This window comes from Perognathus longimembris, chromosome 22 (genome assembly GCF_023159225.1).
Source record: "Perognathus longimembris pacificus isolate PPM17 chromosome 22, ASM2315922v1, whole genome shotgun sequence".
Classification (NCBI taxonomy): Eukaryota; Metazoa; Chordata; class Mammalia; order Rodentia; family Heteromyidae; genus Perognathus; species Perognathus longimembris.
In genome coordinates, this window is record NC_063182.1 from 13,584 (window position 1) to 85,672 (window position 72,089).

Consider the following 72,089-nt stretch of genomic DNA (forward strand, 5'->3'; position numbering starts at 1 on the left):
AAACGGGTTTGTAATCATGAACCTCAAACATGAAATAACTAGAGAAAACAAGAGAAGAGAGCGAGGGGAGGGGAGGAAGTAGAGGATTCAGGGGCGGAGGGGGCAGGTTAGAGGCAGAAAGGAGAGAATAAAGTTTTCAAATAAAAACGGGAATGAAATCCCATTCTATTTTGTTCTACAGATCTCTTGCTACTAAAACAGAACTAAATAAGTGCCTTTTCAGAAACTTGTACATCATAAATTAAGCCAAGGAAGGGTGGCAAATTCAGGTAAGCTCCACAGTTAGCAGGCTGAGGCAAGAAGACTGAAAGTTCAAAACCGGCCTGGTCTAGTGTAGAAATACAATATTTGGAGGAAAGAGAAAAGAGAGAAAAGAGAAAGATGGGAGGGTGAGGAGGAATAAGAGAAGGATGAATACAGGAGAAGGGGGAGTAGGAGGGAGAGGAGAGGCAGTTTTCAATTGACAAGGGGAATGATGTGATGTGTTGTGATGTGACAACATATGATGGTGTGATGTGACTATGTGCCATGATGTGTTCATGTGATGTGATTTGAGGATGTCATGTGATACTGTGATGTGAAGATGTTAATTGGTATTTGATAGAGTCCTGTAACTTGGTGACGTGACGTGATTTGACATGACGTGATCTGGTGATATGAAGTGGTGTGACTTGTGATGGTATGACCTGATATTATGATGTGATGAGACGATGTGGTATGATATAGTCTATTGTGAGGATGTAACGTGATGTGAGGTGATGTGACATGATGTGATGTGACATAATGATGTGATATGGTTCTCTGCAGCACAACTACTTAAATTAAAGCCAAACCCAACCCACTCCGTGACATACCAGTGTTCTGCATCCTTGGAGGTATGTAGCCTTATTTTCTCAAACATGCTTAAGCAGTTTCCAAGTTTACACTCAGAGATACACACCACTCAACCCCCACCCATACCCTCACGTGTGTGCAGAACAGGTGCATGAACACAGTGAAAGCACAGCTGACCATTTTTTCAAGTCTCCACTGTCACCCATAGTTAGGCGCAGCAGGAGCACACCATAAGACATGGTACGTCAAGGACTCGGATCAACAACCCCCACAACTCCACAATTGCTGATGGCCATCGGATTGGCCTGACACACATTATGAACCACATGCACTTGTAATCATGAATGCAAACATGTACCACAAGCATAAAACGTCTGAAGAAAAGAAAGAAGAGAAGGAGCGGAGAGGAGGAAGAGGACGAGGGGTGAGAGGCGGGAAGGAGAAAATACAGTTTCCAAATGAAAAGGGGAATGAAATCACATTCAATTTCATTCTATAGGTAAGTCTCTTACTACTGAAAAAGAGCAAAAAAAGTGCCTTTTCAATAACTTTTAAATCATAAATTGAGCAAGGTAGGGTGGCAAATTCAGGTACGCTCCACAGTTGGTAGGCAGAGGCAGGAAGATTGAGAGTACAGAACCACCCTGGGTCTATTGTAGAAATACAATGTCTAGAGGAAAAAGAAAAGAAAGAAAAGATAGAAAAGAGAAGGATGAGACAATAGGAGGAAGAGGAGGAATGGAGGAGGAAGAGGAGAGTGGAGGGAGAGGAGATGGGGAGAGGAAGTGAGGGGAATGGGAGAGCAGGGGAGGGGAGGAGGGAGCAGAGAGGACAGAGGCAGCTTTCAAGTGACGAGGGGAATGATGTGATGTATTGTGATTGATGATATGATGTGACCTGTGGGATGGTGTCATATATGACATGATATGATGGTGTGAGTGACGATGTGATGTGATATATTGAGACGTGATGTGATGTGACATGATTTGAGGATGCGATAGTGTGGTGTGAAGATATAACTTTATATGAAGATGTGATGTGATGTCATATGATGTGAGGGAGTCCTGTGGCTTGTTGACGTGATGTGATGGTTTCATGTGATATGACGTGATACGATGATGTGGGGATGATGTCGAACGATATGATGTAATTGTAGGATGTGACGTATTGTGATATAAAAAAAATTATGAAAAATGGTGTGTTGAAGTGATGGAGGATGTGAAATGTCACGATTTGACATGATATGAGGATGTAATCTAATATTCTGCAGCATGAATAAAAATTGTAATTCACACCCTGAGTATCCTAAACAACACCCAACATTAACCCTATCCTTAATATCAACAATCCTACACCTGAACCCTAATCTCAATCACACTAAACCTGAAAACAGTACTACTAAGAACACCCCAGACACCTAACAACCCAATTCCTTAAACTAAAGCCCAACCCACTCCATTGCTTACCACTGTTCTGCATCCTGGAGGGAGGTGGCCTTGTTTTGTCAAACATGCTTACGGCGTGTCCAAGTTTACACACAGACACACAGCACTCGATCCCCCACCCATACCCTCAGATGTGTGTGCAGAGCAGGTGCATGAACATAGTGAAAACAAAGATGACTGTTTATTCAAGTCTCCATTATCACCCAAACTTAGGCAAAGCGGGAACACACCATCAGATATTGTAGATCAAGGACTCTGATCAAACAACCTCACAACAGCTGAAGGCCATCGGAGTGGCTTGACACACACTCTAAACCATGAATGGTAACATATAACTCAAACATAAAATGTCTGGAGAAAACAAGAAAGAGAAAGAGGGGAGGGGAGGAAGTGGAGGAGGTGGGGGTGAAGGGTGCAGGGGCAGATGAGGGGGGAGCGGCGGCAGAGAGGAGAGGAGAGAATAAAGCTTTCAAATGAAATGGGGAATGAAATCCCATTCTATTTCAATCTTCTGGTGAAGTCTTGGTACTAAAACAGAACTAAAAAAGCGCCTTTTCAGTACCTTTTAGATAATAAAATTGAGCCAGGCAAGGTGGCAAATTCAGGTAAGCCCCAGAGTTGTTAGGGTGAGACAGGAAGATTGAGAGTCCTGGTCTAATGTAGAAATACAATGTCTAGAGGAAAGAGAAAAGGCAGAAAAGAGAAGAATGGGAAGGGAGGGGGAGGAGGATAAACGGAGGAGGGGGAGGAGAGGGGTAGAGGAAGGAAGGGGAATAGGAGAGCAGGGGAGGTACGAAAAGATCTGATAGGAGAGAGGCAGTTTTCAAGTGAAAAAGGGAATGTGATGTGTTATGACGGCTCGTGATGTAAGGATCTGTTGTGAAGATGTGACTTGTAATGACTTGACGTGATGTCATGATGATGTGATGGAGTCCTGTGACTTGGTGACAAGACTTGATGATGTAACGTGATCTGGTTATGTGAAGTGATGGTGTGATGTGAGAATGTGGTGTGATTATGTGACATCTGTAATTATATGATGTGATATTGTGTTGTGAGGCGAGGGGTTGTGTGGTGATGTGATGATGTGATGTGAGGATGTAATCTAATTTTCTAAAGCATACCCAAAAATTGCAATTCCACCGAGTTTCCTTAATAACACCCAACCTAAACCCTATCCCTAACATTGACAACCCCATACCTGAACCCTAATCTCAATCATTCCAACCCAGAAAACCCCAACCCACTCCATGACTTACTAGACAGTGTTCTGTATCCCTGGAGTAGGTGGCCTTCTTCTCTCAAGCATGCTTAAGGAGTGTCCAAGTTTACACACAGAGATAAAAAGCACTTGATTCCCCCACCCATACCCTGACATGTGTGGGCATAGCAGGTACATGAACACAGTGAAAGCACAGCTAAACAATTACTGAAATCTCCATTGTCAGCCAAAGTTAGGTACAGCAGGAGCACACCATCAAACATGGTAAGTAAAGCACTCTGATCAAGCAACCCCACAGCTGAAGGCCATCAAAGTGGCCTGACAAACATTGTGAACCATACAGGTTTCTAATCATGAATACTAACAAGTACCTCAAATATAAAATGTCTGGACAAAACAGAGGAGAAGAGAGGAGAAGGGGAGGGGAGGATAGGATAAAAGGACAGGAGAAGAGAAGGTGAAGAAGAGAGAATAAAGTTTTCAAATGAAAAGGGAAATTAAATCCCATACTATTTTATTCTATAGGTCTCTTGCTCCTAAAATAGAACTTAAGAAGCGCCTTTTCAAGAACTAAAATTTAGGTCATAAAATTAAACCACGTAGGGTAGCACATTCAGGTGAGGTTAGCGTGATGTGATGATGTGGCGTGATCTGAGGATGTGATGTGATAGGAGGATGTTATGTGGTCAGTTGTGGGATGATGTGATCTTTCTGGAGCATAACCAAAAACTTAATTGTAATTCACACCTGAGTATCCTTAACACCAAACCTTGACCCTATCCTTAATATCGACAATCCTACACCTGAACACTAATCTCAATCATACCAACCCTGAAAACAGTACTCCTAAGAACTCCAACCGTTACCTCTAACCACAGACACTAACAACCCAAGTACTTAAACTAAAGCCCAACCTACTCCATTGCTTAACAGTGTTCTGCATGCTTGGAGGTAGGTGGCCTTATTTTCTCAAACATGCTTAAGGGGTTTCAATGTTTACACACAGATACATAGCACTCAATCCCCCACCCATACCCTAACATGTGTATGCAGAGCAAGTGCATGAACACAGTGAAAGCACAGCTGACCATTTTTTCAAGTCTCCATTGTCACCCATAGTTAGGCGCAGCAGGAGCACACCATCAGGAATAGTACGTCAAGGATTCTGATCAACAACCCCCACAACTCCACAACTGCTGATGGCCATCGGATTGACCTGACACACATTATGAACCACACGGACTTGGAATCATGAATACAAACATGTACCACAAGCATAAAACGTATGGAAAAAAGAGAGAAGGAGCAGACGGGTGAGAGGCGGGGAGGAGAAAATACAGTTTCAAAATGAAAAGGTGAATGAAATCCCATTCTATTTTATTCTATAGGTAAGTCTCTTACTATTGAAACACAACTAAAAAAGTGCCTTTTCAAGTACTTTTAAATCATATATTGAGCCAGGTAGGGTGGCAAAATCAGGTAAGCTCCACAGTTGGTAGGAAAAGCCAGGAAGATTGAGAGTACAGAACCCCCCTGGGTCTAATGTAGAAATACAATGTCTAGAGGAAAAAGAAAAGAAAAAACATAGGAGGAAGAGGAGGAATGGAGGAGGAAGAGGAGAGTGGAGGACGGCAAGGAGGGCGAGGAAGAGGGAGAGGAGATGGGGAGAGGAAGGGAGGGGAATGGGAGAGCAGGGGAGGGGAGGAGGGAGCAGAGAGGACAGAGGCAGTTTTCAAGTGACAAGGGGAATGAGGTGATGTATTGTGATTGATGATATGATGTGACCTGTGGGATGGTGTGATATTATATGACAAAATATGATGGTGTGATGTGACAATGTGACGTGATATATTGAAACGTGATGTGATGTGACATTTGAGGATATGATAGTGTGATGTGAAGATGTGACTTTATATGAAGATGTGATGTGATGTCACATGATGTAAGGGAGTCCTATGGCTTGTTGACGTGATGAGATGGTGTGACATGTTGTGATGTGACGTGATGCGATGATGTGTGGGGATGATGTGGAACGATATGATGTAATGGGAGGATGTGACATATTGTGAAATGAAAAAGAATGATGAGAAATGATGGGTTGTTGTGATGGAGGATGTGAAATGATGTGATGATGCGACATGATATGAGGATGTAATCTAATATTCTGCAGCATGAATAAAAACTGTAATTCACACCAAGTATCCTTAACACCCAACCTTAACCCTATCCTTAATATCGACAACCCTACACCTGAACCCTAATCTCAATCATACGAAACATGAAAACAGTAGTCCTAAGAAAACCACAGACACCTAACAACCCAATTCCTTACACTAACCCAAACCACTCCATTGCTTACCAGTGTTCTGCATCCTGGAGGGAGGTGGCCTTGTTTTGTCAAACATGCTTAAGGGGTGTCCAAGTTTACACACAGACACGCAGCACTCTACCCCCTACCCATACCCTCACATGTGTGTGCAGACCTGGTGCATGGACACAGTGAAAACAAAGCTAACCGTTTATTCAAGTCTCCATTATCACACAAATTAGGCGCAGCAGGAACACACCATCAGATATTGTAGATCAAGGATTCTGATCACACACCCTCACAACAGCTGGCTTGACACACACTCTAATCCATGAATGGTAACATATAATTCAAACATAAAATGTCTTGAAAAAACAAGAGAAGGAGGGGAGGGGAGGGGAGGAAGTGGAGGAGGTGGGGGTGAAGGGGGCGGGGACAGATGAGGGGGGAGCAGCAGCAGAGAGGAGAGGACAGAATAAAGTTGTCAAATTAAATGGTGAATAAAATCCCATTCTATTTCATTCTTCCAGTTAAGTCTTGGTACTAAAACAGAACTAAAAAAGCGCCTTTTCAGGACCTTTTAGATAATAAAATTGAGCCAGGCAAGGTGGCAAATTCAGGTAAGCCCCAGAGTTGGTAGGCTAAGACAGGAAGATTGAGAGGCCTGGTCTAATGTAGAAATACAATATCTAGAGGAAAAAGAAAAGAAAGAGAAAAGACAGAAAAGAGAAGGATGGGAAGGGAGGGGGAAGAGGAGCACAGATGGAGGAGGGGGATGAGAGGGGCAGAAGAAGGGAGGGGAATGGGAGAGCAGGGGAGGTAGGGAAGGAGCTGATAGGAGAGAGGCAGTTATCAAGTAAAAAGGGAATATGATGTGTTCTGATGTCACGTGATGTAAGAATGTGTTGTGAAGATGTGACTTATTATGATGTGATATGATGTCATGATGAGGTGATGGAGTCCTGTGAGTTGGTGACAAGACTTGATGATGTGACGTGATCTGGTTATGTGAAGTGATGGTGTGATGTGATAATGTGGTGTGATTATGTGACGTGTAATTATATGATGTGATAATGTGTTGTAAGGCGATGCGTTGATGTGGTGATGTGATGATGTGATGTGAGGATGTAATCTAGTTTTCTGCAGCATAACTAAAAATTGTAATTCCGAGTATCCTTAATAACACCCAACCTAAACCCTATCCTTAACATCGACAACACCATGCCTGAACCCTAATCTCAATCATACCAACCCTGAAAACCCCAACCCACTCCATGACTTACTAGACAGTGTTCTGTATCCCTGGAGGTACGTGGCCTTCTTCTCTCAAGCATGCTTAAGGAGTGTCCAAGTTTACACACAGAGATACAAAGCACTTGATCCCCCACCCATACCCTCACATGTGTGGGCATAGCAGGTACATGAACACGGTGAAAGCACAGCTTACCATTTACTGAAATCTCCATTGTCAGCCAAAGTTAGGTACAGCGGGAGCACAACATCAAGCATGGTAGGTCAAGCACTCTGATCAAGCAAACCCACAACAGCTGAAGGCCATCGAAGTGGCCTGACAAACACTGTGAACCATACAGGTTTGGAATCATGAATACTAACATGTGCCTCAAACATAAAATGTCTGGACAAAACAGAGAGGAGGAGAGGGGGAAGGAAAAGGATAGGACAAAAGGACAGGCGAGGAGAAGGAGAAGAAGAGAGCCTAAAGTTTTCATATGGAAAGGGGAATGAAATCCCATACTATTTTATTCTACAGATACCTTGCTACTAAAACAGAACTAAAAAAGTGCCTTTTCAAGAACTAAATTCTTGATCATAAAATAGAACCAGATAGGGTGGCACATTCAGGTAAGGTGGACATGATGTGATGATGTGGCGTGATCTGAGGATGTGAAGTGATATGAAGATGTGATGTGGTCAGGTGATGGGATGATGTGATCTTTCTGCAGCATAACAAAAAAGTTAATTGTAATTCACACCCTGAGTATCCTTAACAACACCCAACCTTAACCCTATCCTTAATATCGACAACCCTACACCTGAACCCTAACCTCAATCATACCAACCCTGAAAACAGTAGTCCTAAGAACTCCAAACCTTACCTCTAACCACAGATACCTAACAACCCAATTCCTTAAACTAAAGCCCCACCCAATCCATTGCTTACGAGTGTTCTGCATCCTTGGAGGTAGGTTGCCTTGTTTGGTCAAACATGCTTAAGGGGTTTCCAAGTTTACACACAGATACATAGCACTCGATCCCCCACCCACACCCTCACATGTGTATGCAGAGCAAGTGCATGAACACAGTGAAAGCACAGCTGACCATTTTTTCAAGTCTCCATTGTCACCCACAGTTAAGCACAGCAGGAGCACACCATCAGGCATGGTAGGTCAAGGACTCTGATCAACAACCCCCACAACTCCACAACTGCTGATGGCCATTGGATTGGCCTGACACACATTCTAAACCACATGGGCTTGGAATCATGAATGCAATCATGTACCACAAGCATAAAATGTCTGGAGAAAAGAGAGAAGAGAAGGAGGGGAGGAAGAAGAAAAGGAGTCGGAGGCAGAGAGGATAGAATACAGTTGCCAAATAAAAATGGGAATGAAATCCCATTCTATTTTATTCTATAGGTAAGTCTCTTGCTACTGAAACAGAACTAAAAAAGTGCCTTTTCAAGAACTTTTAAATCATAAATCGATCCCCCACCCATGCTCTCACATAGCATAGCAGGTGCAAGAACACGGTGAAAGTACAGCTGACCAATTACTCAAGTCTCCATTGTCACCCAAAGTTAGGCGCAGAAGAAGCACACTATCAAGCATCGTAGGTCAAGAACTCTGATCAAGCCCCACACAGCAGCTGAAGGCCATCGGAGTGGCACGACACACATTCTAAACTACATGGATTTGGAATCATGAATATTGACATGTACCTCAAACATAAAATATCTGGATAAAACACAGAAAAGAGAAAACATAGAAGAAAAAGAGAGGAGAGGCAGGGGAAGAGAGGGGAGGGGAGGAGAAGGGAGGGGAGGGAAAGGGAGGGGAGGGGAGGGGAGGGGACAAAAGGACAAGAAAGGAGGACAAGTAGACAGAATAACTTCTTCAATGAAAAGGGGAAAGAAATCTATTAATATTTTCTTCTTCAGTCTTTTCTTTCAGTCTTTTGCTACTAAAACAAAACTACAGATGTGCCTTTTCAAGAACTTTTAGGTCATGAAATTGGGACAGATAGTGTGGCACATTCAGGTAAGGGTGGCGTGATGTGATGAGGTGGCATGATCTGAGAATGTGATGTCATGTGAGAATGTGCCATGATGTGGTGATGGGATGATGGGATGAAGGGATCTGTTTTTTTGAAGCATGACTAAAAACGTAATTGTAATTCACAGCCTGAGTATCCTTAACAACAACCTTAACTATATCCTTAATATCGACGTCCCTATACCTGAACCCTAATCTAATCATACTAACCCTGAAAACAGCCCTAAGACCTGAAACCCCTATCTCTAACCCCAGACACCTAACAATACAATTCCTTAAACTAAAACCCAACACACTCCATTGCTTACCAGTGTTCTGCATCCTTGGAGGTAGGTGGCCTTGTTTTGTCAAACATGCTTAAGGGGTGTCCAAGTTTACTCACAGAGATACAAAGTACTCGATCCCACACCCCTACCCTCACATATATGCAGAGCAGGTACATGAACACAGTGAAAGCACAGCTGACCTTTAACTCAAGTCTCCATTATCACCCGTTAAGTGCAATGGGATCCCACAATCAAGCATGGTAGAGCAAGTACTCTAATCAAACAACACCCAAAACTGCTGAATGCCATCGAAGGGGCCAGACACACATTGTATACCACACAGGTTTTGAATCATGAATATTGACATATACCTCAAACATAAAATATCTGGATAAAACAAAGGACAGAAAACAGACAAGAAAAGAGGAGAGGAGAGGCGGGGGAGGGGAGAGAAGAGGACAAAAAGAAAGCAGTGGAGAATGAAGTTTTCAAATGAAAAGGGGAATGAAATCCCATTCTATTTTATTCTACAGATAAGTCTCTTGCTACTAAAACAGAAGTAAAAATGTGCCTTTTTGAGAACTTTAAAATTGAGCCAGGTAGGGTGACACATTCAGGTAAGGTTGGCGTGATATGGTGTGAGGATGTGCCATGATGTGGTGATGGGATGGGATGATGTGATCTGTTTTTCTGCAGCATAACTAAAAGCTTAATTGTAATTCACACCTTGAGTATGCCTAACACCCAACCTTAACCCTATCCTTAACATCGACAACCTTACACCTGAACCCTAATCTCAATCATAACCACCAGAAACACCTACCTCTAACCACAGACACCTAACAACCCAATTCCTTAAACTAAAGCCCACCCAACCCACTCCGTGACTTACCAGACAGTGCTCTGCATCCTTGGAGGTAGGTGGCCTTCTTTTGTCAAAGATTCTTAAGGGGGTGTCCAAGTATAGAGAGACATACACAGCACTCGGTCCCCGCCCATACCCCCACATGTGTATGCAAGGGAGCACACCATCAGGCATGGCAGGGCAAGGACTCTAATCAAACAACGCTCACAACTGCTGAAGGCTGTCGGAGACACATTCTAAACCACACAGGTTTTGAATCATGAATGCTAACATGTGCCTCCAACATAGAATGTCTGGAGAAAACTGAGAAGAGGAGGAGGGGGCAGAAGCGGAAGTGGTAGAGGCATGGGCGGGTGGTAGAAGGGAGTCGGGGACAAGAAGGGGAAAAGGGGAGAATAAAGTTTTCAAGTGAAAAGGGGAATGAAATCATTGTTTTATTCTACAGCTAAGTCTCTAGCTACTAAAACAGAACAAAAAAAAGTGCCATTTCAAAAACTTTTAGATCTTCAAATTGACACAGGTAGTGTGGCAAATTCAGGTAAGCACTACAGTTGGTAGTCTGAGGCAAGACAATTGAGAGTTCAAAACCAGGTCTAATGTAGAAATACAAATAAAATGTATGGAGGAAAAAGAGAAAATACAAAAGAGGAACAGGAAGGGGAGAGGGAGGAGGAAGAGGAAGAGGAGGGAGAGGAGGAGCAGCAAAGAATGAAGAGTGGAGGGGGGAGGAGGAGGAGAAATGGAAGAGAGTATGCGGGACAGAGGTGGAGAGGAGGGGAAAAGGAGACAAAGTTTTCATATGAAAAGGGGAATAAAATCCCATTCTATTTTATTTTTCAGGTAAGTCTCTAGCTACTAAAACAGAAATAAAAAATTACCTTATCAATAACTTTTAGATGATAAAAATTGAGCCAGGTAGGGTGGCAAATTCAGGTAAGGTTGGTGTGAAATGATGATGTGGTGTGATCTGAGGATGTGATGTGATGTGATCATGTGCCTTGAAGTGGAGATGTAATGGGATGATGTGATCAATTTTTCTGCAGCATAACTAAAGAATTGTAATTCACTCGACAACCCTACACCAGAACCCTAATCTGAAATCATACCAACCCTGAAAACATTAGCCCAAAGACCTGAAAACCCCTACCTCTAACCACAGACACCTAACAACCCAATTACTTAAACTAAAGCCCAACTCCAACCCACTCTGTGACTTACCGGACAGTGCTCTGCATCCTTGGAGGTAGGTGGCCTTGTTTTGTCAAACATGCTTAAGGGGTGTCCAAGTTTACACACAGAGACACACAACACTCGATCCCCCACCCATACCCTCACATGTATGCAGAGCAGGTGCATGAACACAGTGAAAACACAGCTGACCATTAATTCATCTCTCCATTGTCTCCCAAAATTAGGAGCAGCGGGAGCACACCATCAAGCATGGCAGGGCAAGGACTCTGATCGAACAACCCCACAATAGCTGAAGGAAATCAGAGGGGCCTAACACACATTCTAAACCACACGGGTTGGGAATCATGAATGCTAACTTGTGCCTCAAACATTAAATGTCCGGAGAAAAGACAAAGAAGCAAACGGGAGGAAGGGGGGAGGGGGCGGGGGAAGCCGCAGAGAAGAGAGACAATAAAGTTTTCAAATCAAAAGGGGAATGAAATCTCATTCTATTTCATTCTACAGGTAAGTCTATTGGTACTGAAACAGAACTAAAAAAGCGCATTTTCAGGCCCTTTTAGATCGTGAAATTGAGTCAGGTAAGGTGGCAAATTCAGATAAGCCCCACAGTTGGTAGGCTGATGAGAGTTCACAACCGGCCATGTCTAATGTAGAAATACAAATACAATGTCTGGAGAAAAAAGGAAAGAGAAAAGACAGAAAACAGGAGGAGGGGAGGGAGGAGCAGGGAGCAGAGTGGGGAGGAGGAGCAGGAGAGGAGTAGGTGGGGAGGGGGAAAAGGAGAAATGGAGGAGGGGCTGGGGTGGAGGTGGAAAAGGGAAGGAGAAAAGGAGAGTTTTCAAATGAAAAGGGGAATGAAATCCCATTCTATTTTATTCTTCAGGTAAGTCTGTAGCTACTAAAACAGAACTATAAAAGTGCCTTTTCAAGAACTTTCAGATCACAGAATTGCTTATGCTATTCCTAGGAGGAAATGCTATATCAGATGCTCCAATCATTAATGGCACTAATCAGGTTCCAAACCCTCTAATCATAATTGGTATAAAGAAAATTATAACAAATGCGTGGGCAGTCACTACATTGTAGATTTGATCATCCCCTAAAAGAGCTCCTGGATGACCAAGTTCAGGTAGGATAAGGATGCTTAGACCTGTGCCTACTATTACGACTCATGCTCCGAATATAAGGTATAGGGTTCCAATGTCTTTATGATTTGTTGAAAATAATCAACGATTAATGAACATAATTGATAGAATAGCTGAGTAAGGCATTAAAATGAAAATCTAATTACAGGGGTAGACCCCTTTCTATCATAGTCCTGAGGTGAAATTTCATATTGAATTGCAAATTCAAATGAGCAGCTTCAATCCTGCCGGGACTTCTGCCTTTTTTATTTCTCGGCAGTAGAAGTAGATTGAAGGCAGATGATTTAGGGTATTTAGCTGTTAACTAACATTTCGTAGGTTTGATTCCTATCAATATAGTGAGGATTTAGCTTAAGAAAAACGATTGGTTTGCGTCCAGAAGATGTAGTATTCATTCAGCAGTCCTTAGAGAAAGAAATTAAACTTCAGTGTTTACTTACGGCTTTGAAGGCCCTTGGTCTTTGATTAACCTAATTTCCAGAATATTGATTACAATAATGGGGATAGGGAGAGTGAAAATGACAATAGAAAAAGAAGAGTTGGGATGGGTCATAAGCTTTTGTGATTACTCTTCATATGAATTAATTATTTGGAAGGGGAAATAATGTAAGGGCAGATGAATAGATTAGTCGAAGATAAAATTAAGGTTTAGGGGGCTGGGGATATAGCCTAGTGGCAAGAGTGCCTGCCTCGGATACACGAGGCCCTAGGTTCGATTCCCCAGCACCACATATACAGAAAACGGCCAGAAGCGGCGCTGTGGCTCAAGTGGCAGAGTGCTAGCCTTGAGCGGGAAGAAGCCAGGGACAGTGCTCAGGCCCTGAGTCCAAGGCCCAGGACTGGCCAAAAAAAAAAAAAAAAATTAAGGTTTAGTAGGGCTGATATGACTATAAATATACTTGCTATAATATTTTTAACACTTTTTCTTGGATAATAAATCATTTAGGTAGAAATCCTGTTAGTGGGGGTAGTCCTCCTAATGATATGTGTGACCAGCATGATTAAAGTAATTAGTGGGGTATAATTTCATGGTTAGAGATGTAGTGTTATTAGCTGATAGAAAGTCTAAGGAGATGAACATGTAAATTGTAAGTATGATGTAAATAAGGGATTACAGATTATTATTGCTGATATCCATCCTATATGGGCGATGGATGAATATGCTATAATTTTTTCATATTTGAGTCTGACTAAGACCTCCTCAGCCACCAATAAGAATTAATGATATAGCTATAAATATTGTTATGTTTGTATTTAGGTTGTTGGCCATTTGGTATATAATTGAGATTGGGGCCAGTTTTTGTCATGTTAGTAGGATTATACCAGAGAAAAATGGAATGCCCTGAGTAACTTCTGGTACTCAAAGGTGGAATGTGGCTAAGCCAAGTTTTATGGGTAGGGCAATTGGTAGTATATATTGGTATAGGTTGTCTTTTAGGTCAACTATGTTTCAATGGCCAGATGAATCAAGGTTATTGAGGATATAGTATATAAGGATTATTGATGCTGTTGCTTGTGTTTGGAAATATTTTGTGGTGGCTTCGGTTGAGCGTGGGTTATTGCTGTAAATTATTATAGGAATAATTGCTAGTATGCTAGTTTCTAGCCTTATTAATATGCATATTCAGTGTGAGGTTGTGAGAACAAATATGGTTCCTATAAAGACAGTAAATATAATTAGTGAATAAACAATATTAATTAGTATGGGAGGGGTTAAAACCAACATTTTCAGGGTATGGGCCCGACAGCTTTAATTAGCTGACCTTACTAGAATTTAGTGTAATAGGTAGCACAAAGAATTTTGAGTTCTTGGGTTGGGTTTGAGTACTACAATTCTAGAAATAAAAGGAATATAACCTTTATATTTTACTCTATCAAAGTAACTCTTTTGTCAGACATATTTCTATATTAGTGGTGGTACAGATAGGTAGTGAAATGTGACACATACATAGCCCTATGATTACGAGAAGGAAATTTTTCATAGAAGATGTATAAGTTGGTCATATCAGAAACGTGGATATGATGCTCGGATCCACAGAAACGATGAAGTTAAAATTAATACTTTTACAACTAAGTTTGAAGTTATCATTTCTGTATTGAGTGTTGAGCAGGTTGGGCCAAAAAATAAAATAGCGATTAGTGACTTTATTAGGATAATATTTATATATTCTGCCATCAAGAATAAGGCAAATGGTCCTGCAGCATATTCAACGTTGAAGCCTGAAACTACTTCAGATTCACCTTCGGTTAGGTCAAAGGGAGCTCGGTTTGTTTCAGCTAGTGTGGAGATCACTAGCTAGAGGTCATTCAGGGAGAATTATTCAGATATATTCTTGAGACATTGTAAGGGATAATATTGAGAATGGTCCAGCTAATAGTGTTGTCGATAGGAGGATGATTGCTAGGCTTACTTCATATGAAATGGCTTGAGCTATAGCTCGTAATGCTCCAAATATAGCGTATTTTGATTTAGATGCTCAGCCTTCTCATAAAATTGAATATACTGATATGTTTGATGCTGCTAAGATGAATAAAAATCCTGTATTTCTGTTAATTAGAGGATGTGGTATTGGAAGGGGAATTCATAGGGACAGAGTTAGTGATAATGCTAAAATAGGGGAAATTGAAAATAGAATTAAGGATGAAGTGGCTGGGCGTATAGGCTCTTTAACGAACAGTTTTATAGCATCCACGAATGGTTGAAAAATATCGTATGGATGTACGATGTTAGGACCTTTTCGTAATTGTATATAGCCTAGGATCTTGCGTTTTAGTAGGGTTAAGAAGACTACTGCTAATAAAATTGGAATAATAAATACAAGGAAATTTAAAATAAACATGCTGTTAAGAAGAGGAGTTGAACCTCTGATAATAAAGTTTTAAATCTTAAGCAATTGCTGAGCTCTGCCATCTTAACAGTTCCTTATCTTGGAAATTATTTTGGGCATGCAAATTTAATTAAGAAATAAATCATTAATTAAGCATTAAGGCGCTTTGGGAAAAGATGGCATTATTTCTCTGGTCCTTTCGTACTAGGAGAAATAGTAAATAGATAGAAACCTACATGGATTTCTCCAGTCTGAACTCAGATCGCATAGGACTTTAATCGTTGAACAAACGAACCTTTAATAGCTGCTGCACCATTTGGATGTCCTGATCCAACATCGAGGTCGTAAACCTCATTATCGATATGGACTCTTTAATGAGATTGCGTTGTTATCCCTAGGGTAACTCGGTCCATTGATCAGAAATTCTGGATCAAAGATGACGTAGGTTAACTTCGACTTTTAAGTCCAGGTCTAGGTATTTCAGAGGATTATTTTTTTCTCCAAGGTCACCCCAACCAAAGTTTTCTTTCTAGCTTGTTACTGTTTACTTCTGTTACAGTGAGTTTTAAGTTTTTAGTAGAAAGTTAATTTAAGCTCCATATGGTCTTCTTGCCTTATTATTTAATTTCCACCTCTTCACGGAAAGGTCAATTTCATGGATTAAATGTAAGAGACAGATAAGCCCTCGTTATGACATTCATACAAGTCCCTAATTAAGGAACAAGTGATTGTGCTACCTTTGCACGGTCAGATACCGCGGCCGTTCAACGTTAGTCACTGGGCAGGCGGTGCTTCTAATACTTGTAATGCTAGAGGTGATGTTTTTGATAAACAGGCGGTGCTTGTGTTTGCGAGTTCCTTTTACATTTTTAAATCTTTCCTCGGTGACATACCTGTGTTGGATTAACACTGATTTGTATGTGTTTAAGATTAATATGGGGTTTTTTAAATGTTAATGTTAATTATCAGTGATTTATTCTGGTGGATATACACTTATGTCACGGGTAATTATTTTTAATACTTATACTAACATTGGTGCATCTAATATAATTACTTAAATTGGCCCAGTGTATTTCTAGGAATGGTTATAGGTTTTAGTAATATTTATATTTAACTCGTGTTGAGCTTGAATGCTTTCTTAATTGGTGCCTGCTTTTAGGCCAACTATGATTAAGTAATTATTCACTACAAAAGGCTGAATCCTAATTCTGAAGAGCTGAACCTCTTTAGATTAACATTAAAATTTACATTTAATTTATTAATACTTTAGGTAAATTTTAAGTTGAACTAAAATTATTTGGCTGGGCAACCAGCTATCATCAGGCTCGGTAGGCTTTTCACCTCTACCTTTAAATTATCCCACTACTTGGCGACATAGATGGGTTGGCTCTGGTTAGCTATTTAAAGGTAGCTCGTCTGATTTCGGGGTGTTTGGCAACAACACTTTTTGACAAATTTATTCTAGTTAGTCCATTATCCAAAGGGTAGAAGGTTTTATCTTTGCTTTGTTATACTTTAATTAGATCTTTTATCTTTCCCTTGCAGTACCTGTTTCTATATCTCTAGTAATAAATTTTCTATATCCTATACTAGTTTAGGGGTGAATGATTTAATGTATACATTAAGAATAATTTAGTTTATGGAAGGCTAGGCTAGCAATACTTCAAAGCATTCCAGTATTTTGAAGTCTTCTGAGTGTAAAAGTCAGATGTTTTATTTAAGCTACACTTTGATTAATCCAAGGGCACTTTCCAGTATGCTTACCTTGTTACGACTTATCTCAAGTCTTGTAGTTGAAAGTTATGTACTTATCTGTATCTAATAGAGTAGGGTGACAGGCGGTGTGCTTCATTGCTCTATTCAATGAAATGCTCTATTTTTAGTTTACTGCTAAATCCTCCTTTATCTTGTCAATTTCAGACAAGGTTTCCTATGTTCTGTACCAGAAAATGTAGCCCAGTTACACCTCGACCTAACTTTTTTATATAATTGGGCTTACTTGTGGGACTTTTTAGGGTTTGCTGAAGATGGCGGTATATACACTGAATAAGCAAGAAATGGTGAGGTATATAAGGGTTTATCAATTACAGAACAGGCTCCTCTAGATGGATATAAAGCACCGCCAAGTCTTTTGAGTTTTAAGCTGTGGCTAGTAGTTCTCTGACAAATAGGCATGTATCTAATCCCAGATTGTTATAGTTTTAGTGTTTTAATTACATAAAATTTCTTGCGACATTGTTTTTCATAAAAGTTAGGACTTTTTACAGCTTAGCTGTACTTTAATTGTACTGAATATTTAATTCAACACTCTTTACGCTGAACTTTATTTACTTAGGTCATTCGTATGACCGCGGTGGCTGGCACGAAGTTTACCAACCGTATGTCAGTATAACAGCCGAACTTTCGTTCATCACTTAATTTTTGTCACTGCTGTAGCCCGTGGAGCTTCAATTGTTATACTGAGAGCTTAATAACTACTCCTTTTATTCTAACTGAATTTTAGGGTAAAACTGACCGGCGTACGGATATTTGCATGTATAATTTTACTGACAGCAAATAAAAAGGCAAGGACCAAACCTTTGTGTGTATGGAATTAAACAATTCTAGGCATTTTCAATGCCTTTTTTTGCTTATAAGCTACAGTAACCCAGTGGCCTTTGGAGTGTCAACTAAGCTTTTAGTAAGTTCAGATTAGGACTATGATGGTATTTGCATCTATTAATGTTTAGGGAAATGGGTGTTAATAAAGTGCTAATCTCCTAAGGTGGGAAAAATAACTATTATTTCTGTGTATGCATTAGAGTACTATTTTAGTATAAAATTTTTTATGTCCTCGAGCATTAATATGTCAATGGCTTATTATGGGGTTGGAGAATGTTAGTTAATAAGTCCAGCTACAGATCAATTGACTGCGTCCATGCCTGGACGGCTTAGCTGAGTCACAGCATACCGAAAATAAAATACCAGGGGTATGACAGAGCAGTTATGTTGGTCAGGGGCTGATTAGTTACTGATCCATCGAGATGTCTTATTTAAGGGGAACGTGTGGGCGATCTTAATTTTATGGCCCTGAGGTGAAAATAAGATGTCAGGTATACTTTCACAATAGCTACCCCCAAGTTTTATGGGCCCGAAGCGAGAAGGGTAGGCCGAGTGGGCGAATTGATTGTTTCACGGAGGATGGTAGATTAAGAGACAACAAGTAGTAGGGGATATCCATGTGTTCAAGGACTAACGAAATTTAATGGACTAATGTGGGTATATTGTTGACAAGCATTAACTTATTATACTGTACAATATTCATATTGTGGAGCATTAAACTTGGATATAACATAGGATGTAAATGTACTTTATGTGGGTTATTACTTGCTGATGAGCATGTATAATGTGTAATAAGCATTTTATGGTTTATGAAAGATTAATCATAATATGCACGGTAATTTTTTATGGAGGGAGAGTTTAAGATTAAGCCTGATGAAACATTTTAAATGTATTAAATCTCCCAAGCACAGGGAATAGTTTAATTAAGAGTTCCAGCTTTGGGGGTTGGAGGTAGGATTGTATTCTTTCCCTGAATGCTTTAGGAAGATAAAATCTTCATCTTATATTTACAAGACCTATATAACTCTTATACTATTAAAGCAGTCTTCATTTAATTATTTTATTTTCAATTAATCTTGCAATTTGGAGAAAGAGAAGGATAATAGAAAAATAGAGAATGGATGCGATTTGTCCACTAATGGTAAAGCGTAGTTCTACTGGTTGTCCTCCAAGTAAGGTTAGAATACATAAATCTGAGACTAAAATTCAAAATAGGATTTGGCTAATAGGTCGTAAGATTAATCCACGTTGGTTACATGTATGGAGCAATGGGAATAGGGCAAGGATTAGGATTGATAGGATCAGGGTAATTACTCCAAGTTTATTTGGAATGGAGCATAGAACAGCATAGGCGAATAGGAAATATTCTGGTTTAATATGAGGTGGTGTATTGAGTAGGTTAGCTGGTATAGAATTATCTGGGGGTCCTAAGGCATCTGGGAAGAATAAAACGATCGTAAAGAAAAAGGCTAGCAATGCTACACCTCCTAATACATCTTTGAATGAGTAGTAAGGATGGAATGGAATTTTATCTGAATCAGATAGGATGCTTAGTGGATTATTAGATCCTGTTTCGTGAAGAAATAAAAGATGAACTATCACCAATGCTGCAATAATAAATGGTAAAATAAAATAAAATGCGAAGAAATGAGTTAAAGTGGCGTTATGAACTGAAAACCCCCCTCAAATTCACTCTCCTAGGTCTGAGCCAATATAAGGGATTGCAGATAATAGATTGGCTCCTCAAAATGACATCTGTCCGCATGAAAGTACATATCCTTTAAAGGCTGTAGCTATTTCTAGGAATAGAAGAGTAGTTCCGATGTTTCAGGTTTCTTTGTAGAGGTAGGAGCCATAATCAATACCTCGTCCAATGTGCAGATAAAGGCAAATGAAGAATAATGATACTCCGTTAGCGTGTATATATCGGATTAATCAACCATATTTAACATCTCGACAATTATGGGCCACTGAAGAAAATGCTGTGAGTGTATCAGATGTGTAGTGCATAGATAAGAATAGACAAAAAGAAATTTGGATAATTAAGCATACTCCAAGAAGGGATCCAAGGTTTCATCATCCTGAGATGTTAGAGGGAGTTGGAAGGTCAATGAAAGCATGGTTTACTATTTTTATGAGAGGGTGATACTTTAGTATGATTGTCATTATAAAGTGTTTTTATAGTTGAATTAACAATGATGATTTTTCATGTCATTGGTCGTGGTTTAAGTCCATGTGAAAATTATGACAACTTTACTTTATTTAACTTTAATCTTAATGGTTTTAGGTTTTGTTGGGGTTGGCTGTTAAACCTTCACCTATTTTCACGGGTGTATGATTGTCAGTGGGGCTCTGGGGTGTGGTCTAATAATTCTAAATGATAGCCCTTATATTGGTATGACTGTATTTCTTATTTATTTAGGAGGGATGTTAGTAGTATTTGGTTATACAACAGCTATATCAACTGATGAATATCCTGAAACTTGAAGCTCAAATTTATGACTATGATTTTTACTATTATCAGGAATCTTACTAGAAGTCGTCTTACTAATTACTGTTCTGCATTTTGAGGGGTTAGAAGGTTTAGGTGGATTATGTAATTTAGATAATGCTTTAGCGTTTGGTAAAGATGATGTAGTACTTGTTCGGGAAGATTCAGTTGGAGTGGCGGCTATTTACAGTTATGGGAGTTGAATTATAGTAGTTGGTGAACTCTATTTATAGCTATTTATCTTATTATTGAAATTACTCATGGCACTTAGTTAATAACTAGTAGAAGTAGGGTGCATAAGATGAATGATGAAAAACAAATTTTTAATAGGCCTTTATGATTTGACACAGAGCTAGAAGCAGATGTATTAATGGTAGCTAAGGTTTTAGGTATAATTTTTTCAGTTCATGTCTAGTCTATAGTTGATGTTGCTAAGTTTTGCCTAAATGTGAGACCTATATTAGGAACGAGTCGATTTGTGATAGTTGGAAAAAAATCCTACCAGGTTAGAGACATTGAATGAATACGATTTTGGATATAATTTTAAATAGGATGATATAATGTTTAGTTCTATTGCAGTAATAAACCCTATGATACTTACTGTTAGAGCTGTTAATTTGATGATAATAGGCATAGTTATAGTTTGGGTGTTGGTAGGGTTAATAAGGTTGGAAAATAGGAAACCAGCGAAGATGCTTCCTATTAGAAGGCATTTAATCGGATTAATTAGGCTTGGAATATTTTCATTGATGGAATTAATTGGTAATAATCGTGGATGTCCTATTAAAACGAAGAAAATAATTTGTGAGCTGTATGTAGCTGTAAAAGATGTTGAAATTAGGGTGATGATTAGTATATGACAGATTAATTAGTATATGACAGATTTATTGCTTCAATGATTAGGTCTTTTGAATAAAATCCTGTAAGGAAGGGTGTGCCAGTTAAAGCTAGGCTACCTACAATTAGAGCAGATGTTGTAAATGGTAGACATGGGGCGATTCCTCCTATTTTCGAATGTCTAGTTCAGCGTTTAAGTTGTAGATAATTGAGTAAGAACATATAAATAACATAGCTTTGAAGAATGCATGTGTACAGATGTGACAAAATGATAAATAAGGCTGATTAATGCCTAGAGTTATTATTGTCAGACCTAATTGGCTTGATGTAGAGAGTGCAATAATTTTTTTAATATTGTTTTGGGTCAGGGCACAGATTGCTGTGAATAAGGTTGTAATGGCCCCAATACATAGAATTAGTGATATAATATTTGGGTGATTGGATATAAGGGGATAAAAACAAATTACCAGAAAGATTCCTGCTACAACTATAGTACTTGAGTATAGTAGAGCAGATACAGGTGTAGGACCTTCTATGGCAGATGGAAGCCATGGGTGTAAGCCGAATTGAGCGGATTTACCAGTAGCTGCTAGAATTAAGCCCAGTAAGGGTAAGGCAGTTTTCATTACTTATTTAAAAAATTTGTTGAAGTTCTCATAAATTAGTTATTATAAAATCATGCTATAGATAAAATAAACCCAATGACTCCAATGCAGTTATAGATAATAGCTTGTAGATCTGCAGTGTTAGCGTGTGTTCAACCATACCATCATCCAATAGAAAGGATATAATTCCTACACCCTCCCACCCGATAAAGAGTTGGAACATATTATTAGCTATGACTAGGATGAGTATAGTGATGAGAAATATAAGGAGGTAGGTCATAAATTGGTTTATGTTTGAATCTGAATGTATATATCATGCAGAATATTCTATGATGGACCAAGTGACGAATAGGGCTATAGATAAAAAAAAAAATCATAAAAATCTAACTTAAAGCTTATGTATAATTCAATGGACTATGAATATTTAATTCATATAATATTCTATGAATAGTTAATCAGTGATAAGTAGAGATGACTGTCTCTTTATAATGATGCATAGGAATGGTGGAATCAGACTAATAATAAAGGCTCATTTTATAGATTTAGTCATTTGCTCAGGATACGTTAGTGTTGGTTGACCCATTAAAACTTTTGTTAGGGGTTTTAGAGGAATAGCTAATATGAATATAAATGATAGGGTAAGCATTATAGGTTACTTTATCTTGGATTTGCACCAAATTATTGGCTCCTAAGGCCACTGGATTACTATTACCCTAAAAGAGTTAATAAAAAAAGCCATACTTTTATGTATGGGTGGAGGAGTTAGCAGCTCCTCTTTACTTTTTTGGATAATTAAAAGAACTGTAATTCTTTGTTTCTAGATTCAAAGTGTAATGTTTTGTTTGCAGGGCCAAGAATAGTGCTTGGGTAAATTTTAAGAAGAACGTTTGGCTTTAAGTGAAGAAAACTTAAGGTATGTTCTCGTGTTAGCTAAGGAGAGGAGGAGGGGATAAGGCGGAGGCGGAAACGGAGGAGGCGGGGACACACAGGAGGTAAGGAGAAGAGGGAGAATAATGTTTTCAAATAAAAAGGGGAATGAAATCCCATTCTATTTTATTCTACAGGTAAGTCTGTTATTAAAACAGAACTATAAGAGTGCCTTTGGGGCGGGGGGGGGGGGGAGTCTTGGGGCTTGGAATCAAAGCCAGAGCCTGGGTTCTTTTTGCTCAAGGCTAGCACTCTACCACTTGAGCCACAGCACCACCTCTGACCCTTTCTATATACGTGGTGCTGAGGAATCGAACTCAGTGCTTCATGTATAAGAGGCAAGCATATTCCCAGCCACTACAAGAGTCCTTTCTCAGGAACTTTTAGATCATAAAATTGAGCCAGGTAGGGTGGCAAATTCAGGTAAGCCCCACAGTTGGTAGGATCAAGCAGGAAGATTAAGAGTTCAAAATCAGCTTGTTGTAATGTAGAAATACAATGTCTGGAGGAAAGAGAAAAGGCAGAAAAGAGGAGGAGGAGAGGACAAAGGAGGAGGCAGGAGGGAGAGGGAGGAGGAGGGGAAGGAAAGGATAATATTGAGCCTCTTAGGGTGGTATATGCAGGTAACCCCAACAGTTGGGAGGCGGAGGCAAAAAGACAAATTTGAGACCCGCCTGGTCTAATGCAGCAATACAATGTCTGGAGAAAGAAAAAAGAGAGGAAGGGAGGAGAGAAAGAGAGAAGACAGGGAAATGGGAGAGGAGAGAGCCACTTAAGTGAGCCATTAGGTGGCACAAGTGCAGTTTTCTTCAGTGTACTAATTTGTAATTCGTAAAAGCTGCTGGTCTAGAAGAATCCAACATCAACTGTATTTTGCATGTTAACAATCCAACACTCAAATAAAGCTAATCCTAGAAATAATGAACCACCAAAAATGTCCCTAAGACTCACCATCAACACAAGGGATTTGCAAATATGAATCAGAAAAAGAATGAACAGTCACGTGTACCACTGTTGAAAAATCAATGATATACAACTTATGGAGATTCAAGAGTTAGTTGCATCTCCTTCCATGTTCACATGTTTGGACCATGTGTCTCTCAGGTCATTCAATGGTCTGTTCTTTTGTTGTTGTCCGTCGTGGGCTGTCCTTGAGGCCAGTGCCACTTCTGGTTTTCTGGCATTAAATTGGAGATAAGGGTCTCATGGACATCCCTACCTAGGCTGGCTTTGAGCCATGATCCTCAGATCTCAGCCTACTGAGTACCGAGGATTACTGGTGAGCCACTGGCGCCTGGCTCTCTCCTTGATTGACACTCTGTACTTAGAAATTAATGGGTGCTTTGTCTGACGAGTTTTGCAGCTTAGGTTGGGAATCTTAGGATGTTTGTACTGATTGCCTTTAAAGGATTTCAATTTATCAGACTTTTCTTTTAATGGCTTGTGGATTTCCTGGCACCCATGATAGCACCTACTAATCTCCAGACTTCAGATTTATCCAGTCCAAGCATCATGGTGGCCTTTCCAGCCTGAGTCTACAGTGCTCAGTGCATGCCTGGGACACCCCACAGTCTACCATCACACAACCCTCATGTTGATCAAGTTAAGCCCATGCTTCTGTTGCTTCAAAGGCAACAATGTCTGATCCTCAGATGTGCCTAAAGTATCATCTCAAAACCCTGGACTCGGGCGGAGAATGTGGCTTAGTGGTAGAGTGCTTGCCTAGCATGCATGAAGCCTTGAGTTCGACTCGTCAGTACCACATAAACAGAAAAGCCTGGAAATGGTGCTGTGGTTAAAGTGGTAGAGAACCAAAAAGAAGCTGAGGGACAGCTCCCAGGCCAAGTTCAAGTACCAGGAGTGAACAGCCAATCCACAGGGCATCCTTTATGGCTAACATGTGTGTTTTGCCAAGTATCACTCTGCATCCTGCTTCATAGCAGCAACTGAGACCCCAAATATCTGTACGGCTACTTAGGTGGAGTGCCTGTCTGAAACTGCACACTAATGAGCATAAGGGATAGCTCCCAGGATTTGAGAGGCCATTTACCTGGTGACACCATGGCACTACTTCAACATAGCTTTCAAGTCCCTCCATAGCCCAGTACTACCTTGGAGCATGGCCAGCCAGGGTCTGGGTACTTCAGTCCCAGCCACACTGATTGCTGAGCTCCTAAATTAAACCCAGTGGCCATCTTTTCAGGTCCTTGTCACCTTCTCCCTGATGCCTCCTCATATGATTGTGATTCAGTGATTAGAGGGTCTTAGAACCTTGACCTACAGTGATGGCAACTTCAGAATGTTTGTGAATGGGTGTCACTTCTTCAGGGGAGGGGGTATCATTCAAGCCACTTTTCTACATTGGCCCATACTTCCAGATACTACACTCAAAATTCCAAGTGTATTTATTCCATGTTTTTATCTGATACTAGACACATTTTGCCCTCAAAGTACTTACAGTCAGAAGAAATCAAGAGGCACCAAAGGATGGGTATGCTTTAACTACTCCACAGGGAAGCGGGATCCTATATCAGCGACAGGGGAAGAACAAAACAGAAAGTTACACAGAAGCTCCTTACTAGAAAACTTGAATAAAACCAGTCTAAAGGAACTGACTGGGTTATATTAAAGGGGTGAGGTTCAGTGTTGAGTTGCTTGCCTAGGTTGTGGGAGGCCCTGAAACACAATAAATTTTGAATTCATCAAAAAGAAATTTAAATGCATTGGTATGCTGAACAAAATATGTCTAAGACCTATGTAATAAAAATAAACTTTTCCACACGGCCCCTCAGCCCCTAACCCACAATCACAGAGCAGGACATGACCAAAAGCAGAACTGAATGCATAGCAAGAACTCAGAGGCTTGGGCTACGGTCACCTAAGTTGTTCTGATCAGCACCAACTTACCAAGCAGGAAAAGATAGGCTGCCCTTCCTCACACATGCCTTCATCTCCTTCTCCAGGCCCCAAGACGGATATGAAAGTATAAATGAAAACTTGATGCTGACTTGAACAGAGGCCACGGGCCTGGGCAAGGCATGAGTTCTCCAGAGCAGGTTCGAATGGGGGCCATCCACACTGTTCTACCTAGGGCTATAGAGCCAGAACCTCCATTCATGATTCCAAGCTTCCGGGCTCTACACATTTTATCCAGACACTTCAAAGTGCCTACAAAGGCTGGAAATCATGAAAAACAAAGGTGGCATAAAAACAGCCAGAGCTAAGAGCTGAGGTACTTACAATACCACTGGAACTCACAAAAAAGAAAGTGAAATACTTTTGCATGCCTAATAAAATGTGACTCACTCCTGTCAACCTAGCTACCCAGGAGGCTGAGACAAGAGGATCCAGGTTCAAAGCCAGCTCAGGCAGGAAAGTTCAAAACACTGTTATCTCCAATGACCCAGAACACCAGAAGTGGCGCTGTGGCTCAGGTGGTACAGCACTAGTCTTCAGCTGAAGACCTCAAGGACAGAACCCACGCACAGAGTTCACACCCCACAACCGGCAAAGAAAAACACTTTAAATAAATAAAGGTTTTAAAAAAAAATGTGTGTAATACCTATATGATAAAAATGAAAATCTTTTTTTTTTGCCAATCCTGGAGCTTGAACTCAGGGTCTAGGCACTGTCCCTGAGATTCTTTTGCCCAAGGGTAGTACTCTACCACTAGAGCCACAGCCCTACATCCTGCTTTTTCTGTGTATGTGGTACTGTGGAATCAAACGCAGGGTTACATGAATATTAGGGGAGCGCCTACCACTAAGCCACATTCCCACCCCCAAAAATCTTTTTGTGCTTGTCCTGGGGCTTGAATTAAGGCATGAGCACTCTACCACTTGAGACACAGCTATACTTCTACTAGAGGTTTTTTGTTGTTGCCGTTGATTGATGATAAAGAGCCTCATGGACTTTCCTACCAAGGCTGGATTCTAACTGCAATCAACAGATTTTGGCCTCCTGATTAGGAGGATTAGGATTACAAGCACCTGGAAAAAACATTTTCCACACATCCCCTCCACCCTAACCTCTGTGCCCTATGCAAGACCTGGATTGGGGCCTATGTTCTCCTAACCAAGATTTGTTGGGGTCCACTGAGCCCATCCCACATTGGACTTGACACCTAGATCCACATCTACCATTCCAATCCTCAGCACTTAGGCCTCTCCACTGTTGAGTGGGATCAGAGCCATGGCTGATGAAAGGAAAAACAGGAAAAGGCCATTTAGACCACACTTTCTTCTCCTGCTTTCTGCTACCTCCATCCACCTTCTAATGAGACATATCTCAGGCCAGGCCTGAGACCACCAGGGGACACAACTCAGTATAAAGGTGCTTGCCTGGCTGGCAAAGCATGCTCCAAAAACTACACAAAATACCTTGGTATGCCAAGTATAATGTGCAATAAACACACTTTCACAAATACCCCCACAACCATACCCTGTGCCTGCCTAGACTGAAAGCACCATCTAAAGTCTTTGCAGTGACTGGGAGCTGGATCCAGAAGCCTGGTTTGGGCCTGTTATAATGTAAATTATCATAGAAACCGCATTTTGAAGGATCAAATCTTGGAGTATTCATTAGAATGCTAGCAGTCTATGGGCAGCCAATTGTTACAAAGGCCTGCTGCCCCCAAATATATTTATCACTGTTAGGAAACAGGACAGAGAGGAAAGAAAAAACAAAAACTATACTAACAAACCAATTCAGCTACAAGAGCTGATTTGGGACACCATGATGACCAGAGATAGACAGGAGACAGGACACAGGATGCAAACACAGAGATGTGTGGTAGGGTGCAATGGCAACAGTGCTTGTCTGGTCCTAAATAAGGTAAAGTCAGGGGACAGGGTAATAGGAAGCTCCTATTCCCAAGCCCTGGACTGACAGGTTCAGTCACCTAACAAGGGAAGTGCTCACACCTGTCTACAGTAATTCAGACACAAGCATCAACAGGGGGTCAGAATTCCCTCCCTCTACCATGAAGACAAGATGCCAGACCCTACAATTCAACATGTGTGTGGCCAAGATGGCGCCGTCCAGACCTGACCTTACTTAAGGGCTTAGCCACACTGAGGCCACTACAGGAAGGGCACAAATGAACAAACAAGAGAGGAAGGCCACACTTCGCCATACACAATCACACCCCACACCCATGTTCTGGGCCTGAAAGTGACAGCTAAAAGTTTGACAATGACTGGAGCCTGCTCCGGAGGCCTGGTTTGGGGACTGGCCTTGCCCAAGCCACTTTAGGAGAAGCAGACCATATTTCTCCAAACTGTCCCTCACCTGTATCCAAGCCCTGGGCCTGCCTAGACTGAAAGTGCCAAGTAAAAGCCAGCTCCAGAAGCCTACTTTGGTGACTGGCCTCACCAAAGACACTTCAGAAAGGACACAAACCAACACAGGGAGGCAGGCAGGCAGGCAGGCAGGCAGGCAATAAAATCCAACATCCATGGCATGGGCCTGCCAAGACTGAAAGCACTGGCTAAACAAACTCTGGGAGCTTGTTTAAACTGACTGGGAGAAAGCTCCAGAAGACTGGTTTGAGGCCTAGCCTCACCGAAGCCAACAGGGAGGCAGGCCGCGCTATTCCACACACTTTCACAAACACCCCACAACCATGGCCTGGGCCTGCAAAGACTGAAAGCCAGCTAAATGCTCAGCACTGACGGAAAGCCGGCTCTGGAGCCCTGGTTTCGGGTGTAGCCTTACCAAAGCCACTTGAGGAAGGGCCCAAAGGAGCAAACAGGAGAAACCAGCCATGCTTCTCCACACACATTCACAAGCTCTCCACACACATTCACAAGCACCCCACACCCATGCCATGGGCCCCACCTGCCAGAAAACTCAGCTTAGCTCTGCTTGTCTTCTGGAGTTGCCTCAAGGTCAGCTTGGTGCACCTGGGTCCAGCCTTCTCCACACACAAGCGGCATCTGCACACACAGTCCTCCAGGCTTCCCCACACAGAAAAGCGGCTGCTGCCTGATAGAACAGGTGTACGAAGGCCAACCCACCAGCAAACCACAGTAAGCCTGACCAGCTTTGTAGGCCTGAACCCAACTAGAGGACCCTCAGAGAAAGGAGCTCTCCCTAGCCTCGTGGCATGTCTGTTTGTTCCAGGCAGAAGTGACCCCAAGCCCCACACCCCTTGACCTTTCACTTCCTCCCCTTACCCCTCCTCTCTCGTTCTGTGTTGCCCCATAAGCCCAGTGCCTTCACCTCTCCTTTCCTTGCCCTCACCCCTCCCCTCTCCTGCAGTGATGACCCACAAGCCTCACCCCTGCACCTCAGGCCTCACTCTTCCACCCACTTTCACAGCCAGCCACAAGCATTGCCTGAGCCTGCCAAGACTGGAAACCACAGATAAAAGGATCGGCACTGACGAAGCCAGCTCCAGAGGCCTGCTTTGAGTCCTAGCCTCAACAAAGCCACTTCAGGAAGGGCACAAACAAGCAAACTGGAGAGGCAGGCCACAATTCTCCACACACTCTACCACCCACCCAACAACCGTGGCCTGGGCGTGCCAAGACTAAAAGCACCAACTAAAAGCTCTGCACTGACTCCAAGCCAGCTCCAGAGGCCTGGCCTCACCAAAGCCACATCAGGAAGAGCACAAATAAGCAAATGGGAGAGGCAGGCCGCGCTTCTCCACACACTTTCACAGCCACCCCACACCCATGCCCTGGGCCCCACTGCCACTTAGCATAGCTTGTCTTCCAGAGTTGCCTCAAAGTCAGCTTGGTGCACCTGGGTCAGACCTCCTCTACACACAAGCTGCAACTGTGCAGGGTCAGCGTTCCTCCAGGTTTCCCCAAACAAACAAGCAGATGATGCCTGATGGGACAGGTGTACTGAAGGCCAGACGCACCACGAAACCACAGAGAACCTGACCGGCTTTGTAGGCCCAAACCCAACGATGAGGGCTACTGGCAGGACTGCCAGTCCCAGGCAGAAGCCACCTAAACCAGTCCAGTGCCAGGGCCATGCCCCTTGACTTCTCACTTCCTACCACTTTCCCCACCCCTATCCTGCTGTGATGCCCCCATAAACTCCAGGACAGCACCTCTAGCTTCCTGGCTCTTTCCCTGCCTCTCTCATGCTCTGAAGCCCCATAAGCACCACCCCTGCACCTCTAGCTTCCTGAGGCCCCACCTGCGGACCTGCTGCCCAGCCTGCCTAGCAGAAGGCCTTTGCGCCAACCCAGGGCCTGGTGCAGGACACCCCACAAGCCTTCAGGGTCTCTCCTGCACCTAGAACTATGGGACACACTGGCACAAGCAGGCTTAAGGGGACACCTGCTAGGGGCATCACATGGCCACTTCCATTCATCTCAGATTACAGTCACAATCAGACTTGGCAGATGAGGGGGCAAGGGGAGGGAGAGCAGAGAAGAGGACAGACAAGACCAGAGATCAAAACAAGAATAAGCAGGCTGGGTTTTTATTGATGTTTATTCATTACTCCGTTTTCAAGGTAGAAGGGGGAAATACCTTTTTTTATCATATGGGTCTCTGTTAGACCTTTACAGCAATCTAGTTGGTGAAGGATGAATTTAAATTAAAACATTCAATCTTCTCCTGACTTCATCAATCAGTATTTCTTTCAAAAATTTAAAACAGGGAGACAGGCAAACAGCCATGGAAAACAACAGCCAGGAATTCATAGGCAACAAGCACTATCTTCACAAAAGGCTTCCATCCAAGATTAGTTTATTTGGAGCTCCATGCTCCCTCATAAACTACAAAAACGAATGAAAAACCTGTACTCTCCCTCTCCCTCCCTGCCTTCTTCCTTCCCTCACTCTGACCACATCCCTGCTTGCCCAAAGAATACTCTACAGAGGAAGGAGACCTTTAAAGATGAAATTCATGCTAGAAAACACAGAGACAAAATAACAAATACACACACACACTACATACACATACACATACACATACACACACACACACACACACACACACACACACTTAGACAAAACGAAGCCAGAAGATGAGCTGAGGCTCAAGCAGTGCAGCACAATCTTAAGTAGAAAAGCTAAAGAACAGCACCCAAGTCCAAAACTCAATCCCTATTAACAGCGCGCGCACACACACACACACACACACACACACACAAAGGGGAAAAAAACCACTGTTTCACACATTTACATGTCACCTGTCATTTCCCAAGTAAAGAGCAGAGGGCGCCCTAGCACTTGGGACAGCACCATAGAGCCCCACTCTGACTCTGTATGGACAATTTGCACAGGTTCCTACTGATATTCTCTTGGGTGCCTTCTCTTTGAAGCACTGAGGGAGTTACTGAGCATAGGGCAGAGTCCAACTATTGGGGAAATCCCTAAGGTAGAATGGATGGGTCACAGCATAAAATATCTGTTTTTAATTCTACAATGGCTTCCCAAATTTTAGACTGAGAATGTGGAAAGGAACTAAATGTAAAAATCATTCAAGAAGACTTGGTTAGCACGTGTGAGTGGCCAGGATTCAACAGCCAACCCTAAAATGTATTTTACAAAGTATTTTAGAAATTGTAGATGAACTCAGAACTACTGTGCACTTTCCTTACTAATGCCTCAAATACACTATGGAGATTCAACAATCAGTTACATTTCTTTCCTTGTTCACATCTTTGGACTGTGTGTCTCTCAGGTCATTCACTGGTCCATTATAAATTTATTGAATCTCCCTTCTTGGGTATTAAAGGGTATTTTGTCTCTGGAGAGTTTGGCAGCCTATCTTGGGTGCTTTGGAGATTTTGGCAGCTTGTCTTGGAAATCTGAGGAGGTTTGTACTGATTTCCTTTGAAGCAGTTCAACTTATCAGACTTTTCCTTGATGGCAAGTAGATTTTCTGTCACCCACCATAGCACATACTAATCTCCAGGCTTCAGCTTTGTCCAGCCAAAACATCACAGTGGCCTTTCCTGACCTCTTCTGTTTAGCCTCTGAAGCTTCAGTGCTCAGTGGGTACCAGTAGAGGCTACACACTCATGGATGCCCTTGTGCAGGTATGCTTCAGATGTACAGCATCTCCTTAGAGCCAGATACTGTGATCCTGCTCCTCCATGTCTCCTGGGATGGGCATGGCGAGCCTCTCGGCGGCACAGATTCAGTCACCCTCCAACACCAGTAAGCTTCCCACATGCCTTCATATACCCTACCAACCCCAAAGGTGAGCAAGACCCCAAAATCAAGTTGCCCCATGCTCTGTTGGTTGATTGCAGCCATCTGGTGTGCATTGAAGATCATGAGTTCAAGGCCACACAGTGAAAACCTCCCCAAAAAAAACAAAAGAAAAAACTTGTTCAACATCATTAACCATGAGGGAAATAAGAACCAAAACCACAAGACATCACTTCAGAAACAGAAAAAACATGTAAAAATTATCATGTATTGGTGACAAAAAATAAAGAAGTGGATATTGATCATAGAAATGCGAAAATGTGCGGCAGCTGCGGAAAAGTTTGACCCATGTGAAACAAAAGCTAACACTTGAATTTCCATAGTATCCAACAATTCTATTCCTACATACACTGACACAAGTGATAACATTCACACAGAAATGTGTGAATAGGTAAATGTTTAACAGCATTATGCACAACAGCAATTCAATGGGAACAAGCCAAGTATCTAGGACAAATAGACACACAACATGGGCAGTGTGCATCACTAAAGTGTTCAAGTCCTTCTCTATCATGTGAACTATACTTCAATCTTTGAAAAGATTGAGTTCCCGGAATACACTTAGGATGAATTCACTTCCCATTGTTACTCATATCTGACACAAATGTGATTCTTTCTCCTTCTACAAATTATGGAACCAATAACTACACCAAGAGCTGGTTGTGCAGTGATGGAGAGTTTCTACTTAAGCCAGAAATAGGGAAAATCTGTGGGAGAAACAGAGCCCACAATGGGGTCCTTTTAAGACTAAGGTCAAAAGAGACATTTTAACTGAGTAGGGCCATTCATAACTTTTTTCAGGAAATGAGTAAACAGCCAGTCCAAGTGGCATCGTTTATGGCTAAAATGGGTGATGCCACATCTCCGTCTGCATCATGCCTCATGGGAGCAAAGGAGGCCACAAGTGTCTGTGCGGCTGCCTATGTGGGCATCTTGTCTGAAACAGAGCACTGGCTACCTCCTGGAAGTTTAGAAGTCATTTGCCTGGTGACACCATGGTTCATCCTCAGCATAGCTTCCAAGTCCCTCCACAGCCCAGTGCTACCTAGAGCAAGGCCAGCCAGTGTCTGCATTTTTGTGTCCCAGACACCTTGTTTATTCAGCTCCTAACCTAAACCCAGTGGCCATCTTTTCATACCAAGTCCTTGCCTCCTTCTCCCTGATGCCTTCTCAGAAGACTGTGATTACAGTGCTCAGTGTCCCTGACCAACAGTAATGCCAACTTCAGAATGGTTTCTGACGGTTGTCATCTCTCAATAAATGGAAATCAGTGTTCTGTCAGCACAAACAATGAGCAAGTATGCTGCTCAAAAAGATAAAAACCGCACAACAGCCCGCTATGTGTGTTTAATCCCACATGTAGAAGGGACGATGAAGTCCAGGTGAAGTGACCCCTGACCCTGTAATTGCATAGCCTCTAAGTGCTTAACACTCAGATTCCCACCCAGAGTCAGAACCCCAAGAACTACTCAGGGCATCTAACAGTCCTGTGAACATAAGCCCAGGCCACACGGGGTGGGTGGGTGCACTATAGAACTGGGAGGGAGGGGTGTGTGTGTGTGTGTGTCACGTGTGTCTGGCCCTGAAGTGGCACAGATTCTATGTGAAGCATCAGGAGCCTCAATAGAGGCTGGGCCCTGTTAGTGGATCCACACTGGTGTTTTACTCTTGGTTACAAAAGGGGATGCCTACTCCTCTCTTCTGCCCATACCTCTCCCACTCTGGATGCTAAAGACCTATTCTGGGCATGCCTTGCTCCCACTGACCGGGATCTGGCCACCGAGGTTCACCAGGAAACTCTGTGGTCTCTGCAGATCACAAGAGCAATGCCTACCTCAGCTAGGAAAGGCTTTGGCCTTAGGGAGCCTGTAGCTTCTACTACTTTCTGACCAGGTCACAGGGGAACTTGAAGCCCCAAGGAAATATCCCAATGTCTCAGTGCCCAGAGACAGACTAGGCTCTGTCTGATCCTGCTACAAACCTTAATGTCCCCAGCACTCACTGGATTACATCACTGTATCACCCAAAGTCCAGGACTCAGGGTCAGCAGGGATCTGCCTACGGAATGAGAGGTAGGGACCACCAGCAGTGGCATTGTAATGGATTTGTCCCCTAAATTCATATGAGGAAGTTCTCCAGTACCTATGAATGTGATCATATACAGAAATGGGCTCTTGGCAAATGTTGTTAGGGTCATCCCTAAGTCACCTTTTTTGTGCTCTCTTGTGTACAGTGTCTTCTGTTCCCTCACATCCACTCTAAACCACTATTATTGTGCCCCTTAGGAGGTGGAAACTGGGGCTGGGAGTATGGCCTAGTGGCAAGAGTGCTTGCCTCATGTACATGAAGCCCTGTGTTCAATTCCTCACCACCACATATATAGAAAACGGCCAGAAGTGACACTGTGGATCAAGTGGCAGAGTGCTAGTCTTGAGCAAAAAGAAACCAGGGACAGTACTCAGGCTCTGAGTGGAAAGCATAAGACTGGGGGAAAAAAAGGTGGAAACTCAGTCACAGAAATGCACACAGGGGAGTTACTCTACAAACTACACTATTCCCTCACAGGTTTAGAAACCAGAACAAGACCTGGAACACACCATGCTCTTGTACCTGTCAAGGGAATGTGGCCTATAATACACCTTGCTTTCACTGTTGGACCTTTTTCCATCTGTTGGACTTCAGAGCTGTGAAAGAAGATCTCCATAGCTCACAGTGTGCAGTGCCTTGTCATAGCAACCCTAGGGAAATAACACATAAAATGTTCTGTTCTGTCTACACACTCTCCAGACCATGGGTGCCTCCATCAAGGTCACCCAATATGGTTTTGTAGGAAGCAGGGCCCTTCATAGGCCATGGCTAATGCCAGGGGGTCATTTCAGTCTGTCTGCCATCCCTGGCCTCAGCTCGCAATCTCAGGGGCAGTGGGAAAATTAAGACAATTAAGAGGTATAACTTTAAGAATCTGGTGAGCCTCTACCCTGATGATGCTGTGTCAGCAGGACCCAGCGCTTGGTCATCTACACTTTGGAAGGAGAGCCAAGACATCCCTTGTAAACTCGGTTTGGAATGTGACTTAGTAAGATGCATGAAAAGGCTGTTCCACCTGGTCATGGCATCTCACCTGTGTCCACAGAGCCGTGGTTGGGCCTTTAAAAGGGGAGCATAGAACAGGATGTGTATCCACACCCTTCTCAGAGAGGCCTGGGGAAAAACCAGAAGGGGGGAAATGGAGGAAAGAGGCTGGGTGTCAGGATGTTAAGGGTAGGGACCCTTCCCCACAGAACTGAGGATTGATGAAGGGCCCCTGCTCCATCAACATAAGGGCTTCTGTACAGTGTGCAAGTGACCACCTCAGGAGGCCAAGGCCCACCAACACTCAGCAACAGGGGCATTAATTCACTTACATCAATGTGGACATGAAGCAGCTGGCCAGGTCAGAGAGAACCTGCTGCCTGCCCAGAATGGGAGAGAGCAAAATGCACTTTGAGTCTTCAAGCAGTCTGCACCTCTGACTGTATGCAGCTTCCTCACAAGTAGCACTTTGCTGGGTATCTGGGTTCTGCTGTATATATATGGAAAGACCACAGGCCTGGAATGGGCCTGAGTTTCACCATGTTTCTGAGGAACAGACAGATAGAACTCACCACAGCAGCCTAAAATGCAGTAGTCACTGCTGCCTCCCTCTGACTCTGGAGGAGCCAGCCTGGTGGGAGAAAGGATCCAGTCCTCCTGGGGCAGGCAGACAGAGAGATTCCCACCTCCCCTGCCCCCCCATACCTGCCCTCTGCTGCCAACACATCATCCTTGAAGCTCAGGAACCCCTGGGTAGGCAGGCCCAGTGGCTTCCTCCACATCCAGGCCTAAGGACTTCCAGGGATGCACTGGCTATAGGTAAGCAGTGTGCTGGCCTCCCAGGTTCCTGGTCAGGAGTTCCAGGCAGGCTGTAGAGAGGCTCTATCAGCCCCTTCCAAAGACTGAAGCAGATGACAGGTAAGGATTCAGGCAGCATGCTGGGACCCACTCTAACAACAGCAGCCTGCTCTTCTCTAGGAAGCTCCATGTCCAATTCCACTGCTTAAGTGTCACCAATACACACAAGACTCTATATCCCTCACAAGATGTCAGCCTGGTCTCAGTCAAGGAACTGGTGTCCCTTCAAGTCCCTCTCTGCTCCTCAGCCCTAGCTCAGTAGTCTGTACCTGCGTACAAACGTTTACAGGTGCCAAAGACAAGGAAGAACCCAGATGAAGAGCTGCCCTCGGCCTTCTAGAAGCAACAGAAAGTGGATACCTATCCCAGTATACACACAGGACAGGAAACAGTCAGGATACTTCTGTGGAGGCACATGAGGCCCTGCTACTGTAAGGGCTAATCTGAGAACCTGAGTGACTAAATGTAAGTTTTAGTGTTAAAATTATAACAGCTTCTAAACCCTGGTGATGATTCCATGCTAGAGGGCTGGACCCCCCAACCAAGAGACTAGTTTTATGTAGTTTGGCATTTAAAAATATAGGGAGCCCTTGTTCCCCTCTGTACCTAGGTAGCAACCATGGTAACAGACAGTAAAAAAAGATCATAGTCACAGACTATAGAAATAACCATAATAGTAGTAAAAATACCATGGTAACTGTTGGGTTAGTTTACTTATGATTGAGTACTGGATTGTTTTAGCCCACTCAAGCTTGCTTAGTAGTAATGGGAAAACACGGCCCCTTGGAGTACCAGCAACTCCACCAAATGTTCTCCACAGACCGAACCCTCCATCACTGTACTGGCTCCTGAGAGGTGAACCAGCACAAACCATGAGCAAGTATGCTGCTCAAAAATATAAGAACCTCACAACAACCTGCTATGTGTGTTTAATACCACGTGTAGAAGGGACGATGAAGTCCAGGTGAATTCACCCCTGATCCTGTAATTGCATAGCCTCTTAAAAGGTGAAAACTGGGACTGGGAGTATGGCCTAGTGGCAAGAGTGCTTGCCTCATATACATAAAGCCATGGGTTCAATTCCCAAGCAACAAACCATAACCTATCCTCACAGCTTCATCCTCACCTATCTAGGTTCTTCCAAAGTATTTCTGAAAGTACAGATGGGCTTTGCTCAAAGCTAGGATCCTTGTCTTAAGCTTTAAATTGTACACTTACACAAAAATCCTCAAAAGTAGGCCTTCCAGTGAGAGGAAATGGACTTTTTTGCATAATAAGTGGGAGACACAAGATGAAGACAAATACAGATAAGTGGAAGACAAACCCTGGTACACCAGAAAGGAGGGCATGGGAAAGAGCAGGGCTAGTAAACCAAGACCCTGGGGAGGATGAGGATCTTGAGGCCATTCAGACTCTAAGCCCTACCGTATCTCCTACCCCATACCAAGACATATGTCCTAACCATAACCATAACCGTACACACAGGTACCCTAATTGTGACACAGCTTCAACCCAACCCTAACCATACCCCTACTCCATACTCTAACATGGATCCCCATCGTGCACACAAGTGACTCTAGCCAGTACTCACACCCTAGCGTGCTACAACCCAAACCCACACCTTAAGCTACTCACCAACCTTATGCCTCACCCTAAGACATTCACTAACCAAAATCCATACAATTGTGTACCTAACACATTCATATTGAACACATTGCCTCTTACCCTAGCCCCTTCCTTAACACGTTCTTAATCCTTACCTGTTCCATAACTTGTTTTGTAAACCACTCCCTAACACATCTCATAACTCAAACTCATTCCACAAATTCTCACCCACTCCCTAACCCTCAACCCTTCCTAAACCCTGATCCTAAAATCTTCCCTAACAGGCTCCCTAACCTCATCCTTTGTCTACCACATTCCCTAACCCACTCCCTAAGCCTGACCCATTCCTTAACCATCATTTACTATCTTTCTGTAATAGTGATCCTAACCCTAACTTAGTCCCTAACACTAACCTGCTTTGTAAGGTTAATGGAAAACCCAACACCTGCCTAATCTATTTCCAAACCATAACTAAATCTTAATGCTAATGCCCACTCTGAGTAGCCCTACAACCACCAGTCCTTATGGACATCAACAACCGACCCCTAACCACAGTCATACTGTTAGATATGTGTAAATTATCAGAGAAGCCACATACTGAAGGATGGAATCTTTATCAGAGCATTAGCAGTCTGCAGGCACAGTTGTTACAAAGGCCTGCAGCCCACACATACCCTCAACACTGTCAGGAAACAGGCCAAAGAGGGAGGAAAGAACAAAAAACATACCAGCAAACCAGTTCTCTCTCCCAGCTTTGAGGACTGGGTTAGGGTTGCTGTGTTGGTCACAGTTATTGTGTGGGTTTAGTTAATGAAAAGTCTCAAGTAAGGCATAGGATTCCTGAGTGGCTTATGGTACATATTAGGGCATGGTCATAATCAAACTTTAATCCTACCATTGACACTGAGCCCTACGCCTGAAGTGTAACCCAAATATTGCCCATCTTGCAAAAGTTCATTTTCAACAGCATGTGGTTCTAGGCAGCATGTTGACTCACACCAAAAGCAGACATCCAGTTCACCCGCTTTCCGTCTCATTCTCCATCTTCAGAGCACACTGAGGGCGAAGAGTCCTTCAGGGGCCTCCGCTCATCCCAGGTGCGCTCATCCCAGGTGCGGCGTGTGGTTCGGCCTGCCTTCCGGGCGGGGCCAGGACCCCCACGCCAAGCCAGGGAAGCCTGCTGTGCCAGCAGAAAGGAGAAGAGCTACAGTGTGGCTCTGGGCGGCACCAGCCCTGGGCTCGGCTCCGGGACAGCTGAGCTATAGGGCACAGGGCAGGGAGGGGCGGCGCCCAGCACCCAGAGGCCTCCAGTTCCGGGGCAGTGCACCGTCGGCCTGGCGCTGACCGTCCCCGAGCTGGCGGTTTTTTTTGTTTTGTTTTGTTTTGTTTTGGGGGGGAACCAGGGCCAGCACCCCCAAGCCTGCACCCCGGAACCGGGAGGACCCGGACTCGGTGTGGCGCACGCCTTTCCACAGGTCAGTGCCGGCTGCTTGGGGCCATGAGGCTGCCAGGAGCCAGGAGTGAGGGGCTGGAAGCACGGCAAGGGGAGGGCAGATCTCCCCAGGTCCAGGTGGCGATGGGGGCGGGGTTCGCCCCTTCCAGAGCCAGGTCCCCGTGCCCCGCCCAGTGCGGGCCACCAGAGTGACCTGACACACATTCTAAACCATATAGGTTTGGAATCATGAATACTAACATGTACCTCAAACAAAATGTCTGGAGAAAACAGAGAAGAGAGAAAACAGAGAAGAGGAGGAGAGGAGAGGCAGAGAGGAGGGGAGAGGAGAGGACAAAAGGACAGGAGAGGAGAAGAAGAGAATAAAGTTTTCAAATGAAAAGTGGAATAAAATCCCATTCTATTTTATTCTTCAGGTAAGTCTGTAGCTACTAAAACAGAACTAAAGAAATGCGTTTTCAAGAACTTTTAGATCATAAAATTGAGCCAGGTAGGGTGGCACATTCAGGTAAGGTTGGCATGATGAGGATGTGCCCTGATTGGGTGATATGATGGGATAACTAACTGCAGCATAACTAAAAACTTAATTGTAATTCACACCCTGAGTATCCTTAACACCAACCTTAACTCTATTCTTAACATTGACAACCCTATACCTGAACCCTAACCTCAGTCATACCAACCCTGAAAACAGTAGCCCTAAGGCCTGAAACCCCTACCTTTAACCCCAGACACCTAACACATGCCCTCACATGTGTATGCAACAGGAACACACCATCAGGCATGGCAGGGAAAGGACTCTGATCAAACAACGCCCACAGACACATTCTAAACTACACGATTTTTGAATCATGAATGCTAGCATGTGCCTCAAACATAGAATGTCTGGAGAAAACAGGAGAGGAGGAGGGAGCAAAAGCGGAAGTGGAGGTGGTAGAGGCAGGGCAGGGCGGTAGAGGCGAGGGGGGGGTGATGAAAAGAAGAAGAGGGGAGAATAAAAGTTTTCAAGTGAAAAGGGGAATGAAATCACATTCTATTTTATTGTACAGCTAAGTCACTTGTTAATAAAACAGAACTAAAAAAGTGCCTTTTCAGGACGTTGCAGATCATAACACTGAGCCAGTTAGGGTGGCAAATTCAGGTAAGCCCCACAGTAGGCTGAGGCAGGAAGACCCTATCCTTAACATCGACAACCCTACAACTGAACCCTAATCTCAATCATACCATCCCTGAAAACAGTAACCCTAAGACCAGAAAATCCTACCTCTAAGCACAGACACCTAACAACCCAATTCCATAAACCAATGCCCAACCCCAACCCAATCCGTGACTTACTAGACAGTGTTCTGCATCCCTGGAGGTAGGTGGCCTTCTTTTATCAAGTATGCTTAAGGGGTGTCCAAGTTTACACAGAGACACACAGCACTCGATCCCCCACCCATACCCTAGCATGTGTATGCAGAGCAGGTACATGAACACAGTGAAAGCACAGCTGACCATTTATTCAAGTCTCCATTGTCACTCCAAGTTAGGAGCAGCGGGAGCACACCATCAGGCATGGTAGGGAAGGACTCTGATTAAGCAACCCTCACAACTGCTGAAGGACATCAGAGTGGCCTGACACATTCTAAACCACATGGGTTTGGAAGCATGAATGCTAACATGTACCACAAACATAAAATCTCTGGAGAAAAGAGAATTGAGACTAGGAGGGGAGGGGTGGGGAGGGGAGGGAAAGACAAAGTTTTCAGATGAAAAGGGGAATGAAATCCCATTCTATTTTATTCTACAGGTAAGTCTCTTGTTATTAAAACAGAACTAAAAGAGTGCCTTCTGTGTGTTTTTTTCTTTGGACAGTCCTGGGGCTTGAACTTGGGGCCTGAGCCCTGTCCCTGGGTTTTTTGGCATGTTTTTTTGTTGTTGTTCAAGGCTAGCATTCTACCACTTGAGCCACAGCAACCCTCTGGTCTTTTCTATATATAAGGTGATGAGGAATAGAACCCAGGGCTTCATGTTTACAAGGCAAGCACTCTTGCAACTAGGCCATATTCCCATCTCCTAAAAGAGTGACTTTTCAGGAACTTTTAGATCATAAAATTGAGCCTGGTAGGGTGGTATATGCAGTTAACCCAACAGTGGGGAAGCTGAGACCAAAGACTACAAGTTCAAGACCGGGCTGGTCTAATGCAGCAATATAACATCTGGAGAAAGAAAAAAGAGGAGGGAAGGAGAGAAGGAGAAAAGAGAGGGAAAGGGGAGAGGAGAGAACCACTTAAATGAGCCACTAAGTGACACAAATGCAGTTTTCTTCAGTGTACTAATTCGTAATTCGTAAAAGCTGCTGGTCTAGAAGAATCCAACATCAACTGTATTCTGTATGGTAACATTCCAACACTTACTCAAAGCCAATCCGAGAAATAATGAACCACCAAAAATGTCCCTAAGAATCACCATCAACACAAGGGATTTGCAAATATGAATCAGAAAAAGAATGAACAGTCACGTGTGCCACTGTTGAAAAATCAATGACATACAATTTATGGAGATTCAAGTTAGTTGCATCTCCTTCCATGTTCACATGTTTGGACCATGTGTCTCTCAGGTTATTCAGTAGTCTATTCTTTTGTTGTTGTCGGTCGTGGGCTGTCCTTGAGCCAGTGCCACTTCTGCTTTTCTGGCATTACATTGGAGTTAGGGGTCGCAAGGACATTCCTGCCTGGGCTGGCTTTGAGCCATGATCCTCAGATCTCAGCCTCCTGAGTAGCGAGGATTACTGGTGTGAGCCACTGGTGCCTGGCTCTCTTCTTGATTTATTGACACTGTTTACTTAGGAATTTTGGATTCTTAGGAGGTTGATACTGATTTCCTTTAAAGGATTTCAATTTATCAGACTTTTCTTTTAATGGCTTGTAGATTTTCTGGCACCCATGATAACGCCTACTAATCTCCAGGCTTCAGTCTTTCCAGCCCAAGCATCATGGTGGCCTTTCCAGCCTGAGTCTACAGTGCTCAGTGCATGCCTGGGACACCCCACAGTCTACCATCACACAACCCTCATGTTGATCAAGTTAAGCCCATGCTTCTGTTGCTTCAAAGGCAACAATGTCTGATCCTCAGATGTGCCTAAAATATCATCTCAAAACCCTGGACTCGGGCGGAGAATGTGGCTTAGTGGTAGAGTGCTTGCCTAGCATGCATGAAGCCTTGAGTTCGACTCGTCAGTACCACATAAACAGAAAAGCCCGGAAATGGTGCTGTGGTTAAAGTGGTAGAGTGCTAGCATGAAGCAAAAAGAAGCTCAGGGACAGCTCCCAAGCCAAGTTCAAGTACCAGGAGTGAACAGCCAGTCCACATGGCATCCTATATGGCTAAAATGTGTGTTTTGCCAAGTCTCATTCTGCATCCTGCCTCATAGCAGCAATAGAGGCCACAAGTATCTGTGTGGCTACTTAGGTGGAATTCATGTCTGAAACTGCACACAAATGAGCATAAGGAATAGCTCCCAGGGTTTGAGAGGCCATTTGCCTGGTGACACCATGGCACTACTTCGGCATAGTTTTCAAATCCCTCCATCGCCCAGTTACTACCTTGCAGCACGGACAGCCAGGGTCTGGCTGCTTCAGTCCCAGCGACACTGATTGCTGAGCTCCTAAATTAAACCCAGTGGCCATCTTTTCATACCAGGTCCTTGTTACCTTCTCCCTGATGCCTCCTCATATGATTGTGATTCAATGGTTAGAGGGTCTTAGAACGTTGACCTACAGTGATACCAACTTCAGAATGTTTTTGAATGGGTGTCACTTCTTCAGGGGAGGGGATGTCATTCAAGCATGGTGTAATGGCACCAGTGCTTGTCTGGGCATAAATAAGGTAAAGTCAGGGGACAGGGTAATAGGAAACTCCTAATACCAAGCATTGGACTGACAGGTTCAGTAACCAACAAGGGAAGTGCTCACACCTGTCTCCAGGAATTCAAACACAACCATCAACAGGGGGTCAGAATTCCCTCCCTCGGGCTGGGGATATGGCCTAGTGGCAAGAGTGCTTGCCTCATATACATGAGGCCCTGGGTTCAATTCCCCAGCACCACATATACAGAAAACGGCCAGAAGTGGCGCTGTGGCTCAAGTGGCAGAGTGCTAACCTTGAGCAAAAGGAAGCCAGGGACAGTGCTCAGGCCCTGAGTCCAAGCCCCAGGACTGGCAAAAAAAAAAAAAAAAAAAAAGAATTCCCTCCCTCCATCATGAAGAAGAGATGACAAACCCTACTTCAACATGTGTGTGGCCAAGATGGCACCAGCCACACCTGACCTCCTTACTTTCAGGGCTTAGGCACCCTGAAGCCACTACAACAAGGGCACAAATGAACAAACAAGAGAGGAAGGCCGCACTTCTCCATACACAACCACAAACACCCCACACCCATGTTCTGGGCCTGCATAGACTGAAAGGGCCAGCTAAAAGCTTGACAATGGCTGGGAGCCGGCTCCAGAGGCCTGGTTTGGGGACTGGCCTCACCCAAGCCACTTCAGGAGAAGCAGACCGTATTTCTCCACACTGTCCCTCACCTGTATCCATGCCCTGGGCCTGCATACACTGAAATTGCCAGCTAAAAGCCACCTACAGAAGCCTGGTGTGGGGACTGGCCTCACCAAAGCCACGTCAGGAAGGACACAAACAAACACAGAGGGTCAGGCATGCAATAAAAACCAACACCCATGCCATGGGACTGCCAAGACTGATAGCACTGGCTAAAAGCTCTGCACTGACTGGGAGCCAGCTCCAGAAGACTGGTTTGAGGCCTAGACTCACTGAAGCCAACAGGGAGGCAGGCCGCGCTCCTTCACACACCCCACAACCATGTCTGGGCCTGCCAAGACTGAAAGCCAGCTAAATGCTCGGCAGTGACTGGAAGCCGGCTCTGGAGGCCTGGTTTGAGGCCTTAGGCTCACCGAGGCCACTTCGGGAAGGGCCCAAAGGAGCAAACACGAGAGGCAGGCCGCACTTCTCCACACACTTTCACAGACACCCAACAACCGTGGCCTGGGCCTGCCAAGACTGAAAGCCCCAGCTAAAGGCTGGGCACTAACTGGAAGCTGGATCCAGAGGCCTAGTTTGAGGATTAGCCTCACCAGAGCCACAAACAAGCAAACAGGAGAGACAGGCCACGCTTCTCCACACACTTTCACAAACACCCCACCATCATGCCCAGGGCCACACCTGACAGGAAGCTTAGCTCTGCTTGTCTTCCAGAGTTGCCTCAAGATCAGCCCAGTGCATCTGGGTCTGGCCTTCTCCACACACAAGCAGCATCTACACACCGTCAGCATTTCTCCAGGCTTCCCCACACAGAAAAGCTGATGGTGCCAAATGGGATGGGTGTACGGAAGCCCAGCACAACCACCGACCACATAAGCCAGACCACACCCAAAGCCAACGATGGAACTCCCAGTGAAAGGAGCTTCTGGCAGGCCTGTCTGTTTCCCCCAAAAGTGACCTAAACCAGTTCAGTGCTCAGGCCACACCCCTTGACTTCTAACTTCCTCCTCTTTGCCCCTTCCCTTTTTTGCTGTGAAGCCCCATAAGCACCTCTACCTTCCTGGCTCTTTCCCTGCCTCTCTCATGCTGGGATGCCCCCATAAGCTTAGCTCCTTGACCTCCTCCATTTTACCCCTCCCCTCTCGTACTGTGATGGCCAAATAAGCCCCGCAACTCTACCTTCCTAAATAAGGTAAAGTCAGGGGGCAGGGTAATAGGAAGCTGCTATTCCTAAGCCCTGGACTGACAGGTTCAGTCACCTATAAGGAAAGTGCTCACACCTGCCTCCAGGAACTCAGGCACAACCATCACCTGGGGGTCGGACTTCCCTCCCTCCACCATGAGGACTAGATGCCAGACCCTAAAATTAAACATGTCTGTGACCAAGATGGCGCCGGCCAGACCTGACCTCCTTCCTGCGGGGCTTGGGCACCCTGAAGACACCACAGGAAGGGCACAAGCGAGCAAGCAGGGAGGCGGGCCGTGCTCACACACACTGTCACACTTACCCCACACCCGCGCCACACCTGACAGGAGGTTCCGCTTCCTTGGCTTCGCTCAGATCGTCTCCTGGAGTCGCCTCAAGGTCGGCAGGCGCAGTGCTCCCAGGCTGCTCTCGGCGGGCCTCGGCTCCGCAGACCTCGGCTCCTCTCCCGCCCACATGTGGCTCGGCCGCCCGGCCTCCATTCTCCACAGGCCCGGGGCTGGGGCCTGCTCTGTCCGCAGGCCCCGGCTCACCTCCTGTCCTCCGTCCTCAGGCCCGGGGACTCGCTCTCCTTCCGCCCGCGGGCCTGCAGGTCGCTCCTATGGCAGCTCAGCTGCACGAGGCTCTCCTGGCTGTGGCTTTCCCGCGCCTCTGCTCCCTTTCCCCGGAAGTCCCGCCCTCCCAGGGTAGAGGCGGAGGTTCCTGTCCCTCCACGTGAGGCAGGGCCTCTTCCCATGCTCTGCAGGGCCCCCCACACACACACCCAGCCACGGAGTAGGGCGGGGCTGTGACGCCATGAGGGGCGGGGCCGTGGAGATTGCATGGGGAGGGGCCGAGACGCCACCAGGGGCGGGGCCAGGAAGACGAGTGGGGCGGGGCTGTGCGGCCACTGTGGGGCAAGGCGGAGACACTGTCAGTGCAGGGATCTCCGTTTGGGGTTAGGACTTTGGACCCTTGACCAATGCAAATGCACTTGTCCATGCCATCACCATCGCCATTGCCCTCAGGGCCGCATGCTCGGGGACAGGCGCTCACCCCGCGGGGCCTCGCCCTCAGGCTGGGGGCGGCGCTCAAACCAGGCCTTCACTGTCCCCGCCCCGCTGCTGAGCCGCAGCTCTTCTCAGGCCTACAGGGCGCTTGCATGCACAGGAAGGTAAGGACGGAACCCGGAGCTCCTACGTGCCTGCGAGGCCGCGCTCCACCCCGAGCCAGTGCTCGCTGCCGCCCACACGAGTTCAGTGTTCCCACGTGTGTGTGACAGAAGGGGCTGGTGACGTCACGGGTGGCACGTGCAGGGAGGAGGCGTGTACATCAGCAACATGCCAGCAGTGCCCTGACCCCTAACACAACCCCACCACCCTCCCTGCCACCCAATCCGACCCAAGACCCAGGCCCCAGGATGGACATGAAAGTATAAATGAAAACGACACAGACTTGAACAGAGGCCAGGGGCCTGGGCAAGGCATGAGTTCACCGGAGCAGGTTCTAATGGGAGCCATCCACTATGTCCTACCTTGAGCTATAGAGCCAGAACCTCTATTCAGGATTCCAAGCTTCCAGGCTCTACACATTTTATTCTGACACTCTGTGCACTCTGTGCATTTTCTCTTCAAAATGCCTACAAAGGCTGGAAATCATGGAAACCAAAGGCGGCATAAAAACAACCAGGGCTAAGAGCTGGGGTACTTGCCTAGCTTGTGGAGGGCCCTGGAACACAATACCACTAGAACTCAAAAAAAAAAAAGTGAAATACTTTTGTATACCTAATAAAATGTGGCCCACTCCTGTCATGCTAGCTACTCAGGAGGCTGAGACAAGAGGATCCAAGTTCAAAGCCAGCTCAGGCAGGAAAGTTAATAAGACTGTTATCTCCAATGACCCACCAAAAAACCAGAACTGGCACTGTGGCTCAGGTGGTAGAGCACTAGTCTTCAGCTGAAGACCTCAAGGACAGAACCCAAGCACAGAGTTCATGCCCCACATTCGGCAAAGAAAAAAATTTTAAATAAATAAGAGTTTAAAAATAAATGTGTGTAAGACCTATATGATAAAAATGAAAATCTTTCTCTTGCCAATCCTGGAGCTTGAAGTCAGGATCTAGGCACTGTCCCTGAGCTTCTTTTGCTCGAGGGTAGTATTCTACCACTTGAGCCACAGTGCCACTTCCTGCTTTTTCTGTGTATGTGGTGCTGAGGAATCAAACACAGGGTTTCATGAATGCTAGGGGAGCACCTTACCCCTAACCCACATTTCCACCCCAAAAATTCTTTTTGTGCTGGTCCTGGGGCTTGAACTCAGGCAAGAGCACTCCACCACTTGAGACACAGCTCTGCTTCTACTAGAGGTTTTTTGTTGTTGATTGATGATAAAGAGCCTCATAGACTTTCCTACCAGACTGGATTCAAACTGCAATCAACAGATTTTGGCCTCCTGAGTAGATAGGATTACAGGCATCTGGAAAAAACATTTTCCACACATCCCCTCCACCCGAAACTCTGTGCCCTATGCAAGACCTAGATTGGGTCTATGTTCTCCTAACCAAGATTTGTTGGGGTCCACTGAGGCCATCCTACATTGGACTGGACACCTGGATCCAACACCTACCATTGCAACGCTCAACACTTAGGCCTCTCCTCTGTTCAGTGGGATCAGAGCCATGGCTGATGGAAGGAAAAACAGGAAAAGGCCATTTAGACCACACTTTCTGCTCCTGCCTTCTGCTACCTCCATCCAGCTCCTAATGAGACAGATCTCACGCCAGGCCTGGGGGCAGTGATGGCCCACGGAGACCACCACGGGACACAACTCAGAATAAAGGTGCTTGCCTGGCTGGCAAGGAATGCTCCAAAAACTAGACAAAATACCCTGGTATGCCAAGTAAAATGTGCAATAAACAAGAGAGGCAGGCTGAACTTCACCACACACTTTCACAAATACCCCCACACCCATGCCCTGTGTCTGCCTAGACTGGAATCACCATCTAAAGTCTCTGCAGTGACTGGGAGCTGGATCCAGAAGCCTGGTTTGGGACTGTTGTAATGTAAATTATCAGAGAAACTGCATTTTGAATGATCCAATCTTGGAGTCTTTATTAGAATGCTAGTAGTCTATAGGCAGCCAATTGTTACAATGGCCTGCTGCTGCCCCCAAATATATTTATCACTGTTAGGAAACAGGCCGGAGAGGAAAGAAAAAACAAAAACTATACTAACAAACCAATTCAGCTCCAAGAGCTGATTTGGGACACCATGTTGACCAGAGATAAGCAAAGAGACAGGACACAGGATGCAAACACGGAGATGTGCGGCATGGTGTAATGGCACCAGTGTTTGTCTGGGCCTAAGTAAGGTAAAGTCAGGGGACAGGGTAGGAATAGGAAGCTGCTATTCACAAGCACTGGACTGACAGGTTCAGTAACCTACAAGGGAAGTGCTCACACCTGTCTCCAGGAATTCAGGCACAACCATCACCTGGGCGTCAGAATTCCATCCCTCCACCATGAAGACGAGATGCCAGACCCTACAATTCAACATGCGGCCAAGATGGCACCAGAGAAACCTGACCTCCTTACTTCAGGGCTTAGGCACCCTGAAGCCACTACAGGAAGGGCACAAATGAACAAACAAGAGAGGAAGACTGCACTTCTTCACACACAAACACCCCACACCCATGTTCTGGGCCTGCATAGACTGAAAGTGCCAGCTAAAAGCTTGACAATGACTGGGAGCTGGCTCCGGAGGCCTGGTTTGCAGACTTGCTTCGCACAAGCCAATTTAGGAGAAGCAGACCGTATTTCTCCACTATCCCTCACCGTATCCATGCCCTGGGCCTGCCTAGACTGAAAATGCCAACTAAAAGCCAGCTCCAGAAGCCTGGGTTGGGAACTGGCCTCACCAAAGCCACTTCAGGAAGGACACAAACCAACACAGAGAGGCAGGCAGGCAGGCAGGCAGGCAATAAAAACCCATGGCCATGGGCCTGCCAAGACTGAAAGCACCGGCTACAAGCTCTGCACTGACTGGGAGCCAGCTCTGGAAGACTGGTTTGAGGCCTAGCCTCACCAAAGCCCACTTCAAGAAGGACACAAATGAGCAAACACGAGAGGCAGGCCACGCTCCTCCACACACTTTCACAAACACCCCACAACCATGGCCTGGGCCTGCCACAACTGAAAGCCCACTAAATGCTCAGCACTGACTGGAAGCCGGCTCTGGAGGACTTTTTTGAGGCATTAGCCTCACCAAAGCCACTTCACGAAGTGTCCAAAGGAGCAAACAGGAGAGGCAGGCCATGCTACTCCACACACATCCACAAGCACCTCACACCCATGCCCTGGGCCACACCAGCCAGGAGGCTCGGCTTAGCTCTGCATGTCTTCTGAAGTTGCCCCAAGGTGAGCTCTGTGCACCCGGGTCCGGCCTTCTCCACAAACAAGCTGCATCTACGCACGGTCAGCGTTCCTCCAGGCTGCCCCATACAGACAAGCAGCTGCTGCCTGATGGGATGAGTATACGGAAGCCCAGGCCCACCACCAAACCACAGTGAGCCTGACCAGCTTTGTAGACCCAAATACCACTAGAGGACCCTCAGAGAAAGGAGCTGCTTCCTAGCCTTGTGTCAAATCTGCTTGTTACTGGCAGAAGCAACCTAAACCAGTCCAGCGCCCAAGCTATGCCCTTGACCTCTGACTTCCCCTCCCCTCTTACCCCGCCCCTTCACCTCTCACATCCTAGACCTTGGCCCTCCCCTCTCATGTTGTGATGCCCCATAAGCCCTGCCCCTGCACCTCTAGCTTCCAGGCTCTTGCTCCACCTCTCCCCCCAACCCCCCGACCCCCCACCGCCCCCACACTCCACTCTGATGCTCCTTCCACCCCTGCACCTCTCACTTCCTCACCCTTACCCCTCCCCTCTCCGGCTGTGATGCCCCACAAGCCACACCCCTGCACCTCAGGCCCCACTCCTCCACACACTTTCACAGCCAACCACAACCATTGCCTGGCTTTGCCAAGGCTGAAAGCACCAGCTAAAGGCTCCAAAGGCCTGGTTTGAGGCCCAGACTCACCAAAGCCACTTCAGGAAGAGCACAAACAAGCAAACACAAGAGGCAGGCCGCGCTCCTGCACACATTCACACCCACCCCACAACCGTGGCATGGGCCTGCCCCAGCTAAAGAAAGGTTCGGCACTGACGAAGACAGCTCCGGAGGCCTAGTTTGAGGCCTAGCCTCACCCAAGCCACTTCATGAAGGGCACAAACAAGCAAACAGGAGGGGCAGGTCGAGGTTCTCCATACACTTTCACACCCACCCCACAACCATGCCCTGGGCCCCACCTGGCAGGAAGCTTGGCTTGGCTCTGCTTGTCTTCCGAAGTTGCCTCAAGGTCAGCTCACAGTGCACCTGGGTCCAGACTTCTCCACAAACAAGCCCCATCAGTGCAGCATTCCTACAGGCTTCCCAACACAGAAAATCGGCTGCTGCCTGATGGGACGGGTGTACAAAAGCCCAGACACACCACCAAACAACGCTAAGCCTGACCAGCTCTGTAGGCAAAAATAAGACCTCACAGTAAGGAGCTGAGTGACTGGCTTGTCCCAGGCAAAACCGACCTAAACCAGTCCAGTGCCAGGGCCACACCCCTTAACCGCTCACTTTCTGGCCCTTGCCCTTCCCCTCTCCTGCATTGAAGCCCAATAAGCAGCGCCCCTTCACCTCTACTTCCTTGCTTTAGCAGACCTGTCTACTGCTGTGACACCCCATAAGCTCAACACCATAAGCCACCCCACAACCATGGCCTGTGCCTGCCAAGACTGAAAGCACCAGCTAACAGCTCTACACTGACTGGAAGCCCGCTTTGGAGGCGTGGTTTGAGGCCTAGCCACACCACCTAAGCCACTTCAGGAAGGACACAAACAAGCAAACTGGAGAGGTAGGCCGCGATTCTCCACATGCTCTCACACCCACCCAACAACCGTGGCCTGGGCCTGCCAAGAGTAAAAGCACCAGCTAAAAGCTCTGCACTGACTCCAAGGCGGCTCCAGAGGCCTAGCCTCACCAAAGCCACATCAGGAAGGACACAAACAAGCAAACAGGAGGAACAGGCCGCGCTTCTCCATACACTTTCACACTCACCCCACAACCATGCCCTGGGCCCCACCTGGCAGGAAGCTTGGCTTAGCTCTGCTTATCTTCCGAAGTTGCCTCAAGTTGAGCTCAGTGCACCGGGGTCAGGCCTTCTCCACATTCAAGCCGCATCTGTGCAGGGTCAGCGTTCCTCCAGGCTTCCCCACACAGAAAAGCGGATGGTGCCTGATGGGATGAGTGTACAGAAGCTCAGACCCACCACCAAACCACAGTGAGTCTTACCAGCTTTGTAGGCCCAAACCCAAAGATGGAGGCTACTGGCAGGACTGCCAGTCCCAGGCAGAACCCACCTAAACCAGTCCAGTGCCAGGGCCACGCCCCTTGACTTCTCACTTCCTTCAGCTTTCTCTGCCCCTCTCCTGCTGTAAGGCCCCGTAAGTCCCGCCCCTGCACCTCTAGCTTTCTTGCCCTTGCCCCTCCCCTCTCCAGCTGTGATGCCCCATAAGCTCCAGGCCTGCACCTATAGCCTGCACCTCTAGCTCCCTGGCTCTTGCCCCACCTTTCTCCCGCTATGATGCCCCATAAGCCCCGCCCCTGCACCTCTAGCTTCCTGAGGCCCCACCAGCGGACCTCCTGCCAAGCCTGCCTAGCAGAAGGCCTTTGCTCCAACCCAGGGCCTGGTGCAGGACACTCCACAAGCCTTCAGGGTCTCTCCTGCCCCTAGAACTATGGAACCCACTGGCACAAGCAGGCTTGAGGGGACACCTGCTAGGGACGCCGGCTAAGGGCATCACATGGCCACTTCCATTCATCCCAGATTACTGTCACAATCAGACTTGGCAGATGAGGGGGCAAGGGGAGAGAGAAGAGAGAAGAGGACAGACAAAACCAGAGAGCAAAACAAAACAAGAATAAGCAGGCTGGGTTTTTAGTGATGTTTATTCATTACTCGTTTTCCAGGTAGAAGGGGGAAATACCTTTTTTTATCATATGGGACTCTGTTAGACCTTTACAGCAATCTAGTTGGTGAAGGATGAATTTAAATTAAAACATTCAATCTTCTCCTGACTTCATCAACCAGTATTTCTTTCATGAATTTAGAACAGGAAGACAGGCAAACAGCCATGGAAAACAACAGCCAGGAATTCATAGGCAACAAGCACTATCTTCACAAAAAGTTTCCATCCAAGATTAGTTTATGAGGGAGCTTCATGCTCCCTCGTAAACTACAAAAACGAATGAAAAACCTGTACTCTCCCTCTCCCTCCCTGCCTTCTTCCTTCCCTCACTCTGACCTCATCCCAGCTTGCCCAAATAATACTCTAGAAACAGAATACGGAGATCTTTAAAGATGAAATTCATGCTGGAAAACACAGAGACAAAATAACAAATACACACACACACACACACACACACACACACTTAAACAAAATGAAGCCAGAAGACGGGCTGTGGCTCAAGCAGTGCAGCACAATCTTATGTAGAAAAGCTAAAGAACATCACCCAAGTCCTAAATTCAATCCCTATCAACAGCAACCACACAGAATTAAGGAAAAAAAAAAAAACCACTGTTCCACACATGTTCACGTCACACCTGTCATTTCCCAAGTAAACAGCAGAGGGCATCCTAGCACTTGGGACAGCGCCATAGAGCCCCACTCTGACTCTGTATGGACAATTTCCACAGGTTCCTACTGATAGTCTCTTGGGTGCCTTCTCATTGAAGCACTGAGGGAGTCACTGAGCATAGGGCAGAGTCCAACGATTGGGGAAATACCTAAAGGTAGAACGAATGGGTCACAGCATAAGATATCTGTTTTAATTCTACAATGGCTTCCCAAATTTTACACTGAGAATGTGGAAATTAACAAAATATAAAAGTCATTCAAGACTTGGTTAGCACGTGTGAGTAGCCAGGATTCAATAGCCAGCCCTAAAATAAAGTATAGAAAGTAGAAATGGTAGATGAACTCAAAACTACTGGGCAGTTTCCTTAATAATACCTAAAATACACTATGGAGATTCAACACAAGTAGTTACATTTCTTTCCTTGTTCACATCTTTGGACTGTGTGTCTCTCAGGTCATTCAGTGGTTTACTATAAATTTATTGAATCTCCGTTCTTAGGAATTAACGTGTGCTTTGTCTCTGGAGGGTTTGGCAGCCTATCTTGGGTGCTTTGGAGATTTTGGCAACTTCTCTTCTTGGAAATCTTAGGAGGTTTGTACTGATTTCCTTTGAAGCAGTACAATTTACCGGACTCTTCTTTAATGGCTACTGGATTTTCTATCACCCACCATAGCACCGAATAATCTCCACGCTTTAGCTTTGTCCAGCGCAAACATCACAGTAGCCTTTCCTGACCTCTTCTGTTTAGCCTCTGAAGCTTCAGTGCTCAGTGGGCACCAGTAGAGGCTAGACGCTCATGGATGCCCTTCTGCAGGTTGTGCTCCAGATGGACAGCATCTCCTTACACCCAGATACTGTGAGCCTCCACCTCCATGTCTCCGGGGATGGACATGGCATGGCTATCTGCACAGATTCAGTGATCCTCCAACACCAGTGGCTTCACACAAGCCTATATATATATATATATATATATATATATATATATATATATATATATATCCTGGCAGGCTGTAGAGAACCTCTATCAGCCCCTGCCCAGGCCTGAAGCAGATGACAGGGTGCAGGTAAGGATTCAGGCAGCATGCTGGGACCCACTCTGACAATAGCAGCCTGCTCTTCTCTAGGAAGCTCTTTCCATGTCCAAATCCACTGCTGAAGTGTCACCAATACCCACAAGACTCTATATCCCTCAGAAGATGTCAGCCTGGTCTCAGTCAAGAAACGAGTCCCGTCAAGTCCCTCTCTGCTCCCCAGCCCTAGCTCAGTAGTCTGTACCTGGGTGCAAACATTTACAGGTACCAAAGAAAAGGAAGACCTCGGATGAAGAACTGTCCTCAGCCTTCTAGAAGCAGCAACAGAAAGTGGATACCTATCCCAGTATACCCACAGGACAGGAAACAAAGTCAGGATACTTCTGTGGAGGCACATGAGGTCCTGCCACTGTAAGGGCTAATCTGAGAACCTGAGTGACTAAATATGAGTTTTAGTGTTACAATTATAACAGCTTCTAAACCATGGTGATGACTCCATGCTAGAGTGCTGGACCCCCACCCATGAGACTAGTTTTTTGTAGTTGACATTTAAAAATATAGGGAGCCCTTGTTCCCCTCTGTACATAGGTAACAACCATGGTAACGGACAGTAAAAAATGATCATAGTCATAGACTATAGAAATAACAATAATAGTAGTAGAAATGCCATGGTAACTGTTGGGTTAGTTTACTTATGACTACTAGATTGTTTTAGCACACTCTAGCTTGCTTAGTGGTAATGGGAAAACATGGTAGCAATTGGGGATATGGCCTAGTGGCAAAGAGTGCTCGCCTCATATACATGAAGCCCTGGGTTCGATTCCTCAGCACCACATATACAGAAAATGGCCAGAAGTGGTGCTGTGGCTCAAGTGGCAGAGTGCTAGCTTTGAGCAAAAAAAAAAAAAAGAAGCCAGGGACAGTGCTCAGGGCCTGAGTCCAAGCCCCAGAACTGGAAAATAAACAAATAAATAAAGTTGGTACTAGGTCAGCCTGACCGCAGAATTCTGATTCTCTAAATGGCTTGCTTAACCCATTTGTGACTTGCTCTATCACATGCATTAACCCCCTGCATCACTGCTATGTGATCACCTGATGTCAGTTCCCGATATCAAGGCCAGTTCCCATTATCAAAGCAAAAATAGAGGCTGGGAATCTGGCCTAGTGGCAAGAGTGCTTGCCTCGTATACATGGGGCCCTGGCACCACATATACAGCCTTGAGCTAGCCTTGAGCAAAAAGAAGCCGGGGGGGGGGGGGGGGGGAAGAAGCCAGGGACAGTGCTCGGGCCCTGAGTCCAAGGCCCAGGACTGGAAAAAAAAAAAAAAACAAAAGAAAAGAAAATGGCCAGAAGTGGCGCTGTGGCTCAAGTGGCAGAGTGCTAGCCTTGAGCAAAAAACAAGCCAGGGACAGTGCTCAGGCCCTGAGTTCACAGCCTAGGACTGGTTAAAAAAAAAAAGCCAAAATAGATAACTGAAAGGGTTGATAACCAATAGAAATAGGACAAGACTTGCTTGCTAAATGCCATCCAATAAAGTATCTGCCAAGTTGGAAATACCCTGCCCCTGTAGTAATCACAATAAAAACTCTGCTTATCTGAGGGGGGTGGGAGGGGGGGTCTCAATGCAGATCCACTGTGTCAGTGGTGGTTTAGAGTCCAGGCTCCAACTTGCAATGAAGACTTGCATTTGCATCGGAATCGGCTCCTTGGTGGTCTTTGGGGACGTGAAATCTGGGCATAACACCAAAAAAAAGGAAACTGGTCCCTTGGGGTACCAGCAACTCCACAAAATGTTCTCCACAGACCGAACCCTCCATCACTATACTGCTCTTGAGAGGTGAACCATACATAGAGAACCAGACCACCTAAGGGTCTGGGTCACCCTAGCAGGAGCCATATTACCATAGGGAAGAGTACAGGGCCTTTAAACAGGACCACACAGTCCAGGGGAAACCACAACCTATCCTCACAGCTTCATACTCATCTATCTAGGTTCTTCAGAGGTATTTCTGAAAGTACAGATGGGCTTTGTTCAAAGATAGGACCCTTGTCTTAAGCTTTAAATTATTTGCTTACACAAAAGTCCTCAAAAGCAGGCCTTCCAGTGAGAGGACATGGACTTTTGAGGCCACTCACAGACTCTAACCCCTACCCCATCTCCTACCCCATACTAAAACACATGTCCTAACCGTAACCATAACCCTACACTCACATGCACCCTAACTGTAATACAGCTTCAACCCAACCTTAACCCTACCCCTACCCCATACCATAACATGGATCCCCACTGTGCACACTAACTCTAGCCAGTACTCACACCCTAATGTGCTCCAACCCAACCCCACATCTTAAGCTACTCACCAACCTCATGCCTCACCCTAAGCCATTCACTAACCAAAATCCATACAATTGTGGCCATTCACTAACCAAACTCCGCACAATTCACAATTGTGTACCTAACACATTCATATAGAACACATTGCCTAACTCTCACCCTAGCCCCTTCCTTAACATGTTCTTAATCCTTACCTGTTCCATAAGTTGTTTTGTAAACCACTCCATAACACATCTCATAACTCAAACTCATTCCACAAAGTTAATTCTCATTCCCTAACCCTCAACCCTTCCTAAACCATGATCCTGAAATCTTCCCTAACAGGCTCACTAACCCCATCCTTTGTCTACCACATTCCCTAACCCTAAGCCTGACTCATTCCTTAACCACCATTTACTATCTGTCTGTAATAGTGATCCTAACCCTAACTTAGTCCCTAACACTAACCTGCTCTGTAAGGTTAATGGAAAACCCAACACCTGCCTAATCTATTTCCAAACCATAAATAAATCTTTATGCTAATGCCCACTCTGAGTAGCCCTACTACCACCAGTCCTTAGTGACATCAACAACCGACCCCTAACCCAGTCATATTGTTAGATATGTGTAAATTATCTGAGAAGCCACATACTGAAGGATGGAATCTTGGAGTGTTTATCAGCATTAGCAGTCTGCTCGCAGCCAGCTGTTACAAAGGCCTGCAGCCCACACAGACCCTCAACACTGTCGGGAAACAGGCCAGATGGAGGAAAGAACAAAAACCACACCAGCAAACCAGTTCTCTCTCCCAGCTTTGAGGACTGGGTTAGGGTTGCTGTGTTTGGCACAGTTATTGTGTGAGTTTAGTTAATGAAACTTTCAAGTAAGGCATAGGATTCCTGAGTGGCTTAGGGTATGGATTAGGGTTTGCTTACCCTAATCAAATTTTAATCCTACCATTAACACCAAGCCCTACGCCTGAAGCCTAACCCAAATATCGCCTATCTTGCCAAAGTTCATTTTCAACAGCATGTGGTTTAGGCAGCGTGTTGACTCACCAAAAGCAGACGTCCAGTTCGCCCCCTTTCCGTCTCATTCTCCGTCTTCCGAGCACACTGAGGGCCGGGAGTCCTTCGGGCGCCTCTGCTCCTCCCCAGCGCGTGGTTCAGCGACGCTGCCTTCGGGGAGGCGCCGGGACCCCGCGCCATGCCAGGGCCGCCTGCTGTGCGGGCAGAAGGGAGGAGAGCTGCGGCCGGCGCTGAGGGCGGAGGAGCGCGGCTGCGGACGGCGCCGGCCCGGGGCTCGGCTCCGGAAGCGCACGACGGGCTGGAAGAGGCGCGCGCACCTGCCGGGCCCCGGGCGGGGAGGGGCGGCGCCCGGCGCCCAGAGGCCTCCAGTCCCTGGTCGGTGCGCCCTCGGCCCGGCACCGCCCGTCCCCGAGCAGGCGTTTCGGGTTGGCAGGGCCAGCACCCCGAGCCTGCGCCCCGGAACCGGGAGGACCCGGACTCGGTGCGGCGCGCGCCGACCCATAGGTCCGTGCCGGCGGCGGGGGCCGCGGGACCGCCGGAAGCAGGGGCTGGAAGCGCGGCGAGGGGAGGGCAGATCTCCCCGAGTCCGGGTGGCGATGGGGGCGGGGGGCGCCCCTACCAGACCCGGGTCCCCCCCGCCCCCCCCCAGGCGCACGCAGTGCAAATGCGGGTCATAAAGAAGACACCAGGCCGGGAGGCGGCGGGTAAACACCCGGGACAACGCGGGAGAAGCCGCGGCCAGCTGGAGTTCAGAGCCTCGGTTAAACTAAGTTCACTCCACCTCCCCCAGACACGAACCACCGAAAGTTCAAGAACCCTCTAAGGAGGACGAGAACCTCCGCCTTCCCTCACGGCGCATTCGTTACCTGATAGCTGCTGGGTGTGTGGAGCAGGAGCCGGGAAAGGAGGGCGCCACGCGGTCTCAGGCCGAAGAGGAGAGCTCATTCCCTGACCAGCGGCCACGCTCAGGGCGCACACACGAGGCGGGACAGAGCGAGCGGCCCCCGGGCGAGGGCTTCCGTAGGGCGGGGATGGGGAGGTGGGGCCCGGATGTGACCTCGGGGGCGGGGAGACCACCGCCCCCAGGTGTGCGGGTCACCTAGGTAACCGGGCGGAGACAGTTGGGCGGGGCTTCTATCAACATGTAGCCCTCGGGGGAGGACCTTACAAAAGTGAACTGTGCATTGATTACCCCACAGTACTTTGGTCCTACATTTTATGAAAAACAGGTGAAAACAAATATTAATAACCGTGGTAAAGAAGATGGGTTTGTAACAGAGAAAGAAATAAGAATCCCCATGGAGAACAAAGTCTCTTTCCGTGATCAGTGCGAGCTGAGAAAGCAAAGTGTCAAGTCAGGCATTGCTCTTCCAACTATAGGAAGGCTTGGCCTTCAAACAGTTGTTTTTGTTTTGTTTTCTTTTACAGTTGTTTACCCAACTCCAGACCCTTCAAGACAGCTGCTACCACATAAAATAACATATAACCAGGCACACAACTACATTCCCAAGGACAATCCCCTTGCACTGAGAGATTCTGTTTCAGGAAAATTCCAAGAAACAGTACTAGAAATTCATTCACAGATCAACAGTGGTAAAGCTGGGAAGGATCTTTCCTTTAAATTATCAAGACCCTGCTAAAACAATTTATTTATATTTTTCATGTTTTAAATGTCTAATGTCAAAAATATTCCAACTTGATGAGCAGTACAAGGTTTCAAAACCAAAACACAAACCTATCTGAATAAACCAGAACAAAAGAATGCTTCCACTGAGAGGATACTTAGTATTACAATGAAAAGCTACAAATAACTGCTCCTGTATGCGCACCAATGGAAACTGTATTTTTATAGTTATTATAAAAGTGATGTGTAGAGGGGTTCCATTTGCATAAGTCATGTAAAGAGCACATTAACTGATTTCTTTTTAACAGTACACACAAGTCTTTTGTTTAGGCATTGCATTGTTTTGCATTACTGACTTAATTGTTTAATATTTTCACAAACGCTTCTTTAAAATTTGACTTGGCTTTTATTATACTCTTATCTCCAATTAACTACTAGAAAACAGGAAGTAGTGATGTGGCTCATGTGGTAGAACACTAGCCTTCAGTGAAAAAGCTCAGGGACAGTGCCCAGGCCCTGAGTTCAAGACCCATGACCACCAACAACAATAAAAAGTGATGTTTGTCTCTCTGAACCTGACTTACTTCACTTACCATAATTTTTCTAGGTCTATCTGTTTCCCTGCAAATGATATAACATTTTTCTTCCTAGCAGGTGAGTAAAATTTGTATCTATCTGTCTGTATCCAAATATCTTATTTTCTTGACTCATTGATCCATTATAGGGCATCTGGTCTAGTTTCATGCCTTGGCTGTCATGATTAGTGCCATAAGGAGTATGCATGTTCAAGTGTCTTTAACATACCCTGACTTCCAATGTTCTAGGTAGATACCCCAAAGTGCTATCTATCATTAGGTCATAGTGAAGTTTGATATTTAGTGTTTTGAGGAATCTTCAAAGTGCCTTCCAGTGTGATTTCACTAGTTTATATCCCCTCCAACAGTGCACCAGGGTTCCTTTTCCCCCCAGAATCCCCACCAAGATTTTTTAGTGCTCGTTTTCTCTATGCTGCCCAAACTAAGTGGGATGAGATGAAATCTAAACATAGTTTCTTTATTTAATTAAATTTTATTGTAAAGCCGATGTACAGAGGGGTTACAGTTACTTAAGGTAATGGTTACATTTCTTGTCGAACAGTGTTACTCCCTCTTCATTTGTTCCCACTAAATACAGTGTTGGTTTCCATTTTCTTTATGGATAGAGATGTTGAACATTTTCTCATGTGTTAAGAGGCCATTCTTACTTTTTCTTCTGATAAGTCTCTACCCCTTTTTCCCATTATTCTTTGGTAATTTATGGAGGGGCTAGCTCCTTGTATATTCTGGATATTAGGCTCTTATGAAAAGGTAAAGATCTCCCATGCTGTAGGCTGCCTTTTTAGCTTAGTAACTATGTCTTTTGCTAGGCAGAAACGTTTTAGTTTCATTGTTAATTTGTTGAGCCCCAAAACTGCCCAGAAAGTTCCTGTACTGTGTGTTTGTATGTATGTGTGTTGTGTGTCACTCCTGAGGCTTATACTCAGGTCCTAGGCACTGTCTCTGAGCTTCTCTGCTCAAGGCTAGCACTCTACCACTTGAGCCACAGCTCCCTCCCCACCTTTTAGGTGATTACTTGGAGCTAAGATTCTCACTGGCTTTCCTGCTGGGGCTGGCTTTGAACCACAATCCTCAGATCCCAGTCTCCTGAGTAGCTAGGATTAAAGGCTCCTCCCTCCTCAGGGAAACAGCTCTGTCATGGCTTACTTTTAAAATTATTTTTCCAAAACTTTCATGCTTTCCTTGTAAAACTAATGCCTTGTAAGTTATCCACAAATTTTTGGCAATTGCATTAGAGACCAGTGGCCTTCCACTATAGAAAATTATAGAAAAAGGGCTGGTAATGTGCCCTAGTGGTAAAGTGCTCACCTCGTATACATGAAGCCCTGGGTTCGATTCCTCAGCACCACATATATAAAAAAAAAAAAAGGCCAGAAGTGGCGCTATGGCTCAAGTGGCAGAGTGCTAGCCTTGAGCAAAGAGAAGCCAGGGATAGTGCTCAGGCCCTGAGTTCAAGCCCCAGGACTGGCCAAAAAAAAAAAAAAAGAAAATTGTAGAAAAAATGAGAATTCTATTTTATTTTTATGTTTTTAAAGGGTAACTTTTCTGGATATCCATTCTTAATTACATATATATATTCTTTGTTGCAAATATGTTTTTAACTTTGTAAAACATTAAATTTCTGTACTTTTGAAAGAGATCATTCAGTCAAAATGAAGCTGATGTACAGTTACAAATATTTCTGTACATACATTGTGACTTTAAAATGTTACTACAAAAATGACACTTTATCAGCAAAAGCAAAAAATAGGCAAAGATTTGCTGAGGTCTGTCTCTGGCCAAAATTTCCATATTGCATTTCTAAGTTACTTTTTCTTAAATAAATTAACACTTCTGTGTCATTTTAATTATAAAAAGTAATCATTACAGCAAAAATATCTTAAAACCTGATGCATGCAGTTACTGCAATGTCACCCTTCCCTCTGAATCTTGTTTGTGTAGTACATGACTCTTATGACTCAGAAACATTTTTAACTTCTGTACATTTTCCTGTTCTTTTTTATAATACATATCTCGCATAGTAGGAATTCCAGTGTTTAATGACATAGAAGTGTTTTTATAAGAGTACAGTTTGGTTAACTATAAGTGATTATGTTAACTCTCCTATACTAAAACTACATACACTATGATAGTGAGCCTAAGAGACGCTAAGATGACTCAGTTGAGTGCTTTTGTTGAAGGCCTGCTGGCTAATAAAAAGCCCTGGTCTGAGACAAAGTGCTAATTATTTTTTGACACCTACATTTAATTACAATTTGCTGGAAGTTATTCACTGAAAATGTTTCAGGTTATAAATTTCATATTCTTCCCCACAGTAAAATTTCACATATTCCAGTACTTCAAATATTATCTAGAACTTTCAATAACAAAAGTATACCTGATTAACATGATTAATGGGAGTATGAAATAGCTCTTCAAACTCGAAAAGTGAAAATAACAAAACAAAAACATTTTGATAATATAGCATGAAGAGTACACTGGTCCGCCTCCCTACCCAGGTCCTTGGGCTTTGTTTTCTGTTGGTTGTGGGGCTCAAACTCAGGGCCTGGGCACAGTCCCTGAGCCTCTTTGTGCTCAAGGCTAGCCTTCTACACTTGAGCAACAGCACCACTTCTGGATTCTTCTGAGTAGTTTATTGGAGATAAGAATATCAGAGGCTATTCTTCACCAAGCTGACTTCTAGCCAGGATCCTCAGATCTCAGCCTATTGAGTAATCAAGATTACAGGTGTGAGCCACCAGCCCTAGACTTACACTGTAAGTGCAGTGTAAGGCACTAGATAAAAGAGTAATTGCATTTGAATTTTAGCAGCCCTTTACAGTGAGCAGAGAGATTATTTCTGTTTATAGCTGAGGAAACTAGCTCACTGTTTAATTAGACATTAGTCACTCTGATTCTCTTTCTGGGGAATTCATTGCTCTTATGAATTAACAAGCACTGTGGCTATTATTGTCAAATTATTTGATTTGACACTGATTCCAATTTTTCTTTTTCCATTTTTTTTTTGTCACTGCACTTGAACTCTGGCCTTGGGTGCTGTCCCTAAACTCTTCAGCTCAAGGCTAGTGCTCTACCACTTAAGCCACAGTGACACTTCCGGCTTTCTGGTGGTTCATTGGAGATAACAGTCTCCAGGACTTTCCTACGATCAACAACAGTCTGAGGTTATTATTGTTACGGGGTTGGAGGGAGGAGGTTCCACGTCTCCCCAAGAGTTTCCCTAATCAAGATGGAGTCGGCTGCTCCCTACAACAGTTATCTCTTGCTTTAGGGGAATAGCTTTCCTCCCAACAACTAATGTGAGTAGAACAAGTCACTGAATTTGTTATAATATGAAAATGAAGAACTACAATGAAAACTGGGGGCTACTTACATGTGTGCCCATTTCTGGATCTTCATCTATAGTCCACTACTATTCAAATGTACATTTCATCATGTTAGAATAGTTAAGTCCCCTACATTTTAACAAGTGATTCCATATTTGTACACAAACATTAGAATTTTAGGGCACAATTTAGCGATATAAATTTATGACTATATTAAATTAGAAACATCTACATTATAAAGTTGTAGGGTTTAGGGCTGGGAATATGGCCTAGTGGCCAGAGTGCTTGCTTCGTAAACATGAAGCCCTGGGCTCAATTACTCAGCACCACATATATATAGAAAATGGCCAGAAGTGGTTCTGTGGATCAAGAGGCAGAGAGCTAGACTTGAGCAAAAAGAAGCAGAAGACAGTGCTCAAGCCCTGAGTCAAAGGCCCAGGACTGGCAATAAATACATATAAAGTCGCGGGGGGGGGGGGGGTGGTGGTGGGGTGTGTGTGTGTGTGTGTGTGTGTGTGTGTGTGTGTGTGTGTGTCCAGTTCTGGGACTTGATCCCAGGCCTTGATCAACTATCCTTGACCTTTTGTGCTAAAGGCTAGCACTCTATCACCTGAATCACAGCTCTACATCCAGTTTTTTTTTGTAGTTTATTGTAGATAGAAGTATCACAGAGGGCTGGGGATATAGCCTAGTGGCAAGAGTGCCTGCCTCGGATACACGAGGCCCTAGGTTCGATTCCCCAGCACCACATATACAGAAAACGGCCAGAAGCGGCGCTGTGGCTCAAGTGGCAGAGTGCTAGCCTTGAGCGGGAAGAAGCCAGGGACAGTGCTCAGGCCCTGAGTCCAAGGCCCAGGACTGGCCAAAAAAAAAAAAAAGTATCACAGACGTTCCTGTTCTGGCTGACTTTGAACCAGGATACTCAGATCTCAGCTTCCTAGGAAGCTAGGATCACAGGCATAAGGCACTGGCACCTGACTTAAAATTGTAGTTTTAAAAAGATATTTTGCTGTTTTACAAAGTCATTTATTCACAATTTTTTTAAAAATTGTAGTTGTCATACTACATAGCTCATAAAGTCCTAGTTCTGTGTTTATAGTTAAAGCACTGTTAACTAGAATCTAATGAAACTGGATTTTATGAAGTTTTTGCCGTGTGGGTTGAAGATTTAAATGAACACAACTTCCTGTGGCACAGTTTATTGCTCATCCCTGGCTTCTGTTGCTACTAAAGAGCTCTTGAATCTGCTACAGATGCTACAGATGGTTAATACAGATGGTTATCTCTGGTATATTTTATGTCCGAATTCTATTGTTTCCCTGAGATTATAATCTATGGAAGTGAGGACCTTATGTCTCTTTTGAGCTAAGTGAAACATATGGACTTCAGAAGATGGTGGCTCATGTGTGTTGTGAAAAATAGAAAATAAGACTATATCCCAGTCTAAACATTTTACGTATTATTGTAATTACTAGTTAAGAAATGGAGTATTTTATAAAGGCTCTAAGGGTCTCTGCTTCCCCTAGAACTGTTGAACCCACTGGCACAAACAGGCCTGGAGCTTCACGGACGCTTGTTAGGGACCGCGACTAGAGGCATCACATGGCCACTTCCATGCATCCCGGATTACTGTCACTGTTAGGCTTGGCAGATGAAGGGGCGAGGGGAGGGAGAACAGGGAGGAGGACAGACAAGACCAGAGAGCAAAACAAAACAAGAATAAACAGGTTGGGTTTTATTGATGCTTATTCATTATTCCGTTTTCCAGGTAGAAGGGAGAAATACCTTTGTTATAACATGGGTCTCTGTTAGACCTTTATAACAACCTAGTTGGTGAAGGATGAATTTAAATTAAAACATTCAATCTTCTCCTGACTTCATCAACAAATATTTTTTTCAAAAATTAAAAACGGGGAGGCAGGCAAACTGCCATGGAATACAATGGCCAGGAATTCATAGACAACAAGCGCTATCTTCACAAAAAGCTCCCATCCAAGATTAGTTTATTTGCACCTTCATGCTCCCTCACACACTGCAAAAATGAATGAAAAACCTGTTCTCTCATTCTTCCTCCCTGCCTCCTTCCTTCCCTCACTCTGACCTCATCCCTGCCAGCCCAAATAATACACAAGAAACAGAGTAAGGAGATCTTAAGAGATGAAATTGATGCTGGAAAACACAGAGACAAAATACAAAATACACACACACACACACACACACACACACACACACACTCTCTCTCTTAGACAAATTGAAGCCAGAAGACGGGCTGTGGCTCAAGCAGTGCAGCACAATCTTAAGTAGAAAAGCTAAAGAACAGCACCCAAGTCCTAAATTCAATTCCTATCAACAGCACCCACACACAGAATTAAGAAAAAAACAAAAACAAAAAACAAAAAACACAGTTCCACACATGTTCACATGTCACACCTGTCATTTCCTAAGAAAATGGCAGAGGGCGCACTAGCACTTGGGACAGCATCATAGAGACCCACTGTATGTATGGACACTTTCCACAGGTTCCTACAGATATTCTCTTGGGTGCCTTCTCATTGAAACACTGAAGGAGTCATTGAGCACAGGGCAGAGTCCAACTATTGAGGAAATACCTAAAAATAGAACAAATGGGTCACAGCATAATACATCTGTTTTAACTCTACAATGGCTTCCCAAATTTTGGACTGAGAAGGTAGAAATGAACTAAATGTAAAAGTCATTCAAGAAGACTTGGCTAGCACATGTGAGTGGCCAGGATTCACAGCCAACCCTAAAATGTAGTTTAGAATGTAGAAATGGTAGATGAACTCAAAACTACTGTGCACTTTCCTTACTAATATCTAGAATAAACTATAGAGCTTCAACAAGTAGTTATGTTTCTTTCCTTGTTCACATCTTTAGACTGTGTGTCTCTCAGGTCATTCAGTGGTTTATTATAAATTTATTGAATCTCCATTCTTAGGAATTAATGAGTGCTTTGTCTCTGGAGAGTTTGGCAGCCTATCTTGGGTGCTTTTTCTCTGGAGAATTTGGCATCTTATCTTGGAAATCTTAGGAGGTTTGCACTGATTTCCTTTGAAGCAGTTCAACTTATCGGACTTTTCTTTGATGGCTAGTGGATTTTCTGTCACCCACCATAGCACCTACTAATCTCCAGGCTTCAGCTTTGTCCAGCCCATACATCACAGTGACCTTTCCTGACCTCTTCTGTTTAGCCTCTGAAGCTTCAGTACTCAGTGGCTACCGGTAGAGGCTAGACACTCATGGATGACCTTGTGCAGGTGTGCTCCAGATGGACAGCATCTCCTTAGAGCCAGATACTGTGAGCCTGCACCTCCATGTCTCCTGGGATGGACATGGTGAGCCTCTCTGCAGAGATTCAGTCACCCTCCAACACCAGTGGCTTCACACATGCCTTCATATACCCTAGCAACCCCACAGGTGAGCAGGACGCCACAATCAAGTTGCCCCATGCTCTGTTGGTTGGTTGCAACCATCTGGTGTACCTTGAAGATCATGAGTTCAAGGCCACACAGTGAAACCCTCCCCCCAAAATCCAAAACAAAGAACTTGTTCAACATCACTACCCATGAGGGACATAAGAATCAAAACAACAAGACAACACTTCAGAAACAGAGAAAACACATAAATATGCTGACACAAGTGAAAACACTCACACAGAAATGTGTGAATATATGTTAGCAACATTATGCACAACAGCAATTCAATGGAAACAAGCAAAGTAAGACAAATAGACACACAACATGGCAGTGTGCATTACTAAAGTGTTCAAGTCCTTCTGTATCATGTGAACTTTACTTCAATCTTTAAAAAGATTGAGTTCCCAGAACACTCTTAGGATGAATTCGCTTCCCATTGTTACTCATATCTGACAAAAATGAGATTATTTTTCCCTCTACAATTATGGAACCAATTATGGAACCAAATTATGGAACCAATAACAAAACCAAGAGATAGTTATGCATTGATGGAGAGTTTAAACTTCAGCAAGAAAATAAGGAAAATGTGTGGGAGAAACAGCCCCGTTTCTCATCTAAGAGATGGGGTCCTTTTAAGACTAAGGTCAAAAGACACATTTTAACTGAGATGGGGGGCTGGGGATATGGCCTAGTGGCAAGAGTGCTTGCCTCATACACATGAGGCCCTGGGTTCAATTCTATAGCACCACATATAGCAAAAATGGCCAGAAGTGGCGCTGTGGCTCAAGTGGCAGAGTGCTAGCCTTGAGCAAAAAGAAGCCAGGGACAGCGCTCAGACCCTGAGTCCAAGCCCCAGGACTGACCAAAAAAAAAAAAAAATTAATGGAATAGGATTATTCTTAGCCTTTTTTCAGGAAATGAGTAAACAGCCAGTACACGAGGCATCGTTTATGGCCAAAATGTATGTTGCCACATCTTCTGCATCCTGCCTCATGGGAGCAAAGGAGGCCACAGGTGTCTGTGTGGCTGCCTAGGTGAGGATCTTGTCTGAAACAGAGCACTGGCTAACACAGGATAACTCCTGGTGGTTAAGAAGTCATTTGCCTGGTGACACCATGGTGCCTCCTCAGCATAGCTTACAAGTCACTCCACAGCCCAGTGCTACCTGGACCATGGCCAGCCAGAGTCTGCGTTTTTGTGTCCCAGAGACCTTGTTTACTCAGCTACTAACATAAACCCAGTGACCATCTTTCCATATCAGGTCTTGCCACTTTCTCCCTTATGCCTCCTCAGATGACTGTGATTACAGTGCTCAGTGTCCCTGACCTACAGTGATGCCAACTTCAGAATGGTTTCTGATGGCTGTCATCTCGCAATAAATGGAAACGGTTATTCTCTCAGCACTAACCATGGGCAAATCTCCTCTTCAAAAAAGTGAAAACCTCACAACAACCTGCTATGTGTGTTTAATTGCACGTGTAGAAGGGAAGATGAAGTCCAGGTGAAGTGACCCCTGATCCTGTAATTGCAGAGCCTCTTCACACTCAGATTCCCACACAGGGTCAGAACCCAAAGAACTACTCAGGGCATCTAACAGTCCTGTGAACATAAGCCCAGGCCACACGGGGTGGGTAGGTGCACTACAGATCCGGGAAGGGGGTGTGTGTGTCATGTGTGTCTGGCCCTGAAGTGGCACAGATTCTATGTGAAGCATGTGGAGCCTCACTAGCCAGAGCCTCCAAGAGGCTTGGCCCTGTTAGTGGATCCACACTGGTGTTTTACACTTGGTTACACATGAGGATGCCTACTCCTCTCTCTTCTGCCCATACCTCTCCCACTCTGGATGCTAAAGACCTATTCTGGGCATGCCTTGCTCCCACTGACCAGGATCTGGCCACCAAGGTTCACCAGGAAACTCTGTGGTCTCTGCAGATCACAAGAGCAATGCCTACCTCAGCTAGGAAAGGCTTTGGCACTAGGGGGCCTGTAGCTGCAACAACTTTCTGCCCAGGTCACAGGGAAACTTGAAGCCCCAAGGAGGTATCCCAATGTCTCAGTGCTCAGAGACAGACTACGCTGTCTGATCCTGCTGCAAACCTTAGTGTCCCCAGCACTCACTGAATTACATCACTGCATCACCCAAAGTCCAGTACTCAGGGTCAGCAGGGATCTGCCTACGGAATGAGAGTGGCATTGTAATGGGTGTGTCCCCTAAATTCATATGTGGAAGTACTCCAGTACCTATGAATGTGACCACATACAGAAATGGGCTCTTGGCAAGTGTTGTTAGGGTCATCCCTAAGTCATCTTTTTTGTGCTTTCTTGTGTACAGTGTCTTCTGTTCCCTCACTTCCACTCTAAACCACTATTATTGTGCCCCTTAAAAGGTGGAAACTGGGGCTGGGAGTATGGCCTACTGGCATACTAATTCATAAACGCTGCTGGTCTAGAAGAATCCAACATCAACTATATTTCTGCATGTTAACATTCCAAAACTTAGTCAAATAAACCCAATCCTAGAAATAATGAACCACCAAAAAATGTCCCTAAGAATTACCATCAACACAAGAGATTTGCACATATGAATCAGAAAAAGAATGAACAGTCACTTGTGCCACTGTTGAAAAATCAATGACACACAATTTATGGAGATTCAACAGTTAGTTGCATCTCCTTCCATGTTCACATGTTTGGACCATGTGTCTCTCCAGTTATTCAGTGGTCTGTTCTTTTGTTGTTGTCTGCCGTGGGCTATCCTTGAAGCAGTGCCACTTCCAGTTTTCTGGCATTTAATTGGAAATAAGGGTCTCAAGCACGTTCCTGCCTGGGCTGGCTTTGAGCCATGATCCACAGATCTCAGCCTCCTGAATAGTGAGGATTACTGGTGTGAGCCACTGGTGCAGGACTCTCTTCTTGATTTATTGACACTCTTTACTTAGGAATTAATTTTTGCAGCTTACATTTGGAATCTTAGGAAGTTGGAACTGATCTCCTTTAAAGGATTTCTATTTATCAGACTTTTCTTTTAATGGCCTGTGGATTTTCTGTCACCCATGATAACACCAACTAATCTCCAGGCTTCAGCCTTGTCCAGCCCAAGCATCATGGTGGCCTTTCCAGCCTGAGTCTACAGTGCTCAGTGCATGGCTGGGACACCCCACTCTCTACCATCAGACAAGCCTTGTATTGATCAAGTGAGGCCCCTGCTTCTGTTGCTTCAAAGGTGACAGTGTCTGATCCTCAGATGTGCCTAAAGTGTCATCTCAAAACCCCAGACCTGGGCTGAGAATGTGGCTTAGCGGTAGAATGCTTGCCTAGCATGCATGAAGCCTTGAGTTCGATTCCTCAGTACCACATAAACAGAAAAGCCCGGAAATGGTACTGCGGTTAAAGCGGTAGAGTGCTAGCAAGAAGCAAAAAGAAGCTCAGGGACAGCTCTCAGGCTGAGTTCAAGTACCAGAAGTAAACAGCAAGTCCACATTGCATCCTTTATGGCTAAAATGTGTGTTTTGCCAAGTCTCATTCTACATCCTGCTTCATAGCAGCAATTGAGGCCCCAAGTATCTGTGTGGCTACTTAGGTGGAATTCATGTCTGAAACTGCACACTAATGAGCATAAGGGATAGCTCCCAGGGTTTGAGAGGCCATTTGCCTGGTAACACCAGGGCACTACTTCAGCATAGATTTCAAGTCCCTCATCACCCAGTACTACCTTGGAGCATGACCAGCCAGGGTCTGGGTGCTTCAGTAACAGCCACACTGGTTACTGAGCTCCTAAATTAAACCCAGTGGCCATCTTTTCATACCAGGTCCTTGTTACCTTCTCCCTGATGCCTCCTCATATGATTGTGATTCAATGATTAGAGGGTCTTAGAACCTTGACCTACAGTAATGTCAACTTCAGAATGTTTTTAAATGGGTGTCACTTCTTAAGGGGAGGGGGTGTCATTCGAGCCACTCTTCTACATTGGGCAATACTTCCAGATACTACACTCAAAATTCCAAGTGCATTTACTCCATGTTTTCATCTGATACTAGACACATTTTGCCCTGAAAGTACTTACAGTCAGAAGAGATCAACAGGCAACAAAGGATGGGTATGCTGGAACTACTCCACAGGGAAGCAGGATCCTATATAGGCAACAGGGAAAGAACAAAACAAAGTCACACAGAAGCTCCTTACTAGAAAACTTGAATAAAACCAGTCTAAAGGAACTGACTGGGTTATATTAAAGGAGTGAGGTTCAGTGTTGAGTTGCTTGCCAGGTTGTGGGAGGCACTGAAACACAATAAATTTTAAATTCACCAAAAAGAAATTTAAATGCATTGGTGTGTAAGACCTATGCAATAACAATAAAACATTTTCCACACAGCCCCTCAGCCCCTAACCCACAATCAAAGAGCAGGACATGACCAAAAGCCGAACTGAATGCATAGCAAAGACTCGGGGGTTTGGGCAGGGGACTAAGGTCACTGAAGTTGTTCTGATCAGCACCAACCAACTTACAAAGCAGTAAAAGATAGGCTGCCCTTCCTCATACATGCCTTCACCTCCTTCTCCAGGCCCCAGGATGGACAAGAAAGTATAAATGAAAATTTGATGCAGCTTGAACACAGAGACCAGGGGCCTGGGCAAGGCATGAGTTCTCCAGAGAAGGTTCTAATGGAGTCCATCCACACTGTTCTACCTTGGGCTATAGAGCCAGAACCTATATTCATGATTCCAAGCTTACAGACTCTACAGTTTTTATTCTGACACTCTGTACATTTTCTCTTCAAAATGCCTACAAAGGCTGGAAATCAGGAAAACCAAAAGCTGCATAAAAATAACCAGGGCTAAGAGCTGAGGTACTTGCCTACCTTGTGGAAGGCCCTGGAACACAATACCACTGGAACTCACAAAAAAGAAAATGAAATACTTTCGCATGCCTAATAAAATGTGGCTCAAGCCTGTCATCCAAGCTACTCAGGAGGCTGAGAACAGGAGATCCAGGCTTAAAGCCAGCTCAGGCAGGAAAATTCATAAGAGTGTTATCTCCAATGACCCACCAGAAAACCAGAAGTGGCACTGTGGCTCAGGTGGTAGAGCACTAGTCTTCAGCTGAAGACCTGGAGGACAGAACCCAGGCACAGAGTTCACACCCCACATTCGGCAAAGAAAAAAATTTTAAATAAATAATAGTTTAAAAATAAATGTATAGGTGCCAGCAACCACCCAGGAAGATAGCTGAAGAGAGTCCCAAATCCGTACCATTTGTGTATCTAGGTAACATTTGCTGTTCACCCATCACAGAAGCAGTTTTCAGAAAACTTGTAGCTGACCAAAACGTTTCAGATATTTGGGCCATGGACAATGATGCTGTTTCTGACTGGAACGTGGATCATGCCCCAGATCCAAGAGCTATGAGCTGCCTAAGAAATCATGACATTAGTATGGGCCATAAGAAAAGACAGCTCACCAAAAATGACTTTGCTACATTCGACTACATGCTGTCTAGGGATGAAAGCAATCTGAGAGATTTGGGGTTGTTTTTTTTGTTTTGTTTTGTTTTTTTGTTGTTTTTTTTTTTTTTTTTTTTTGCCAGTCCTGGGCCTTGGACTCAGGGCCTGAGCACTGTCCCTGGCTTCCTTTTGCTCAAGGCTAGCACTCTGCCACTTGAGCCACAGCACCACTTCTGGCTATTTTCTGTATATGTGGTGCTGGGGAATCGAACCCAGGGCCTCATGTATATGAGGCAGGCACTCTTGCCACTAGGCCATATCTCCAGCCCCAATCTGAGAGATTTGAATAGGATAAGTAATCAAGTTAAAAACTGCAAAGCTAAAATTGAACTACTTGGGAGCTATGATCCACAAAAACAACTCATGATTGAAGATCCCTATGGAAACGACTATGACTTCGAGGTGGTGTATCAGCAGTGCCTCCGGTGTTACAAGGCCTTCCTAGAGAAGGACCACTAGGTTAGCACTGCCTACAGCAAAGCCAACAACTCACCCACTAGTCCTGTGCATAAGTGTAGAAGCTTTCCTTAGCCCCAGCCCCTGTTGTTTCTTCAGCTGACTTACTCTTAAACATAATTGTAGGTGAAAAATTAGTTTTATTTACCCAGGAAGTTAAATGACTTCTCATTTTCTCCTGATGACAAAACAGTGGAACAAGGAAATAGCGAATAACAAAATACAACCCTATGAAGTAATAATGACCTGAGCTCAGGAAGACCTGGACAGTATGGTCTACCTGGCATGTT

General features: G+C 44.9%; 1 protein-coding gene and 1 long non-coding RNA gene across 2 annotated transcripts in view; one reads left to right on the plus strand and one right to left on the minus strand.

Moving 5' to 3' along the window:
• Positions 1-15,578: 15,578 nt before the first annotated feature.
• LOC125339886 lies at positions 15,579-28,405 on the plus strand. The gene is made up of 3 exons (XR_007208649.1): positions 15,579-15,838; positions 18,917-18,927; positions 28,396-28,405. It is a non-coding gene; the product is annotated as an uncharacterized LOC125339886 (long non-coding RNA).
• A 41,048-nt stretch (positions 28,406-69,453) lies between these two features.
• Positions 69,454-72,089, minus strand: part of LOC125340169 (zinc finger protein 124-like) — a 19,394-nt gene continuing 16,758 nt past the window's right edge. Inside the window, exon 4 of the mRNA XM_048331615.1 lies at positions 69,454-69,972. Within this exon, the coding sequence (XP_048187572.1) occupies positions 69,918-69,972 (55 nt within the window). The 3' untranslated portion in view covers positions 69,454-69,917. The remainder of the gene's footprint in view (positions 69,973-72,089) is intronic.